At 46.8% G+C, this 69,827-nt stretch overlaps 5 protein-coding genes, 1 non-coding gene and 1 pseudogene across 10 annotated transcripts; 4 read left to right on the top strand and 3 right to left on the bottom strand.

Moving 5' to 3' along the window:
* Positions 1–18,882: 18,882 nt before the first annotated feature.
* On the bottom strand, positions 18,883–22,341 carry LOC125556374 (mitogen-activated protein kinase 4-like). Its single transcript, XM_087522982.1, has 3 exons — positions 21,712–22,341; positions 20,806–21,246; positions 18,883–19,623 (listed from the first exon to the last, which is right to left on the bottom strand). Exons 1-3 carry the CDS (start codon positions 21,958–21,960, stop codon positions 18,964–18,966), a joined length of 1,350 nt encoding a protein of 449 aa, XP_087379108.1. The 5' UTR covers positions 21,961–22,341; the 3' UTR covers positions 18,883–18,963.
* A 732-nt stretch (positions 22,342–23,073) lies between these two features.
* Positions 23,074–31,726, bottom strand: LOC125529026 (putative NOT transcription complex subunit VIP2). 4 transcript variants are annotated; one of them, XR_007292533.2, is made up of 16 exons: positions 31,497–31,725; positions 30,426–30,528; positions 30,199–30,304; positions 29,938–30,101; positions 29,384–29,744; positions 28,430–28,636; positions 28,254–28,355; positions 26,446–26,531; positions 26,292–26,369; positions 25,703–26,134; positions 25,516–25,568; positions 25,390–25,431; positions 24,683–24,827; positions 24,521–24,606; positions 24,331–24,420; positions 23,074–23,334 (listed from the first exon to the last, which is right to left on the bottom strand). XR_007292533.2 is itself a non-coding variant. In XM_048693435.2 (15 exons), the coding sequence occupies exons 2-14, from the start codon at positions 30,441–30,443 to the stop codon at positions 24,532–24,534; spliced, it is 1,869 nt and encodes a 622-aa protein (XP_048549392.1). In that variant the 5' UTR covers positions 30,444–30,528; positions 31,497–31,726; the 3' UTR covers positions 23,074–23,334; positions 24,521–24,531. The 4 variants fall into 4 exon arrangements, 2 of the variants coding, with proteins under 2 accessions (XP_048549392.1, XP_048549393.1); XR_007292534.2 differs by having other exon boundaries at positions 23,074–23,325; XM_048693435.2 differs by lacking the exon at positions 24,331–24,420 and having other exon boundaries at positions 31,497–31,726.
* Positions 30,199–30,276, top strand: LOC125529027 (small nucleolar RNA snoR35). Its single transcript, XR_007292535.1, has one exon. It is a non-coding gene; the product is annotated as a small nucleolar RNA snoR35 (small nucleolar RNA).
* Positions 31,727–36,925: 5,199 nt separating the features above from the next.
* Positions 36,926–40,256, top strand: LOC147972188 (beta-glucosidase 32-like). Its single transcript, XM_087521346.1, has 13 exons — positions 36,926–37,147; positions 37,265–37,328; positions 37,477–37,535; positions 37,639–37,714; positions 37,857–37,928; positions 38,068–38,155; positions 38,275–38,530; positions 38,615–38,730; positions 38,827–39,044; positions 39,157–39,179; positions 39,264–39,357; positions 39,532–39,634; positions 39,786–40,256. The coding sequence occupies exons 1-13, from the start codon at positions 37,022–37,024 to the stop codon at positions 40,003–40,005; spliced, it is 1,515 nt and encodes a 504-aa protein (XP_087377472.1). The 5' UTR covers positions 36,926–37,021; the 3' UTR covers positions 40,006–40,256.
* Positions 40,257–40,761: 505 nt separating this feature from the next.
* LOC147972187 (beta-glucosidase 32-like) lies at positions 40,762–44,070 on the top strand (annotated as a pseudogene). The gene is made up of 13 exons (XR_015602457.1): positions 40,762–41,008; positions 41,101–41,164; positions 41,481–41,539; positions 41,651–41,726; positions 41,806–41,877; positions 42,008–42,095; positions 42,197–42,452; positions 42,533–42,648; positions 42,734–42,929; positions 43,042–43,064; positions 43,149–43,242; positions 43,353–43,455; positions 43,653–44,070. The product of XR_015602457.1 is annotated as a beta-glucosidase 32-like (transcript).
* Positions 44,071–48,648: 4,578 nt separating this feature from the next.
* On the bottom strand, positions 48,649–49,839 carry LOC147972186 (uncharacterized). The gene has a single exon (XM_087524254.1). It carries the CDS (start codon positions 49,837–49,839, stop codon positions 48,649–48,651), a length of 1,191 nt encoding a protein of 396 aa, XP_087380380.1.
* A 13,644-nt stretch (positions 49,840–63,483) lies between these two features.
* Positions 63,484–66,552, top strand: LOC147972185 (beta-glucosidase 32-like). Its single transcript, XM_087521343.1, has 13 exons — positions 63,484–63,748; positions 63,837–63,900; positions 64,013–64,071; positions 64,197–64,272; positions 64,365–64,436; positions 64,554–64,641; positions 64,762–65,017; positions 65,124–65,239; positions 65,326–65,540; positions 65,658–65,680; positions 65,787–65,880; positions 65,947–66,055; positions 66,141–66,552. Exons 1-13 carry the CDS (start codon positions 63,605–63,607, stop codon positions 66,355–66,357), a joined length of 1,533 nt encoding a protein of 510 aa, XP_087377469.1. The 5' UTR covers positions 63,484–63,604; the 3' UTR covers positions 66,358–66,552.
* Positions 66,553–69,827: the final 3,275 nt, after the last annotated feature.

The following is a 69,827-nucleotide window of genomic DNA, read 5'->3' as shown; positions in this document are numbered from 1 at the left end:
AGTTCGGGAGTATTGCCATAACTTGTATAACGGATGCTTTTCGAAGGTTGAGGTAAATGATTTCCAAAGTTTTTCTTGGTTATGTGTTGAAGGATGGATACAGCTGGATGTAGGATTTGCTAGCTTTGGGTGAGATATTATGCTTCCCCTGTATCCCCAACACCTGATTGCATAACCGGAAAGGTTCGGGAGTTTCATAGGTGGGAATTCATGTAGCTCTAGTTCTTCTTCCGCGGATATTTGGTTTGGGATTGGGTAATCCTCACCAAGTATTTGCTCTTGTCCGTACCTTGTTGTTTTATTCTTCTACCTCAATTCTAAGTGGCTTCTCAATTTATGGAAATGTGACCATTTCAATTGGAATGCATTCATTCATTTTGTTCGGATGTGAAGACTTTATGTTGCAATTTCAACCCGTTTGATTCAGCTTGAATAATTTTTTTCTGTCAATATGCTAATGGATGTCACCCTCTTCAGGATGGCTCCTTCTAAGGACAACAATCAGAATCAGGATCTGCCACCACCACCTCCACCTCCGGAGGCATGGCAAGCTGTGATGGCCGCTACCAATGCAAACACGCAGCTGATCATGCAAATTCTGCAAGAGCGCAACCAAGGCCATGGCAACAAAAAATTCGCCAACTCCTCCTGGCGCGCTCTGTTGGGTTGTGCCCCCCTCGGGGCACCCCCCCCAGGCTCAGCCAGTGCCCGTTGTGTTCCTTCTGGCCCACAAAAATTCTCCATAAAAAGTTTCGTGGCATTTTAACTCCGTTTGATATTGATTTTCTGCGATGTAAAAAAACATGGAAAAAACAGCAACTGGCACTATATCAATAGGTTAGTACCAAAAAATGATTATAAAACATCCAAGATTGATAATATAACAGCATGGAACAATCAAAAATTATAGATACGTTGGAGACCTATCAGCATCCCCAAGCTTAACTCCTGCTCGTCCTCGAGTAGGTAAGTAATAAAAACCAAATTTTTGATGTGGAATGCTGCCTAACATGTCATATCATATTTATTTTCTTTATAGCATGGACATTTGGACTTGTATATTGTTCAAAGCAATAGTCTAGTTTTGACATAATAATTTAGATATTCAAGCATATCAACAAGCAACCATGTCTTTTAAAATATCAACGCTGAAATGAGTTATCCCTAGACCATCATGCTCAAACATTTGATCCATTCATGAAACACACTCGAATATTAGCTACACCCAATACATAAGTACGATCATATTGCCTCCTAGTTGGTGCTTTTATAAGAGAAGATGGAGACTCAAATTCAAAAATAAAAATTGCATAAAGTAAAATAAAGGCCCTTCGCAGAGGGAAGTAGGGATTTGTAGAGGTGCCAGAGCTCAAAGCGAAAAACTTAGAGATAAAAACATTTTGGGAGGTGTATCCAGCCCACCAACGAAAACGACTTAGAGTTCCCAATACTTTCCATGCTTAGATATATCATAGGCGGTTCCTAAACAGAAAATAAAGTTTATTCCTTTTTCCACCATACTTTCACTTTCCATGGTTAACCATATCCACGGGTGCCCTCCATACCAACACTTTCCAAAGAATTTATTATTTGACAACATAAAGTAAATTCATTTTTTTGCATTCGAGGACTGGGCATCCCTAATTTCTTTGCCTTACTCTCGTGCAATGACAAGTGAATAAACATTCATCGTGAGAATAACACATCTAGCATGGAAAATATTAGCCACCCCTCACCGCGCCGCAAGCGAAACAAACACACAAAACAAAAGTTTATTTTGAAAATTGGAGATGGCACATGCAAATTTTCTTAGAATGGCAAAAGAATACCGTATATAGGTAGATATAGTGGACTCATGTGGCAAAACTGGTTTAAAGGATTTTGGATGCACAAGTAGTGATCATACTTGGTGCAAAATGAAGGGTAGCAAAAGATTGAGAAGCGACCAACCAAGAAACGGATGATCTCATAAGCAAGCATTAAGCATAATTAACACCGAATAATGAACCACAAGTAGGATATAATTTGATTGCATGACTATTGACTTTCGTACTTGCATAGGGAATCACAAACCTTAACACCAATATTCTTACTAAAGCATAATTACTCATCAACATAACTCACATATCACATCATCATATCTCAAAACTATTACTAAGAATCAAGTTTATTTTGTCCAATGATCTTCATGAAAGTTTTTATTATATCCTTTTTGGATATCTATCACTTTGGGACTAATTTCCAGGTGTTGCTTTTCATAAGCTCAAACAGATATAAGTGAAGATCATGAGCATAATTTTTCTTCTTTCTCTCAAAATAATTTAAGTGAAGCAAGAGAGAATTTCTTGAAAATTTTACTAACTCTCAAATAAATCTAAGTGAAGCAAGAGATCATTTCTTCAAAAATACTAAGCACACCGTGCTCAAAAGATATAAGTGAAGCACTAGAGCAAGTCCATTGCTTATAAAAATTTAAGTGAATCATAGAGAGAAAATTTAACAAGTCATGACATAATTTTGGCTCTCCCAAATATGTGTGTCCAACAAGGATTGATGACTTAAAACACAAAATAAAACAAGCAAAGACTCATATCATACAAGACGCTCCAAGTAAAACACATATCATGTGACGAATAAAAATATAGTTTCGAGTAAAATACCGATGATCGTTTGAAGAAAGCGGGGATGCCACTCGGGGGCATCCCCAAGCTTAGTTGGTTGCCCATTGTCGGTGTACTAGAGTAGGGGTACCCTAGTATCCCGAACTTGTGCACGGGCAATCGCAGCATCCCGCGGCAAGGCTTGCCGGGTGACCGCCAAGGCCCTCCGTGGTTCCTTTGGAGCCATTCAAGAACAAAGTGTCCAAGCCAAGAAGACAAGACCCCGGCAAGAGGAGCTTGCCGGGAAGGCTAACAAAAGCATCCCAAGACCCCGGCAAGAGGAGCTTGCCGGGAAGGCCAACCAAGGCACCTCAAGGAACTTGCCGCGGCGCACCACGCGTCCCGGCAAGGCCCGGTGAGCGAAAAGCTCCCAGGCGCGACAAGACAACAACCGCGGCAAGGCGCTTGCCGCGGCAAGACACCACTGTGCCCGCGCTCCAGCACATCCACCAACGTGTCGCTCTGGGGTCCTTCCAGGCGTACGTGGCGGGAGTCTGTGCAGCCAGCGGCGTGCGGTGGCAAGCGGCGCTGACAAGATCGCCATCGTGGCGAACGGTGGCGTCCCCGGCAGTCCCTTTTTTGCACTGTTTAGGCGACACAGACGGGCATTTAAGGCCCTTGTCCCCTGCCGTCAGGGTTAGGTATGATACACTGTAGCAGGTAGCTGTACCTACCGCAGCACCTTTCCATTTTTACCCCTTTGCCTCTGTTGCCACCTGTCGGTGACCCCTTGAGCATATAAAAGGAGGCCCGTGTGCAACGTAGAGGGGGGGTTCGAAAAACATTCACGCTCGGTCTCGTTAGCTGCGGAAGTGTACTGTAGCACCCCGCGCTCCCGAGCAAGAAATCAATACAAACCACAAAGCAGGAGTAGGGTTTTACGCATCCGTGCGGCCCGAACCTGGGTAAATCGCTCGCGTGTATCGCCTCGATTTGCTCTTTGCACGACCTCCGCCCCCGCCGAACCGAAAGGGACCCGGTCCGCCGGTCCCATAGGTGCCCGTGGATCAGTACCCCGGCATCTTTGGCGCGCCAGGTAGGGGGCGTCGAAGTTGTGTGAACCAGATCCGGCGTTCTCACGAGCTAGATCTTCATCATCTTCATCGACATGCCGCCGAAGAAGAAGGTTTCGGAGGCGGCTGCTCCGTCCGCGCCGAACCCACCATCGCCGGAGCAAACGGTTGGTGGGGCAGACGCTGGCGGAAGAACGGGCGTCGACGAGGGAGCTCACGGTGCTGCCAGGTCCAAGGACAAGGCTGCGCTGCCCATCGGCGGCGTAGCCGGCTCCCACAACGACCGGGCGCACTCCAAGACCTCGGCGTCCGTACATGCACCGCGCCCGTCTTAGGAGGCGCGGGACCGGCAGCGTCACGGTACTCACGGTACCATGCGCTTGCTGGATCAAGATCGAGCTGGTGGATCTCGAAGTGCTCAAGACCACCATGCACGCCAACATGCTGGCACGAGCGAGACACGGTCGCCTGGACGGGATACTGCTCCTTCTAACGTGGTTAGAAGTCCGAGCATATCCCGCTCCTCGCACTGTTCACTACCGCCACCCGCCACTGCAGCAGAAGCTTTGGCGCGAGCTCAACTGCTCCTAGATTACCCTCCAACGGCGGACAAGATCGATGACTGGAGGGCCACCATCCAGAGTCTCATCGGCTTCGCCAACGGCGACACTCGACAGGCGGATGTGATTTGCTTACATTTCTTGACGCATACTCAGGATATCATCAGATCTTCATGGCAGAAGAGGATGAGGAGAAGACCGCTTTTATTACTTCGTGTGGCACGTACTGCTTCATAGGGATGCCTTTCGGATTAAAAAATGCTGGTTCAACATTTGCAAGGGTAGTTCATGTCGCTCTTGAGCCACAAATACACAGAAATGTGGAAGCCTACATGGATGACATAGTGGTCAAGAGCAAGAACAGAGCAACTTTGATTCAAGATTTAGACGAGACCTTTGCAAATCTGCGCAAGATCAGCCTCAAGCTCAACCCCGAGAAGTGTGTGTTTGGAGTCCCCTCCGGCAAGCTTCTTGGGTTCTTCGTGTCTCAGCGGGGAATTGAAGCCAATCCCGACAAGATCAAGGCCATTGAGCAGATTGAAGCACCAAAGCACGTCAAGGATGTACGAAGACTTGCCGGTTGCGTGGCTGCTCTGAGCAGGTTTATCTCTAGGTCTGCTGAACGCGCCCTGCCATTTTTCAAATTATTGAAAAAGGCAGGTCCAATGAGATGGACTCCGGAAGCGGAGGCTGCGTTGCAAGACTTGAAGAGATACCTGTCCTCCCCTCCAATACTTGTCGCACCTAAGCCACAGGAGAAGTTGCTGCTATACATAGCGGCAACCAATCAAGTGGTTAGTGCTGCGTTAGTAGCAGAGAGGGAGGCAGATGACGAGCCCGCAACCACGGCAAGCACATCCAGCGACAAGCAGGAGGCTCCCCCGACAAGCTCTGGTCCCGACAAAGATGGATCTGCGCAGATGCACAAGGAGACACAGAAGAAAATGGTGCAGCGCCCAGTTTACTTTGTCAGTTCCCTTCTGCAGGAGGCTAGGTCAAGGTACTCTGGTGTGCAGAAGTTGCTTTTCGGCCTTCTCATGGCCTCGAGAAAGCTGCGCCATTATTTCCAAGCACATGAGATCACAGTTGTCACTCGCTTTCCGCTGAAGAGGATACTGCAGAATCCAGAAGCGACAGGCAGGATTGTTGAGTGGGCACTGGAACTGTCAAGCTTTGGCCTCAAATTTGAAGGTACTTCAACTATCCAGAGTAGAGCATTGGCAGAATTTATAGCAGAATGGACGCCAACACCAGATGAAGAAATTCCAGAAACAAGCATCCCTGTCAAGGAAGCAAGCAAAGAGTGGCCGATGTACTTTGATGGTGCCTTTTCGCTGCAAGGCGCCGGCGCTGGCGTGCTGCTTGTCGCACCCACCGGAGAGCACCTCAAGTACGTAGTCCAGATGCACTTTCCCAAGGAGCAAGCAACAAACAATACTGCAGAGTATGAAGGCTTGCTTGCCGGTCTCCGGATCGCGGCAGACCTTGGGATCAAGAAGCTCATTGTCAGGGGTGACTCACAGCTTGTCGTCCGCCAAGTAAACAAGAATTATCAGAGTCCGTTGATGGAAGCTTACGTCGACGAAGTGAGAAAGCTAGAAGAGCACTTTGACGGCCTACAAATGGAACATGTTCCAAGAGCTCAGAACGCCATTGCAGATGGCCTGTCAAAGTGCGCCGCACTTAGGTTACCTATGGAACCAGGGATCTTTGTGCTCAAGCTGACTCAACCGTCCGTAACGCCATCAACTGGACAGAGCAAGAAGAGGAAGTTGATTTCTGGTGACTATTTGCCGGCAGAGCTTCCCGAAGCCGCCGCCAAGAAGGTCCCCAAGATCAACACCAAGAGCGCTGAGGAGCAGTCTGCTCCGGCAAACCCCAGGGTTTGTTCCGTTGAAGCAGAAGCTCCCGACAAGTTTTGCTCCGGCAAGCTTGCCGGGGAACGTCACGCTCCGGCAGAGCCGCAGGTTCTCGCCGTAGAAGCGGATGTTCCCGCAACAGTCCCCAAGATCAACGCCAAGAGCGCTGAGGAGCAGTCTACTCCGGCAAACCCCAGGGTTTGTTCCGTTGAAGTAGAAGCTCCCAGCAAGTTTTGCTCCGGCAAGCTTGCCGGGGAACGTCAAGCTCCGGCAGACCCACAAGTTCTTGCCGTAGAAGCGGACGTTCCCGCAGCCGCAGATTTGCCTTTAGTCCTTGTTGTCGAGCCACAAGCTCCAGCATGGGCGCAGCAGATTGTCCGTTTCCTTCAGACAGGAGAACTTCCCAAGGAGCAAGAAGAAGCGGAAAGAGTAGCCCGGCAGTCAAGTATGTACCAGTTTGTCGACAAGACACTGTACAAAAGAAGACTCAACGGAGTGAAATTGAAGTGTATTCACCGGGAAGACGGACAGAAGCTGTTGGCAGAGATACATGGAGGCATATGTGGTCACCACATTGGCGCAAGAGCACTTGTCGGCAAAGCATTCCGGCAAGGTTTCTTCTGGCCAACAGCCCTCCAGGATGCAACTGCACAAGTAACCAAGTGTGAAGCGTGCCAGTTCCATTCCAAGCAGATACACCAACCAGCTCAAGCTCTCCAGATGATCCCTTTATCCTGGCCATTTTCGGTCTGGGGGCTCGACATCCTCGGCCCCTTTCCCCGAGCTATCGGGGGCTTTGAGTACTTGTACGTTGCAATCGACAAGTTCACAAAGTGGCCGGAAGTGGAACCAGTGAGGAAGGTGACAGCACAGTCAGCAGTCAAGTTCTTCAGGTCGATTGTTTGCCGCTTCGGGATCCCTAACAGGATAATCACCGACAACGGTACACAATTTACGAGCCGCACCTTCATGCAGTACGTCCAAGATCTTGGCGCCAAGGTCTGCTTCGCTTCTGTTGCTCACCCGAGAAGCAACGGTCAAGCGGAGAGGGCAAATGCTGAAGTGCTGCGCGGGCTCAAGACCAGAACTTTCGACAGGCTGCACAAGTGCGGAAGAAACTGGATCGAGGAGCTGCCGGTGGTTCTTTGGTCGATCAGGACGACGCCAAATCGAGCCACTGGCCAGACACCTTTCGCTCTAGTCTATGGAGCAGAGGCAGTTATCCCCACGGAACTCGTATACGGGTCACCTCGAGTGCTCGCTTATGATGAGCTTGAGCAAGAGCAGCTGCGACAAGATGGCGCGCTGCTCCTTGAGGAAGATCATCTTCAGGCTGCTGTGCGAGCTGCTCGCTACCAGCAAGCTTTGCGCCGCTACCATAGCCGCAAAGTTAACGCCAGAAGTCTCGAGGAAGGCGACCTTGTTCTTCGGCGAGTTCAGTCCGCCAAGAATTCCAACAAGTTGACGCCGAAGTGGGAAGGCCCTTACCGGGTGAAACGAGTCACTAGGCCTGGCGCTGTCCGCCTTGAGACCGAACATGGCATTCCGGTGAGCAACTCCTGGAACATTGAGCATCTTCGTAAGTTTTACCCGTAAGGCGCGGTTGTCGGAACCTGTTCCGGCAACCACCTTTTGTACAAGTCTTGCCGCTGTTGCATGTGATCCTTTGTACAAAGCCGGGCGCAGACCCCGTGCATAAGTAAAGCTCATGTGCTCCACACATTTTGTCGATTTCATGCTTTCTATTTTTTGGCATATATGATCTGACACTTTGTGCAGCACCTACCCGACGGTAAGCAATAACGAGCCGTAAAGGCCCATATCTGTATTGTCTCTTCTTTCTTTTGAAAGGAAGGTTCCCCTCGCCCACAAGTTTGCCGGGGGGGAAGGAGAAGACGATGGTATGGACCAGGCGTCGTTCAAGAGAAGTTCTGCCTGCCTTGCCGGGAAGCAAACAACAGAAAAGCTAAGTTGCCAAAGTTTGAGCAATCAAATTTTTTTAAAAAAATTAAGTTATCTCCCTTGAACGACCGCACTTTGTATGGAAAACCCGTGCCCGGAGGAACCAACTCGTAGCTAGTTGCGCCCTTACTTTATTTCGAGTCGGCTCAACAACTTAAGTGAGCTGCTAGCGCCCTTAATTTTCTTCGAGTCCGCTCAGCAACTTAAGTGAGCCGCTAGCGCCCTTACTTTGTTTCGAGTCCGCTCGGCAACTTAAGTGAGCTGCGACTAGTTGCGACAAGGTTTCTTGTCGGTAGCGGCACCGCCAGCAGGCTGCTGACGTTCCGCACTCAGCGCTCGCAGCTCAGGTGCCTGCACCGGCAAGTTCCCTAAAAGCGTAGGGAAAAAACATACAAAGGGAGGGATCAAGTAAAGGGAATAACATTGCAATCATTTCATAGAGCAAAGCTATATTACAAAGATAGCTTGTCGCAGCTCTAATAGATTGTTTTCATGACATGGCAAACAGCGACAAGGAAAGAAGAAATGGGCGGCCTAATCTACGCGATCGCCTTCGACTCTCTTGATCCCGCTCACCTTGTCCACAATGGGTGCGACAAGGGCCTTGAGCTCCTCCAGATTAGCTTCCAGCGGCAAGGTCCTGAGGACGTTGTTGAGGCGGAGGCCCGGATTGCGGAAGGCCACCTTCATCAACACTTTCTAAAGAGCTCCCGCACAGATCTTGCGCGACTCGTCATCCAGTTGCTTGGGGATCCTCTCCCGGAGTCGCTGGAGGGCTGTCGCCACGCCCTTGAAGAACAGGACGAGTTTGGCGCTGGGTTGGAGGTTGTCGTCGGAGGGATACCCGAGATCTTCCATCCCCAGCTGCGCCAGCTCCTTGTCGATGTCTGTGGCGGCATTCACAAGACTCTCCGTCTAGTGCGTCACAGTCTCCCTGAAAGCGTTCTGGGCGGTGGCAGCACTCTCCAGCAGCGCCTTGTCGGCCTTGATTTCCTCCTTCAAGGCCTCCTCCCGCTTCTTGGCGCTGTCCAGAGTCTTGGTCAAAGTGGTTAGCTTCAACTCAAGATCCACGTTGGAGACCTTGGCGGCGCTGAGCTCCTTGCCCTTCTCGGAGAGATCGGCCTCCAGCCGCGCCACCTTCATCTTCAACTCCTCCTTGGCGGCCTCGGCGGCGGCGGCGGCGTCCTCTGCTTGTTTGAGGGCTCCACTGAGTTTTTCCTCGCGCGCGGCAAGCTCCTCCTCGTGGGCGTCGAGATTGACCTTCCGCTGCGCCAGCTCGCCCTCCTCCGCGGCTAGCTTCACAGCGGCAAGTCGCTGCCGCTCTTCGACTTCGGCCTTCTCGAGGAGGAAGGCCTTCTGCACTTCAGCGAGCTGCTCCCGCTCCTCCGCCAGGGACCGGAGGGCTTCCCGGTGGAAACCCCCGAGCTCCTCCGCGCGCTTTTCGATATCAGCTCCCGCCTTCGCGACAAGCACCTCGCGGGACTCCAGCTTGGCTTGCCGCGCGCGGTAGAGCGACATCAGCTTCCGCAGCAGCCGCTCTTCTTCGGGCTCGTTGCTGCTGCTGCTTGGCGCGTCATCCACCGTCAACCCCGCGGAGGCAAGCACTTCTCCGTCGAAGATCTCCCCCTCGACCGGCGCCCTGGAGCTTGACGCCCAAGGGAGGTTGATGAAGACGCCTTCGCCGGCCTTCAAGTAGACGCCCGTCTGGGGCTCCTCGGAGCTTGGCGCTGCGGCTTCAGCGGACGGGTCGGTGGTCGGTGTAGCGCCTGGCGCTCCTGCGGCCCCAGGGCCGTCAGTACGATCGCCAGATCCCTCGCCAGTCGCCGCGGCGCCAGCCTTGGCGGCCTCGGCGCCGGCGGGAGCACCAGCGCCGGCTACGTCTTCGGCGGCGACCTCGGTCTCCATATGCTCTGCAGCAGATGGGTCTGACATCCGGCAAGGGGAGAAGAGTCAAGCAAAATCCAGCAAAAACCCAAGAAGATCGAGAGAAGAAGAACCCAAGGGAAGTTTTGAAGCAAGAGGAGTACCTGCACCAGGTTCTGCAGTCGTGGTCTCCGCCGCCAGGGGGCCGCTGGTGCTGTCCCTTGCCGGAGAACCCTCCCTTGCCGGAGACTTCTCCCTTACCGGGAAGCCCTCCCTTGCTGGAGAGTTCTCCCTTGTCGGGGAATTCTCCCTTGGCTCCTGGTGGGGCTGCTCGGCTCCTACCCAAATCAACAAGCAGATATCAGCAAAGACAAGTACCCATGCGCGCCTCGCAGCGGAAAGCAAATCATACACTTACGCTGGGGGCTTCCCTGGAGAAAAGTCGACGGGTCCGGCAAGGTTGTCTCGGGCGCGCCACCTGCTGTTGCAGTGGGCTCGTCCTCGATGACGATCACCGGGACCTTAGCTCTCTTTTCCGCTCTCTGGGCCAGAGTCCTAAAGAGGAACAAGTTCAGAGAAAAGCAAGTGAGGAACAAGACAAACAGCAAGAATTGAAGAAATGCAAGTACAACAAGAGAAGTTTACTCTTCTTCTTCTTCCTCGTCGGAGCTGAACGCGGAGAAGTCGAAGTCCGGCGCGCGCCCAGCGCGAGGAGGCGGAGGAGAAGCTTCCCTTGGCCGCTTGGCGGGAGCAGGGGAGGTGGGCTGAGACGACCCCGCCCCGGCTGTCAGCGCGGCGTGAGCAGCGGCAGGAACTGAAGCGGTGGTCCGGCTAGACTCTGCTCCAGTTGCCGTCGCAGCATGAGGCGCTCCCGCGGCAACGGTGTTTGCCGCGGTGGAGCGTGTCACGCGGCGCGGCAACTGTTGACCCGCTTGCCGCTCCGCCACGTCACCGGCCTTGCGGAGACACCTTCTTGGTGGGGATGGAGGCTCTGCTTGTGGTGGGCTGTCTGAAGACGAGGTGGAAGAGGAGTTGATTTCCAACGAGCCGCTCGTGTCCTTGGCGGGCTCGCTCGCCTCGGCGCCACGCCCGGCAAGCTCCTTCTTGCCGGCGGGCTCCCCTCGCTCGGCACGGCTTGCCGCCTCTGCTGCATCCGCCTCCTCCACAGTGAACCCAAATTCGCCTGCGGCTGCGGCTGCCGCTGCTTCTTCCAGCCTAGTGGCAATGAGCGCCATCTCTGCGTCGGTGGTGTCGCGGGTGAGGCCATCCTTCTCGTCGGAGCGGATTGGCACTTCCACCAAGTCATCAAAGAACTGCTGCACGACGTCATCTGCAGGCTCCTGCCAAGTTGGCACAATTCCATGCGAGTCGCACTCCGGCATCATTGCGCGAATGCGGTCGAGCGAGGAATTGTTGCACAGCGGAACGACGCCCCCCGGCAACCTGAAAACCTCGGGATGTTGGGGGTCATACTTGAAGAGCTCCTGAAGCATCGCGTTGAGCTCCAGGACTGTGAAGTTGTAATTGAGGCCCGGCCGCAGCCTCATGATGTCTGCCGCATTCTTGAACTCCCAAGTGGGCCTCCCCCGTTCCTGCAGGGGGGCGATGCGGCGGCGAAGGAAGTCTGCGCCAACAGCGCCAACAGTAAGCCCGGCAAGCCTGAGGCGTAGGATCCTGGTGACGGCAATCTTCAGCCTGTCATCTTCCGGGGCCACGTCGCTCCAATCGCTGCCGCGTGCTACTGGGGTTCGGCGCCGGGTGGTGAATGGCTGCGGGTTCTCCTCGTCAATCCAGCACCAATCTGCCCTCCACTCCTCCCACTTGCCGCGGAATTCTCCCTCCAGATACGTTTCCTTCTTGCCGGCCCTTGAGATCCAGGCGATTCCGCCGGATAGAGATTCTCCTCTCTCTACTCGGGGTATGAAGAAGTGGCGGAAGAGGGCTACGTTGGGAAGGACTCCGACAAAGTTTTCGCAGAGATGTGCGAAAACTGCCATGGTCAGAACGGCATTGGGGGTGAAGTCAAGGAGGTGGAATCCATAGGTATTCATGATGTCGCAGAAGAACTCAGAGAAAGGTGGGCAGAGCCCGCAGTAGAAGAACAGAGCAAAGAAAGGGTATCCGTTTGGGGCTTTCTTCCAAGCGGCGGCGGGGAGTACCTTCGTGCGCGGATGTGCTCGTGTCTCCGCCGACCAGAAAAGGTAGTAGTTCTCCCTCAGCTCCTTCGCGCCAAGCTTGGGAGGGAAGACGACCCGCTCCTTCCGCAGCGCCGCGAGCCGCTGCGCCTCGGTCGACTTCACGGCCTTCCCCTTGTCGGCTTTTGGAGACATGGCGGAAGCAGTGGAGGAGGTCGACGGCGTTGGTGGTGCTGGTGGCGATGTGGGGGCGGAGCGCTGCTCTCTCTCTCTCTCAGCTTTGGGAAGGCGAGGGAGCGGTGGAGATTTCTGAGATTGGAACGGCAACGGGCGAGTGGGCGAACTGCCCCTGTTTCCCCTGCTTATAAAGAGGGAGGGGGCGGACGTTCCGCATTTCCGAATAAATAAACCACCCACGATCTCTCCCACGACGCCGCATTCAACGCGTGCCGTTCGGGAAGGGCGCGGTGAATACGGAGTAAGATACGGCATAACCTAGGCCGCGTGTGCCCGTGCCCTGTTTTGGGCCTGGCCCAACAGCGCTCGGCACCGTGTATGGCCCAGGCCCGGGGGCTCCTGTCGGTGTACTACAGTAGGGGTACCCTAGTATCCCGAACTTGTGCACGGGCAGTCGCAGCATCCCGCGGCAAGGCTTGCCGGGTGACCGCCAAGGCCCTCCATGGTTCCTTTGGAGCCATTCAAGAACAAAGTGTCCAAGCCAAGAAGACAAGACCCCGGCAAGAGGAGCTTGCCGGGAAGGCTAACAAAAGCATCCCAAGACCCCGGCAAGAGGAGCTTGCCGGGAAGGCCAACCAAGGCACCTCAAGGAACTTGCCGCGGCGCACCACGCGTCCCGGCAAGGCCCGGTGAGCGACAAGCTCCCAGGCGCGACAAGAAAACAACCGCGGCAAGGCGCTTGCCGCGGCAAGACACCACTGTGCCCGCGCTCCAGCACATCCACCAACGTGTCGCTCTGGGGTCCTTCCAGGCGTACGTGGCGGGAGTCTGTGCAGCCAGCGGCGTGCGGTGGCAAGCGGCGCTGACAAGATCGCCATCGTGGCGAACGGTGGCGTCCCTGGTAGTCCCTTTTTTGCACTGTTTAGGCGACACAGACGGGCATTTAAGGCCCTTGTCCCCTGCCGTCAGGGTTAGGTATGATACACTGTAGCAGGTAGTTGTACCTACCGCAGCACCTTTCCATTTTTACCCCTTTGCCTCCATTGCCACCTGTCGGTGACCCCTTGAGCATATAAAAGGAGGCCCGTGTGCAACGTAGAGGGGGGGTTCGAAAAACATTCACGCTCGGTCTCGTTAGCTGCGGAAGTGTGCTGTAGCACCCCGCGCTCCCGAGCAAGAAATCAATACAAACCACAAAGCAGGAGTAGGATTTTACGCATCCGTGCGGCCCGAACCTGGGTAAATCGCTCGCGTGTATCGCCTCGATTTGCTCTTTGCACGACCTCCGCCCCCGCCGAACCGAAAGCGACCCGGTCCGCCGGTCCCATAGGTGCCCGTGGATCAGTACCCCGGTACCCATTTTTGGATAATAGCTTGGGATGTCGGGGCATCCCCAAGCTTAGGCTCTTCCATCCTTCCTTCATCCATCGTAAGATAACTCAAAACTTGAAAACTTCAATCACACAAAACTCAACAAAACCTTCGTGAAATCCGTTAGTATAAGAAAGCAAACCACTACTATAAGTATTGTATTAAACCAATTCATATTTTGTTTTTGTATTATATCTACTGTATTCCAACTTTTCTATGGCAAAAACTCATCAAAGAAAACCATAGAGCCATCAAAATAAGCACACAATACAAAGAAAACAGAATATGTCAAAGCAGAACAGTCTGTAGCAATCTGACTATTTAAAATACTTCTATAACTCCAAAAAATCTGAAAAATTAGGAATACCTGAGAAATTCTTATATTGATCTAATGCAAGCAGAATGGGTATTTTATCGCTCTCTGGTAAAAAATGAAAATTAATTTCATGAGCGTAAAAGTTTTTGTTTTTTCAGCAAGATCAAACAACTATCACCCAAAAAGATCCTAAAGGCTTTACTTGGCACAAACACTAATTAAAACATAAAAAACACAATCATGACATTAGCATAATTGTGTTAACACTCAAAAACGGGAAGCAAAAAGCAAAAATTAATTTTATTCATTGGGTTGCCTCCCAACAAGCGATATTGTTTTATGCCCCTAGCTAGGCATAAGATTTCAACGATGCTCACACGAAAGATAATAATTGAAACACAAACAGAGCATCAAGAAACATATGACAACCATATTTAAGTCTAACATACTTTCTATGCATAGGAATTTTATAGGAAAACAAATTGTCAAGAGAAGAAATATCTAGCATACGCAAAGGAGAGGAATAAAACATTGACAATCTCAATATAACGAGAGGAAATTTAATAACATAAAAATTTCTACAACCATATTTTCCTCTCTCATAATAATTATATGTAGGATCATGATAAAATTCAATAATATAGCTATCATATAAAATTTTATCTTCACGATCCATGCATAGAAGTTTTATGATCTTCCAAGATAGTGGGATTAACATCAACTAAAGTCATGACCTCTCCAAACCCACTTTCATGAAAAATTTCATAAGATTGAACACTCACCAAATATATGGGATTATTTTTACCTAAAGTTGACACTCTTCCAAACCCACTTTCAAAATTATTGCAAATAACATAGTCATCATGAGGCTTAAATAAATTTTCAAGATCATAAGAATCACCCCAATCATGATCATTGCAACAAATAGTGGTCATAGAAAAATAGCATCCCCAAGCTTGGGGTTTTGCATATTATTAGCACAATTGACATTAATAGAATTTATAGTAAAATCATTGCAATCATACTTTTCATTCAATAAGCTATCATGAATCACTTCATAAATTTCTTTATCACAATTTTTAGATTCACGAATCTCAAGCAAAACTTCAAAAAAAATCTAGTGCACTTAACTCACAAGCAATTGGTTCATCATAATTGAATCTCTTAAAAAGATTAGCAAGTGGATGTGGATCCATATCAATAGATCTTTAGCAAGCGAAGATGCAAGCAAATAGAAGACACATGGCAACACAAGCAAACATAGCAAACAAGAGATCTGACGAGAAAAAGGCAAATGAAAAAGAGGGCGAATAAAACGGCAAATTTTTGTGAAGTGGGGGAGAGGAAACAAGAGGCAAATGGAAAATAATGTAAATTGTGAGGAGACGAGATTTGTGATTAGAAACCTGGTATATGTTGAAGATCCTCCCCGGCAACACGCAGGAAATTCCTTTTGATGTCGCTTGAAGCTACATCGGTATTTCCCCAAAGAGGAAGGGATGATGCAGCACAGTGACGGTAGGTATCTCCCTTAGATATGAAACCAAGGTTATCGAACCAGTAGGAAAACCAAGCAACAGAATGTAAACAGCCCCTGCACACAAATAACAACCACTCACAACCCGACGTGTTAAAGGGGTTGGCAATCCCTTTCGGGTAACGGCGCCAGAAATTGGTGCGTGGACGGGAGAAAGTTGTAATAGATTGAATAAATAGATCGCAAATAAAATAAAGTGCAGCAAGGTATTTTTTGTATTTTTGGTTTAATAGATCTGAAAATAAATGCAAGAGAAAAGTAGATCGGAAAGGCAAATATATGAGAAAGAAAAACCCGGGGGCCGTAGGTTTCACTAGTGGCTTCTCTCAAGAAAAATAGCAAACGGTGGGTGAACAAATTACTGTTGGGCAATTGATAAAACTTCAAATAATTATGACGATATCCAGGCAATGATCGTTATATAGGCATCACGTCCAAGATTAGTAGACCGACTCCTGCATGCATCTACTACTATTACTCCACACATCGACTGCTATCCAGCATGCATCTAGTGTATTAAGTTCATGGAAAAACGGAGTAATGCAATAAGAACGATGACATGATGTAGACAAGATCTATCTATGTAGAGATAGACCCCATCGTTTTATCCTTAGTAGCAACGATACATACGTGTCGTTTCCCTTTCTGTCACTAGTATCAAGCCCCGTAAGATCGAACCCACTACAAAGCACCTCTTCCCATTGTAAGATAAATAGATCAAGTTGACCAAACAAAACCCAAATATCGGAGAAGAAATACGAGGCTATAAGAGATCATGCATAAAAGAGATCAAAGAAACTCAAATATTTTCATGGATATAAAAAGATAGATCTGATCATAAACTCAAAGTTAATCGATCCCAACAAACACACCGCAAAAAGAGTTACATCATATGGATCTCCAAGAGACCATTGCATTGAGAATCAAGAAAGAGAGATGAAGCCATCTAGCTACTAACTACGGACCCGAAGGTTTACAAAGAACTACTCACGCATCACCGGAGAGGCACCAATGGAGGTGGTGAACCCCATCCGAGATGGTGTCTAGATTGGATCTAGTGGTTCTGGACTCTGCGGTGGCTGGATGAATATTTCATCGACTCCCCTAGGGTTCTGGGATTTTTGGAGTATATATAGAGCAAAGAGGCGGTCCGGGGGGCACCCGAGGTGGGCACAACCCACCAGGGCGTGCCTGGGCCTCTTGGCGCGCCCTGGTGGGTTGTGCCCCCCTCGGGGCACCCCCAGGCGCAGCCAGGGCCCATTGTGTTCCTTCTAGCCCATAAAAATTCTTCGTAAAGTTTCGTGGCATTTGGACTCCGTCTGATATTGGTTTTCTGATATGTAAAAAATATTAAAAGAACAGTAACTGGCACTTGGCACTATGTCAATAAATTAATACAAAAAATGATATAACATGACTATAAAATGATTATAAAACATTCAAGATTGATAATATAACAGCATGGAACAATGAAAAATTATAGATACATTGGAGACGTATCAACGTTTAGTGGGAGGAGACGTTCTTTTCGACTACGAGGCATCTGCGGTGACTTCGTCAATCTCAATATGATATGTCGGCTCAGTCTTTCGAAGATGCTCATAGGGGTGAACGTATACGCTTATATATGAGGGTCTGCGTCTGTACTATGATAAAAAAAAAGACATTACATCCTCGACCTCGCTCGATGATGTGGGCGCACATCGTGCGGGGCTCAGCGTCCCTGGCCCTGCGCATGTTTAGGCACATGCTCGCTGGCGAGACCGGCGCGCCGGAGCAGAACAGTGTGGTCCTTCCGTGCGTGCGCCAGAGCTCAAAGAACTTGCTCATGGTGAATACTAATCAGAGACGTAATTTCTTTTCTGCGTGGGTTGTGTGCTTCTATTTCCACTTTCTTCTCATCGGACGTTTAGGCAAACCAAATTTGATCACTCTTTGGTTTTTATTCTCGCTATTGTTCACCGGCTTGATTTGCATACACATGAATAGGCGTATTCGCCAGGTCTTTAAATGGGGAACGTCTCCTGATCCTAATAGGGATGCAGGTGGACGATGATTCTTCATCTGTGTCATGTTAAAAAAAACAATGGGGAACTTCTTAAATTGGTACAAGCACATGATGATGGTATACCTATTGATAAACTTAGCACACAGGGATCTAAACTCAATTCTTAAATGTTGCAAAAAAAACACGGGGATCTAAACTGAAGGTATGCATAGTTCTCATCTTACGTTGATATGCTGAAAATCTTAAATGTTGCAAGCAACTAAGTTTAAACTCTAAAGTCTTGCTTGGATTCAGTCAAGCATATTGGGTATCTTTCATTATTTGCTCTATGGTTATTGGAAGCGCTACAACAACTGATAGATGGTTTTTGTGAATAAAATATGCATCAAAATAGTGACAAAAAGAACCTTAGCTACAACAAATGCTGATCACGACCGATGTTCTCAACCTATTGAAATGAATTATTTGCTAGTATTATGGAGGAGGCAACATTTTGTGTGTCGATCGCCATACTAGCAGTTATTATGGCGATCTGCCACATATGACGCATCTGCTAGAGTTGCTTTAACATGGGCCCGTTGGAAGGTAGACGTTTCTGGGATAGTGGTGTGCTTTTCGTTGGTAATATGTCCTCAATCAATGCTTGCAAGTGTCCATTGTGTATCATCTACATCTTATATTTTGGTCAGCTAATGTTTCACACATATGTGAAATGGTACCGTGGTCTAACTAAATGGACTACATGATCTGCTTTTGCTTGCTTATTGCCTGTTTCTTTATTCCGACAAGTTGTGACGGCATATTTATTACTCCAATGGGAGCATGAGAGATCGGAATTCTCTACAGAAGTTGTTTTCTCGGGGAATATGACTAATAACTTGGACCAGTGTTACATCAACATGAAGATTCTAAATTGCAAATTATAGAGAGCTTCATAGAATATACATTTTTAACCGAACAGAAAGCACCATACACACTGTAATTTCTATTTCTTGAAGAAACAAGACAGATTTGAAGGTAATCACTCTGAAGCAAACAGACGAAAACCAAGGCCACTTGAAAGTTGAGACCTCCATATATAGAGAAACCTCTAAGATTTCACCTTGAAATCATGTACAAAAATGAGGACTAAAATTTACACAAGCGTCTTCATAATTGAATCCTTATTAATCAAACAACACTTTTACAAGTGTCTTCATAATTGAATCCTTATTAATCAAGCAACACTTCTACAAGCGTATTCATAATTGAATCCTTATTAATCAAACAACACTTTTACAACACAACAATCCATATATACTACAACTAGTGATCCACAACCAAAAAGAATCCATAGGCGGCCTTATATGTGCACCTATTTACATAGTAGTTTACCAAGTTCATTGTGATAACTTGATAGGTGCAATAATCGCAGTAAGCTTTATATAGAAAAGAACATGTGAAGATCCTGGTGTGGGCATGTGTTCATTCCAGCTTGACACATATTCACCATCCTGGCAGCCTCAGGGGTACTGGAGCATCTCCCGCCACAACATTTCTCGGATCATCTCCACGCTAAGTTTTTCATCTATATCGATATCGATGGGCACCTGAGCAGGATGGTTTGCATTGTGATCATATAGCGTAGACATATAGGGGTGCTCCAGAGCCTCGGTGACACTGATCCTTTTGGAAGGATCGAAGACTAACATCTTCTGCAATAGATCGATGGCAAGAGGGTGTGCTTGTGGGTACATTCTAGTGAGGGGAATGCCGATGGTGTATGGAAGGGATTTGATGTACTGGCGAGTTTTCTTGTTCTCAATGAACTTAAGGTCAGCACCGCTCATGGTGCCAAGAACATTGACTATAAGCTTAAGCTGATTTAGGCAATCGGTTCCTGGAAAGATCAACTTGCGGCCAAGTAGCTCAGCAAAGATGCAGCCAACAGACCAGACATCTATGGAGTTGCCATAGTTGTTGCAGCTGAGCAGCAGCTCAGGAGCTCTATACCAGCGCGTGCCAACATATTCAGTCATAAGCTGGCCTTTTGTGTTATTTGTGCGAGCAAGACCAAAGTCACAGATCTTCAAGTCACAGTTTCCATTAACCAGAAGGTTTCCTGGTTTCAGGTCTCTATGCAGTATTCTCGCTGAATGAAGATACTTCAGCCCTCGAAGCAGCTACAGTCAATATAAGGTGGCATCTTAGACTATTAATTGATTGACAAATATTAGAGAAATCGTAAAATGGTCGGCAATAAACTAAAGATATCATAATAATTACAAAGTAATGTAATTTGTAAGACAAGTCGAGCAGGTAGGTATCGATTAAAATGCTCATGTCTAGGTGTATAAATTTAGCTTTCCTTAAATTATTTACAGAGGCTTACACCATATATGTTCATGCAAATACCCATGAGCAAATAAGATTTGTATTAAGTCGTTTTGTTTTTAAGACACATCATTCCTAAGCGCACAACCACTATCCGCGAGCAGCTATAGAAGCTACTATAGTACGGACGCGGAGGAATTGATCCCGGGCACCAGTGATCCCGGATGAACAGTAAAATCCGAAAAAATAGTAAAAAATTCAAAAAAATCTGAAATTTGTTGTCAAGAAACTTTGATGTTTTTTCTACATGCGTGCCAATTTTCGTGATGAAATGACATTTGTGGAGGTGTCAGCAAAAAAAAACAAAATCATGCTCCAAAAAAACTGTTTTTGGAAGCATTTTGGAGCATCGATTTTATTTTTTTTGCCGAGACCTGCGTGAATGTCATTTTGTCATGAAAATTTGCACGCATGTGAAAAATATATCAATGTTTGTTGCCAAAAAAATTCAGATTTTTTTAAACTTTTTAAATATTTTTTTCGTTTGTACTGTAGCAAAGGGTGCCTGTGAGCTCGAGCTCACAATAGCACTTACAGATATTGAAATTGACAATTGCTTCTTCTAGAAATTATTTGATCATTCTCTCATAACCTAACAAGTTGGAACTTGACAACTTTACATGCACCATGAACTAACTACAAATTAGTATATATAGAAGTATAAAAACATTATATTGTTATACAAGAATCTTTTCTGTAACAATCAAACATCATAGCTTGACTAAAAAAGATCACGCCAACGACAGCACCGCCACCTAGGCATCTGGAATGGGATATATGTCCAATTAAATAATTAGGCATAGCTTATTAGCGGTTAGATGAAGGCATAGCCATAGGCATTACATCCAAATAACTCATGGTATGGACTATGTGAATAAACTAACTTATGACAGAATGGGGAACATATGAAATATTACTGGACAAGTGTCAAGCAAAAAGAAGGAATGAAAACAAAGGTGACTGCCACATACCTGAAAAAGGAAATATTGGCAGTGGTCATTGGAAAGCGTTTGAGACGAGTTGATGATATATTGTAGATCGGTGTCCATGAGTTCAGACACCAAGTAGACATCCTTGAAGCTCCTCCTCCGTATTGGCATCATTACATCCTTCAAAGCAATGACATTCTCATGAGTCAAGTGCCGGAGGAGCTTCATCTCGCGCAGCGTCCTCAGTGCATCCTCACGGCTATCAAAGACGTTGTTTATCTTTTTTATCGCGACCTTCTCGTTCGTATCCTTGTTCATGGATGAGAAAACTACCCCATAAGATCCACTTCCGATGGGCTTGATCGGCACGTACTTGGTGTCGATCTCAAACATCGTCTGGTCCATCGTGTAGTAATGCTTCCCATGGTTTTGCTTGCCATTCAGAGGAGCTACCATCTTCGCCATTTTTTGTTCCTTTTTCGACTGTGAAAGGAGGAAACATAGAGTTAACATTCCATAATTGGGGATAATGGAAGAATAAGAAAACAGAGCAAAAAATGTTTACGAGTTTATCATTAAGCCTTCTCCAATGCTGCGAGGTTCTTGTGTGAGCTTGACTTTTTCCATGGCCCTAGTCTTTGTTTCCATCCCAGGATTTTATCCTCAAGCCTAACATAAGTGTGTGATACTGAATTTGTTGGACAAACTAATCTAATGCTGGGTTTTTTTTTTCTTTTTGAATTAGGGGAGCTACCCTCCCCAACCCCAATGCACCAGAATCCAAAGTTTGGACTCGAATTTTCTTTAGCAGAGACACCAGGAGAGACTCCTACTACAAAATTTTATTACGAGGGGAAATAGGGAAAATGGAGGAGGTGGAGAGGCTCTTGCCATGCTTCACAAAAGTAGAAGAAAAAAGGGAGGAGGTGGAGAGAAACTCCCGCTCACCTGACGAAGCAGCATATCTGAATCGGCCGTACTTGAGCCGGAGGAACGGGAATTGGGAGGAAGGTTACGGCTTGAGGAGGACCTCCCCGAGACACCCTGCCGCCCCCAGCCCACGTGGTTCCTCGGCATGCACCAGGAAGAGAGTCGCCGATGCTGCTTTCGGGTAAGCCGCCCACCGGCTTTCCGGCAACGCCTCTCGCGCCGCACCACTGTCATGCACCGCGGCTCGTGGGTCGATCGGGCATGCATGCGTACAGGCCACGAGGGCGCACTGCTCCTGGCGGTAGACGGAAACGTGGGTCATTTGCCCGATCTGGGAAGCGGTTGGGTTGCTTTCCCATCATGCACCACCGCGTTCCGTACGTACAAGTGGCGCGAGGATTATGGTTTCGCCGAGGGTTATGGCACGAGTGGAGCAGTAGACGAGAGAAGAAAGCACGTGATCCGATTCGGCAGCGTTGGTTGTTTCTTTTCCTTTCTAGACTCTGCGGTGTTGGTTGTTTAGATTTAGATCGATTGGTCCATCTTCCGCGCCATAGGAATTGGTTGTGCCGCTCGTCTACATCAGATAATGCCTCCCCTACCCTAAAAAAAAAGAGATAACGTGTCCCCTCTTCTTTTTATCCTCAGCAGGAACACGCAACCTCCGTCTCTCTTGTTTCCTCTCACCTGACCCTGACCCCACGAGCATCACCACATCGGAACTTGATACTCTAACATACACAAGAAATGTTTGTTAGAGAAGCTACAATACCCATATGGTTAAGGTTAAAATAACTTAAATTAATTTGCAAATTACATATCTACCGTGTACATCTATAGTAATTACATACAAATAAACCGATGGTGAAATAAAATTAATCTTATATTATTTATATCTACATTGAATACCAATAGTAAACAACATGTTAATAGGCTCTAACATTTCTTCTTTATTTTACACTAGACTAGCACTGTAGCACCGTGACATTCCTTCTCTGAGTTAGAGTGAGTTCCGGATAGAAGGTGAGCTACGTTGCAGGTGACATGGTTGATGGTTCCCCGGTCCTGCAATCTTTTCTTTTTCAAACTCGGAGGCAAAAATATTTGCATCATCGATTAATTAAGACAATTGCCGAGTTAAATTTCGGGTGCTGCAATCTTTTTTCGAGATCAGAAACTACAAGCACCTGTGGTACAGCAAATCCGCTAGAGCAAGCCCCATCGACCCTGCTGACCAAACGTAGCAATGGACCCTCGCTGGAACCTACCTTTTTCCAAAAATTCCTTTCAGTAGAATTACGGCTGAGCAAGGTGGCAGTGCTGATCAAAAGTAAGCAGAATTTCACAGCGAACGAGCAACAAAATTCTACCACTGCCAGAGAAGATAAACCAATTTGTTTTGTTTTGTTCCGTTGTGGTCTATTTAAGTTGCAGACTGACTGGCTACTCCGAAACTGTTTGTCAAGGAGCATTACAGACAAACTCCCCATGATGTACGAAGAAGCTAGGTAATGTTTAACGACAGTGCCATCCTTTTTCTAACTATATACTGTAATTACAAAGGCATTTTCTCCTCCTTCTGCAGCCTCCTCCTCTCCGCGTCTCTGACATGACATGGTGCTCTCTGATTCACTACATAGACTGTCAACCAAGTCAATAAATCGAATCGCATCCCAAACTCAACAGTAAACAACAATAATTTTGCCTCAATATAACAAGCCAGCTCATTTAATCATTACATTACTCAGAACATAAGTGGAAATAAATGGTTTTGCCAAATTAACATGCCATGTTTGAAAGAAACAACATGCTGATGAAATGAGCCACAGGTATAAGGGATTGTCAAGTACATAAATGCAACAGGGACCCTCCAGGTTTCTCACTTTTCAGCTATGAGTTTAATAGAAACTACAACGTAATAACATACTATCTTTTCCAAACGGAAACCAGAAGTGCTCGGCTGGCTGGCAGCACGAGTCGAGCACTCGTCCACCTGTGTTCGAGGCCCCGGCTCGGCAGGTGCTCACTTCTTTTTGAAACAAATTAATAAATGCGCTGGTGCTATTGTCCATGGGTCAAGTTTTTTGTGTTTGAGAAAAAATAAATCTTCCCTAAAATGGCCAGACAGAACGTGTCTTCCTACCTAATAAAGTAGGTTGCCAATAAGTAAATGAATAAATCAAACTGATGTTCAACCTTCATGAATGTACACATTTCATTGCAAAAGACAGCACCCACTTTTTCTTAGCAGAAGCGGAAATATTTGGATCTGCCAAATTAGACGTCAACTTAAGATGCATCCAATTGATTTAATGAGCTATGGGTATCAGGGATTGTCAAGTACATGCCAACAGGGAACCCTGGAGGTTTCACTTTTCAGTAGCAAGTTTAATAGAAAAACGTTAACATATTATTTTCCTAATGAGAACCGAGCACAGCAGTTGCTCGGTTGGCTAGCAGCATGTGTGTGTGTCACATGCTCACCCACACGCGTTCAAGGACCCCCTCCGCAGCTGCTTGCTTCCTTTATTAAGTTAAATAAAAACATTTTCTTTCCTAAAATGGCCACATGGAACATTACTTCCTACCCAATAGTTGCCGACATCAATATAAGTATTCCACTGCAGAAGACAGTACCTATCTTGACAAGTTAGGGCAATATCGCTTCACTATGTTTATAAAGAAGGCTCTCCATTCATGTACAAGAAAGCTAGAGTCAGGAGGTACCTGAAAAACAAAATTATATTGCATTGCATACAACAGTGAGATGATTTCTCGATACACAGAAACAAAAACCAAAATATATTTGTAGCCAGGAAGTCCTTACCCAGAAAATTTTCACCTAACAATTTGGGACGCGGAAGGGAGACTAGGCCTTTTCTCTACTAGCTCATAATGGAGAACAAAGTTATCCTGCAGCAACACACATGCTCAACTATCATATGCAAAAGTGCTCAAGAGAGGCTGGATATTCAGCCAATGTAAGTACCTTACGGACTGTTTCCCAATTGCCTTGATGAAAGAAGGCAAAAGACCCCTGTTCATATGTAGGAGTTTTGACAATAGGCTCCATGTTGGGAATTCTTGTGAACCATTGCTGCGCTTCTTTATGGTAAAACCATCCACGATTATGTCTGACAAAAACAATACACATGCATTACATATCTAAGAATTAGTATATACCAAAAAATAAACTGGCTGAAGCTCTGCTCAGTTGTGATGTACTGCTAAAAATGGATAGGTTACAAGGAAGTTTGAAGGATGCGCAGCAATGCTAAAAATAACTTGTGCAACTTAGCAAAAAAAAGTCATCAAAAATAAATAATAGAAAATATTGATAATTTGATATAGAAAACAAAGAAAATGGAAATGGAAACATTCACGCAGCTTCAGGTAGCTAAACAGTATTCATCCAGGAAGATGTATAAACCCAAAAGGTTACTAAATTTTTGTGATAGATCCAAGACAGTCAATGGGCCTGATCCAGTATCTGACAGGTTATAAGTTAATATTTTTTTAGTGTTGTACATTTGATCAGGACATAGCAGTATGTCCCCTTATCAAATGTTACTGCAGTAAGATCACATTTTTTGGTAAAAGATTCAGAACATGAACAAGGCGCATGCATGACGATCCAATTATTACATCTAACAACAAGAAATTTAAATGAGATAACCAGTGAAACAATGTACTCACAGTTCATTGGCAGCACATATTTGAGCTTCATCCTTCGGCATGCTGAAAACCAAAGACAAAAGAACATAACCTTAAATTTTACCAAAACTAATGGCCAAACCTAATACATTCAAGTAGCGAAAGTACCTGTAGAATATGTAAAACAGTATGAGTGTCTGAAATTTCTGAAAATGCATAGGCTGCAAAGACAGAACTTGTTACAATATATTTATTATAAAATGAACTGGCTGCATCAAAGAAAGATTCTCGGCCTTTCTTGAAAATGGGTTTAGAACATCTCATTAGACAGAAATAGCCAGTTATTGGCAGCTACCTGTAGTGCTGGGGGTTGCTCAGCCACATAACAAGCTGGAGTAGGATATTCTGGATCTCCTTTTGCTGGCTCATTTGAAAATGGAGAGCCAAATGTCTTGTACAGATTGTCTGGTGAGTTCAAATTCAAACCCAACGTTGTCAAATCTATTCCCAAAGCAAGAGATGACAAATCAGGATCATTCGTCCTTATAACTCCCAGCAATCCCAACAAGCCGTATGGATCAGGTGGTGTTCGGCCTCCCAGAATGGGCTTTAGACCATGATCCCCATATGGTTGTGTGGCTGAAGACATCTGCTGCAACCCGAAAGGACTCTGAGCCTTCGGCTGCTGGTATTGCTGGAGCAGTTGCTCGTATGATCCCAAATTAGAAGTTTGACTCGAAGAGTTTAGTGGTCTTAGTCCAATATTTTGAGGTCCGGCGCTCTGAATCTGACAAAACATAATGAAGATTATTCTATGTATTAATGGGTAAATATGAGCAGTAAACCTGAATATGACGTGCCAAAATAGAAACCTATCAGAACCATGACAATGCAACAGATGTTTTGTTTGATGATTATTTCAAAGGATTTCTGATATAACTTACTGAATTAGCACCCTGCAGATGTTGCTGACGATTTGGTTGGTAGCTATTTCCTAAATTAAACCCAACGGACCTTGCCATCTGTGTAAGTGTTCATAACATGTCAAAAGAAATGCTCGGAGAAACAAAGATTCAAAATTCAGAGACATGAACCCACGGGATATTGTTGTCCTTGCATTACAGGTACATTCTCGTGAAGTTGTTCCGTGTGATTTAACTCCATAGCATAATCTGAACTGCTACCTGATAATTCAAAATGTCAATATTCAGTATAACTTGGCAAAAGGGGGGAAAAGGGAATGTATTAAGGTAGTGCAATGATCAGCCAAAAGATCTACTTCAGGAAAGAATTTTAAAGCCTCAAGAAACACTGCCAAGGTCTTATTTTGTTCCGTGCACGTTTATTTTGCTCCATGCACGTTTATTTTGTTCCGTGCACGTTTATGGAGCATTAAAGCATGAGCATGTCGCACGTGGAAAGAATAGGTCCAAAAATCTAAAGATTAAAACCATGCAAAACATGTGGCGCCATTAAAGGGGATTGGCACCAGAGTTGACCAACAAATGACAAATTACATTTTGGGGAAGATGGTTCGTCGGCCTAAACTGTAATAATAGTACTAAGATATTAAAAAGAAAATACATTATAGTTACATTTGGGCCTAAAGGCATAAGTGCAACTATTTGTATTCATCCGTATGGGTGTCTTGATGCTGCGAAGCGGGCACAAGAAAACAAACAGTCTGAGATGCTTAATAAACTTGAGGACTGAAAGTATGCGCGTGGATGGCCAAATTTGTAACTTCAGCAGTAATCTCTGTTAAATGCTGGAGCTAATTTTCAGGACGTTCTTTTGATCCATACTGGTCCACGCGGTTGGTCATGAGGCTCATAGTTAACTTACTGACATGGTAAGTTTAAATGAATTATAACCATAGTAAGCACCAGAACTAAATTGGCTTAACCACCTCCCAATGGCTTAGCTGCTATGCCTCAAATCATACCTAATGGGAGTATGTATTCTTTATGACATATGTAGGACAATGTTAATACGAGTATATAGGACCTATGGAAAACACGAAGGGTTAAGATGCCCTTCCATCTATAACCATAAGTCATGATATGAGAAGTTTACAATAAATTCTCTATAGTTTTCATTAGGGGAGACAAATTGATTATCTTTCACTAAAGTAACTAACTTAAGAGCTCTATATCCATCTCATTTATTAACATTGTCCTGCATATGTCACAAATAATACATACTCCCATTTCTCGCCAAAAATTAGGTTTACTTGTTACTTATAGGCATCCGAATTGCGGCGCATGTAAGCATGCTGCAGTGAGACCCTTTTATCTAAATGTCGTTTGGCGCATTTTTTCTAGGTTGCCACCATATATATTCTAATGACAGTTCATGGTAATTCCAGTTCGAGCATCACATAATAATAGAAGGTGCATATATGCATACTCGATTTGTCATATGTATATCTTATAAAGCAATACCAAATTAGTATTTGTAAGATATTTTTCTACATTCCCACAAGGCCACATTAGCTGCATGGTCTTGCCCCGCTGGCCCTCTCATGAAATTTCTGCATCCTTGTCTTCTCACCTCTATGATTGTATTCCCAAAAATGGTGTGCTATAATTTCGCTACAACGAGCACGGCACCATTTGCTGACTTGAGGAGAAGATCACGGCATTCATACTACACGACTAAAAAAGAATGGGCTTTATAACAGATAGAAGATTTTGGCAGGGCAATTTTGTTGGTAACTAAGCTGTTCAAATACTGTGGTTCAATAAGTACAGAGTAGCGGGGCTGTATAATAACAGGCATGCAGCCGATATTAGAACTTCCAGATCACAAAGTAACACAATTAAATAATCATGCACCACTGAACCGAAAGTATAATGAGAACAATCTCAACAGACAGGTTCTAGAATTAATTCAACTGTAACAACCTTTAAATCCTGGCAAAGCCGGGAAATCTTCGTTCTGAATACTGAACTCCTGGTTTTGTTGAACAATGGAGTTAACACCAACTCCTTGCTTCCGTAGTGATCCTGCAATTTAGAGAGATTGGCAGCGAATCCTCCAAAAATAGGGAGAAATATTTATGGTTTTCCAGCAATTTTACCATATTGTCCTTGCGGACCACCAGCTGAATTAGGTCGACCAGTCAATTGGGGGAAATCATTGATGTCGAATGGAGTGCTGTCACTGGCGTCATGTAGCATCCCCATAGAACCTAGAGAATTATTTCCTGGTTGCATTTGGTTCTGGGATAATGAACCTCCAGACGTTGGGTATGAATTACCAATCATATTGATCAGTTGTGATGATCCTGGTGTTAGAGATAAATAAAAACAAACAACAAGCTGAGTGAGAACATGGAGTTCAACAAAAGAAAATAACACACTGTATGCTTCTTTATCATTCACCCTCACGAGACTATCACGATTGATAAAATATAAACAAGCTTTTATCATAGCCCAGCTAATTTCATAAATTTAAATTGGTATCACAAAATATAACAACATTAAGAAATAGGTACAGTAACCATCCCTAAGAAAAGCAAGAACAGATATATTCCAACAACCAACATACACGCCTGCAAAAGAAAGAATATCGATGACAGGAATTCCAACAACGTTGGACTAATGGACTTAACTATTTAAGGTCTTAAATTCTAACAGTTGGCTCCTAATGTACAGAGGTAACAAAATGCCTGTTTCCAGATAGTGTCGCACTTCCAAAAATGAATTCTGCAATACACTATAGCATCACATGGTTAATAATTTATGAAGCATGAACACCAATGCTACCTACTGTGCTTTCCAAAAAAAGGTCCAACGAAACCTATGTCGTATTGGATGTCGACCACTTATTTCATATGCCCAACCCTTTTTTGGTACGATAAAGTCAAGGGGTGAGGACACAGCTCAAAGCAAAGGATATGATAAGTAAACTCTGAATAGAGCATTAACATAGCAATGGTTAAACATGCTTAAAATATTTTTTTCGAGCTAAAACATAAAGCTGAACATAAATCTATGAAGAAAAAAAATCAACCGATGGTTAAATAAACTACCTTGAGGATTAAGGCCGTTCATTATCCTGTTGGATCCTTGCACATTTAGTCTTCCACTTCCAGCATTGCTACTAAAATCGATGCGTGATGAGATACTCGGCACCGACAATCCACCAGAGCTTATGCTTCTTCCAATGTTACTTCCACCCACGATGTTTCCTGCGGAGCTTGTAATACGTGGACCCAAGTTTCCTAAAGCTGGAGACACTGACATGCCAGGAACAGAATTTCGATTACCACTGGTGCCCAAATTTGAGTATAAACCTTGAATGGTACCACCCATATTCATGCCACTACTAAATGCTTGACCTCCACCAACATTCATTCCTCTACCACTGACACCTGAATGTGCATGAGGAATCTGCAAAAGAAACCGTAATACCAAAACAGTAAAAACCATCATCCTCCACATGAAACCACAGCAAGAATATGTTATACTTTAAGCCAACAGAATTGTTCCTTAGATTGCAAGCGCATTAACATGCATGTTCATGCTGTTTAAAGTATAAAAACAATAATATATTGCAAACCTCCATAAAGGTGGGCATTCGAACCTGAGACATGGCAACTGGAAGGTTGTTTGAAGCAAATCTGCCAGAAATGCTCCCTCCAGGTTGTTGAACCCCGGAGGATGGAAGGCCGCTCATCACAGCATTCCTTTGTGCAAGTGATCCAGGCATACTTGGAAGACTGAAATTTCCATGAATGTTGCGCAGACCTGAAAAATGCAGAAAATGATGAGATAAAAAGGTGTGTACTCAATGGATATTGCACTATGTCAATGAGCTAACCTAGCTAGTGTACCATATGCTCACCAGAGTGATGGAGACCTTGAACTGATCCAGATTGACCAGAAAAGGATGTTGCAAATGGTCGTCCGGTTGAGTCTGGAAGATTTGATGCGGAACTGTTAAGATTTGACTGCCAAGGAAGAAAACATCAAGTTATCAAGACAAATAATAACAAAACATGGTAAACAGACGGAATTGAAAAGTATATATATTTAATGCATGCTAGTACAGTTACAAGGATAAGCAAGTACATTCAGCAAGCTAGACATTGATGACAACAGAAGAGCGAGTCAGCACTCAGGATCAAATGAAGATTGTCCACCAAAAATGCCTGAACCAGTGATTCCTTCCAATCTGAAACAGGAATGGACACATCCGTTAGTAGCTTGTAAATTAAAGGACAAATTGCACATAATATTTTAACTTGGTAACCAAGTTGACATCTGAGCCATCCTTCCAACATAGGCCAACGAGTAAGTCAGAACAGCATAAAAATGTGCAGATTTCAGCAGTGAGGAAATGCAGCTATCCTAGGGGCCAGACATGGCATGTACAATCTCTAAACTTGTGCCGATAATGCTTGAGTGTGAAACTAAAAGCAGACGGAATTTTCAACCAACTGACTGTTGAGCAGCAAACCGAAGCAAACACTAAAATAAATACCAAGTAATTCAGTATTCAGAATTACTTTGGCATCAAACGATTGTTTAAGAAAAAACAGGATGATGAAGAGAAACAAAACCCCCATATGGTTAGTAGAGCCACAAGCCACATGACTGAGTGCTTGACGAGTGTATCGCAGAAGCTGATCACTGCAAACACAACGCCGATGCACCATGCTCCACAGCGTACAGCCTGTCTTTCATGGCGCTTTTAACCATGCGGCATATTTTCCTGCGTGCTGTTTCGGGGTTTTATATTTCAGAAGAGAGAAAAAAAAATCTGCGGATGGCAGAGTAGTTTTGGATGCTGAATTCAGCCCTGGTAGTTCAACTGTTGGCTCCACCATCCAGTTTGCTGCTGGACGGCCTGCTTGCTAGAAACAAAACCTTAGCAGCAAACTCATAGGCACTCCCATGTCCACATTCATCATCACCTGTTCTGCCGCTGGATATATACATCCAAGCGACAGTAACAGAGCATGGATGCAGTAAAATGAAAAGGAAAAATAGAAACAAGCCAATTTTGCCCTAGCCATGTACAGGATCGCTCCTGGAGCAGTCCACGGAGGATCGGAATCCGGCAAATATGACGGACACGGACACATATGCAGGCATGATCTGCGCGTTTCCGGTCTATTCCGCGGGGCGAGTAGTTCTTACCTACAAAATTCCGAGCAGTCTCTAGTCCATTTCACCACTCGGGCAGTGCCAGATCGAAGAATTGTAGGTGAGGAGGGATGGGCGAAAAGGAGAGGAGCGCGCGGCGGGGGCGACGGGGAAGCACTGGGGAGCGGCGAGGGTGGCGGGGCAGGGGGTGGAGGGGGGAGCGGCTGGCGGTGGGGCGGGAGGAGGCCGGAGGCGCGGCGGACGGCGGCGCTCGAGTCGCTCGCTGTCGAGGGTGGGGGTGTGGAGGGAAGAGAGGCAGATCTAGGAAATGGGTGAATATTTTTTTTTGAGCAACAAATGGGTGAATAGTTGAAACTGGCAAACCGATAACGGTCGAGCGTACTGGGCCTCGATATCGCATGACCCTATCGTGAACCAGGCCGTCTAGCCCATCATCACTGTGGGCGGATATTTCCATAGGAGGCCCTTTTTTTGCTTCATTAGAAAATATTCAGGATTTAAACAAAAATCGAAATTCAAAAATATTCTTGAATTCAAATAATTCAAAAAATTATTATGAGTTCCAAAAAAATGTCCTTGGGTTTAAAAAATGACAGTGAAATCAAAAAATATTCGTGAGTTTTGAAAAATGTTCATGATTCTGAAAAATGTTCACGATTTAAAAAAAAAATCATGATTTCGTAAAATGTTCATGCCTTGTCAAAATATTCGTGAATTTAAAAAATGTTCATGATTTCAAAAAAATGTTCACAAATTTCTAAAAAAATGTTCACGGTTTCGTAAAATGTCGCAAAATTGTAAAACAAATGTTCAGGATTTCAAAAAATATTCGTGAATTTCGAAAAAATGTTCACAAATTTCTAAAACTGTTCGCAAATTTCAAAAAATGTTCCTGACTTGTAAAAATGTTCATGATTTTAAAAATTATGCATGAATTCAAAAATGTTCACAGATAAAAAATGTTCACACATTCAAATAACTTTGCAAATTTGAAATTGTTCATGATTTCAATCAAATGTTCATGAATTTGAAAAATGGTCACAAAATGAAAAGAAAAAAAAGAAACATGGAAAGGAAACAACAAAAAAATGAAGATGAAAATGAAAAAAGAAAATAAAAAAACGTCTGCGAGGTGGTGCCCGTTTGATCGAGAGTCGCCTCCTCCCATCTCTCAGCAGTTGGTCTTTATTATTGTTGTTGTTCTCAAAAATGGAGTCAGTCTTTTTTTAAAAGGAGAATGCAGTCGGTCAATTAGTTGGAGAGACCAGCCTTGCTGCCGCTAGTCGTACTCCTACAAGCCGGCCACCCTTCGCGATCTTGAAAGCTAAGGACCATGTTTCGAGGCATGGGATCTTAGGGCAAGTCTTTTATTTGAACAGTGAAGGGCCCCGAAGGACCCAGAACTTCATTATTCAAAGCGGTGCGCAGCACATCTTACAAACAGGACTCCAAAGAAACTGAAAATAACAGGCAAGTCCCTGATACTTATGAAAAGAACCCTAAAACTGGAAGGAAAAAGCGATCGGGTCCAAACTGCTCTCCAGTGGATCCAATCATCGCCGGCGCCGGGGACGAACCACTTGGTCCGGCAAGACCTCTGCGGCTGCACCACAGACTCCACTTCAAGCAGCACTGCCTCCCTTGTTGGCATCAAGCCCTGGAGGAATAAAACTGGCCGCCATTCAGCCTGAAGATTCAGCAGATCGTTAGAGAAGGCCGGCCAGCCATGGAGGGCGCCGTAGCTTCTCTGAATCCACTGCTGATTGTGCTCAGGATCCCCATCGTCTGCCTCCGGATTCACACCGGAAGCCCTTCTCTCGATCAGGGAACGACACCACCCTCGTCGGAAGCTAGGATCCGACGAGGCAAGGCACTAGGGGGGCAAACTACCCTGGGATCCTCTCCCTAAATCCCGTCCGCCACCGCGACAGCCGGTAGGAAACGAGAGAATAACCAAAGAGGTTTGATCCAGTGCCCCAACAAGCTTATTATGGGGGGATTCGCCCGATCCGGCTCCTTCCTTAGGCCTCCACCATGGAGGCAAAGCAGAAGGCTCCAGCGGCGATCACTAGAAGCTGCTTGCAAGTTCCGGTGACCAACTCCCCGACGGCATGACGCCATTCCACGGCACAAGGCCAAACACCACTAAAACGGCAAACCTACACCTGCTACTACTATAGACAGGAGCAGCCCAAGCTCCCCTCTCATCCCCACTCCAAGCAGCGGCGCCGCCGGAGGAGAAAGAGAGGAGCCAAGGAAACCAAGGGGACTCTCAATGGGGAGGAGGAGGAAGAGAGAGAAAGAGGAGAAAAGAAATGAGAGTCCAACATTGGTCATCAAAAACGAACATCATCACCATTTTGTTTGTGGATATATCCGGAAACTTGTTCGCCGATCGAGATGGGGGCGAACATCATCTAATCGTAGACACCAGATGTCTGATTCTGTTGAAAAGTTTGAAACGCAAACACAGACGAAAATTAACAAATGTTGATATATTTATAATAAAAAAAGACAAACATTTAACAAGTTCATACTATTTTTGAAGGAAATATGCCCTAGAGGCAATAATAAAGATGTTATTTATATTTCCTTATATCATGATAAATGATTATTATTCATATTAGAATTGTATTAATCGAAAACTTGATACATGTGTGAATACATAGACAAAACAAAGTGTCCTTAGTATGCCTCTACTTGACTAGCTCGTTAATCAAAGATGGTTAAGTCTCCTGACCATAGAAATGTGTTGTCATATGATGAACGGGATCACATCATTAGGAGAATGATGTGATGGACAAGACCCATCTGTTAGCTTAGCATGTTGATCGTTCAGTTTTATTGCTATTGCTTTCTTCATGACTTATACATATTTCTTTGACTATGAGATTATGCAACTCCCGAAATACCGGAGGAACACCTTGTGTGCTATCAAACGTCACAACGTAACTTGGTGATTATAAAGATGCTCTACATGTGTCTCCGAAGGTGTTTGTTGGGTTGGCATAGATCGAGATTAGGATTTGTCACTCCGAGTATCGGAGAGGTATCTCTGGGCCCTCTCGGTAATGCACATCACGATAAGCCTTGCAAGCAATGTGATTAATGAGTTAGTTGCGGGATGGTGTATTACGGAACGAGTAAAGAGACTTGTCGGTAACGAGATTGAACTAGGTATGATGATAACGACGATCGAATCTCGGGCAAGTAACATACTGATGACAAAGAGAATAACGTATGCTGTTATTGCGGTTTGACTGATACAGATCTTCATAGAATATGTAGGAACCAATATAAGCATCCAGGTTTCGCTATTGGTTATTGACCGGAGATGTGTCTCGGTCATGTCTACATAGTTCTCGAACCCGTAGGGTCCGCACGCTTAACATTCGATGACGATTTATATTTATGAGTTAGTGATTTGGTGACTGGAGTTTGTTCGGAGTCCCAGATAAGATCACAGACACGACGAGGAGTCTCGAAATGGTCGAGAGGTAAAGATTGATATATTGGAAGGTAGTATTCGGACATCGGAAAAGTTTCGGAGTGTATCGGGTACATACCGGAGTACCGGAGGGGTTACCGAAACCCCCCGGTGGAAGATATGGACCATAGGAGGGAGGCTAACCAGCCTACAAGGGGCTGGTGCGCCCCCCACAAGGGAGGGGCGCACCCCCCTTTCCTTCTCCTACTCCCTCTCATTCCTTTTCCCTCCGGTGAAGAAAGGAAGAAGGGGGGAGGCGAATCCTACTAGGACTAGGAGTCCTAGTAGGACTCCCCCCATATGGCGCGCCTCTCTTGGCCGGCCACCCCCTCCTCCCCTCCTTTATATACAGGGGCGGGGGCACCCCAAAGACACATCAATTGTTTTCTTAGCCGTGTGCGGTGCCCCCCTTCACAATTTACTTCTCCGGTCATAGCGTCGTAGTGCTTAAGCGAAGCCCTGTGTGGATCACATGACCATTACCGTCACCACGCTGTCGTGCTGACGGAACTCTCCCTCGACCCTCTGCTGGATAAAGAGTTCGAGGGATGTCATCGAGCTGAACGTGTGCTGAACACGGAGGTGCCGTACGTTCGGTACTAGATCGATTGGATCGTGAAGACGTTCAACTACATCAACCGCGTTAACCTAACGCTTCTGCTTTCGGTCTACGAAGGTACGTGGTCACACTCTCCCCCTCTCGTTGCTATGCATCTACTAGATAGATCTTGCGTGGTCGTAGGAATTTTTTTTAAATTGCATGCTACGTTCTCCAACATTTTTAACCTAACTAAACTAAACTAGGTACCAGATGGTGACCTCGTAGGCATGGCCTCCTTGACCACAGGTCTTCCAGCCACACTCTTTGTCGTCGTCGTAGTCGTCGAAGTCGTCTTCCTTACAGTGGCAAAAGGCCTGCCAGCATCACGACATTGTTATCCAGTCGTCGCAACATGCTCGCAGCGCAACTGATCGGCTGCCTCCGCCTTGTGTCGCCTGCCCTGTGCGTTGGAGTTGCCATTAGGTGCAGAAACTAGTCATGAGTGATGACACTCACTCACATATAGTTTGCCAGCTCAACTTGGAGAATAGAAAGACCAACGGTAGTTGATTTCCGACTAAAAACATCTACACATGGAGAGCTAATTGCAGAAAATCACCACATTAAAGGCTAGATTTGTAGAAACCATCAGTCTAAGAATTTATAAAAAAATGACACAGGGCTACCAGCAATGACCCTCCATCCCATAATATAAGTCGTTTTTGCAAGCTAAAACAACTTGCAAACACATATTGTATTGTGGGACGAAGTGAGTAGAAATAACACTAATTAGTAATTACTCGTCTAGACATTTTGATGACTTTTCTGAACCCATTACTAGGATCCAAAGGGTTTTCACAGAAAAAGTTTCTATGAATTGACCTACAAAATACATGTGAAATTCCTATAAACCGGCTTTATCATACAGTACTTAACATAATCCCCTCTCTCTCCCCGCAAAAAATAAATAAATAAATAATCCCCTCTCTCTCTTTCCTCGAGAAATTCTAATTCTTCCAGGGGTTACAACCAGCATACAGCAAGATCCATTTTGTTTCACATGGTAATTGACATTTGACATTGATAATAACTTAAACAAATCCCCCGTACTACCAAGTACTACTAACCAACCATTAGCATCCATCTCCCTCGTTTCATGCGAGCATTTGAAAATGAATAGGAATTGATAGTGTCGTGCTCATTACTACGCAGTAGTATATTTTAAAATGACGATGATCCATGTGAATATATATGCGATCATACTTTCGTCAACTCTGAATATCTCGCTGCTTAATTGTTTTTGTATTTTATATACTATGCACAATCTGGATCAGGCGCCCACGTCCCTGAAGAAGTTCAACGACCCAAGCGGCATCCACAACTTAGATAAATCCCTGCAAGCAACTCGTGCGGCGGTGCAGCTCTTTTAAATTGGGCGCACAAGTCTTCTTCCTCCCTTTGCATCTCCCTCTCGCCCCTTTTAAATGGCGCGCCGACCTGCGGCTTGCATTGCAGCTCCACGCCGTGATCATGGCGCCGCCGCTCTTCGTTCTCCTCCTCCTCTGCCTTGCTGCCTTGCCGAGAGACACCGCTGCGCTAACCCGCCGTGACTTCCCTGACGGGTTCATCTTCGGCGCGGGCACCTCGGCCTTCCAGGTACTTCTACTTCCACCTTTCACTCTGTCTCTATGTTGCAAGTTGAGCAAAGTTTCATGGTTCAAAACATAAATAACGATGTGGACAAGGAAGTGTGTAACATTTTTGACGCTTTAGGTGGAAGGGGCTGCTGCAGAAGATGGGAGGAAACCCAGCATCTGGGACACCTTCACCCATCAAGGTCAATTTTCAAAATATGATTTGTGCTATTACTCATCATACCAGTATCGCTCATTCATTTGCAATTCACTCAACACCTGCAAAATATATCTTGCGATGGGGCCTCCAGGATCTAATTTCTGGAATTATTGTGCTGATGAGCATGGCAGGTTACTCCTATGATAAATCTACCGCAGATATTTCAGCAGATCAGTATCACCATTATAAGGTCATTGTCAAGATCTAGCACCACTTACTTGAAAATAAAACGCAAATGGGACGCGGGCGAATGCTGACTAATCAAACAATTTAAATTTCTTTTTTGACATTAGGATGATGTAAAACTTATGTATGAGATGGGTTTAGACGCGTACAGATTCTCCATCGCATGGCCCCGGCTTATACCAGGTAACCTTGTAGTAGTTGAGTAGTACATCTCTGAATTTTTTTATACTGAATGCCACTTGTGTAGATGGAAAAGGGGATAACCATATAGTACTTGAGTAGTGCACCTCTGTATTTTGTTGATACTGAAGCCACCTTTATGTAGATGGAAGAGGAGAGATCAATCCGAAGGGCTTGGAGTACTACAACAACTTAATAGATGAATTGATACGGCATGGTAAAGATTGATTTCTCTATCTAAAACTGACGTAACCATGTTGCAGTAGCAGCAACCTTTCTTTTCCTTGTTGCAAGCTTGAGAAATTCAGTCTGATGTCTGATCTCGATCAACCAACATTTCCTGGCATGTGTTGCAGGCATACAACCTCATGTCACAATCTACCATTTCGATCTCCCTCAATCCCTTCAGGACGAATACAACGGACTGCTCAGCCCCAGATTCATGTGAGTGCAACAACCTTTGGGGCACCATCTCGGACACCCGCAAATCAAGTCGGCTGAATTAAGACGAAGATCCAGAGTTTTCAGACGCTCTGCATAAAACTGAATGTGTTATGTTGCAGAGACGATTACACCGCGTATGCTGAAGCCTGCTTCAAGAGCTTCGGGGACAGGGTGAAACACTGGGTCACCGTCAACGAGCCCAACATAGAGACCATTGGAGGCTTCGACGGTGGCGTGTTGCCACCGCAGCGCTGCTCCCATCCCTTCGGTGTGAACTGCACTGGAGGGAATTCCACGACAGAGCCGTACATAGCCGCCCACCACCTCCTGCTTGCACATGCCTCAGCAGTGTCCCTCTATAGAGCCAAGTACCAGGTACTAGCTCTCATATCAGTAGATGCAGTAGTTGACTGATACTAGTAATTAGCATGACCATGCAATGCAATGCTCACTCTATAGGCAACTCAAAGAGGACAGATAGGAATTACTCTCTTGGGCTGGTGGCATGAGCCGGCTACCAATTCATCGCAGGACGCAGCTGCTGCAACGAGGATGAATGACTTCCACATTGGATGGTTTGTACTTAGGTTATGTTGAAATGCATCATAATTGAATTTTAAATGCTAATTTTGTGGGTACAAGCAGCAAGAACTCATGCCATCTCTGGACAGGTTTATGCATCCTTTGGTGTATGGGGACTACCCTGCTGTGATGAGGAGCAGGGCAGGAGCACGGCTGCCGGATTTAACAGTGGAGCAGTCTAATAAATTGCGCGGAGCATTCGACTTCATCGGCCTCAATCACTACCTCGTTGTTCGGGCGCGAGCCGACGGCAGCACTTTCAATCTGGAGCAGAGAGACTACTATGCTGACGCATACGCCATCGCAAGTAAGTAGATTAATAACTATTAGATGTTCCCATCTATCTTTGTTTGAGAAATGCGTCATCACTGATGCAATTCAACCTCACTAACATGCACCATTTTCTTGCCTGTGTTCAGATCCATTCGATGATATCCAAGAGGTATTTATACATAAATGAGTGAAGTTTTCTTCCTTTCCTTCTGAACCATAAGGTGTGTAATTTGTATATTGATAAAACATGCAGGGCCGCCTTGAGTATGCTCCTTGGGCTCTAGGGAAGCTACTGGACCACCTGAAAATCAAGTATGGGAATCCACCAGTCATGATCCATGAAAACGGTAAGCTGAAAAGAAAAAGAAAAAAACTGCTCGCTGCATATGCTATCCTTCTTTCAGAAGATAAGCAGACACCATGAATACCTGTTAGGGTGGTTTGAACTGAAATGCAAAACATACTGACCTCTGTAAAATCAAAATCAACAGCATGGAAAAATCTTTTGTTTGATGTTGCAGGATACGCAGACGCCTCCGAACTCCCGCGGAAGGTCGAGTACGAGGACGACAGCAGATCAGAGTTCCTGCAAGATTATCTGGAAGTTCTCTATCTGTCCATAAGGTGAGCTCACTTCATCTTCCTACAGATATTATCGTGTTTTTAGATTTCCTGAACGAAATGTCAAACTCATGGGTTCTTTGAAATATACATGGAGTTCAACTGTGATCTGGAGTAGCTTCTGACAGAGAGAGGGGCTGTGTACTGGCTGCAGGAACGGATCGGACGTGCGGGGATACTTTGTGTGGTCTTTCCTCGACGTGTTTGAGTTCCTCTTCGGCTACCGTTCGCGTTACGGTCTGTGCGGCGTCGACATGAACAGCGAGGGGAGGACAAGATACGTGAGGAACTCTGCCCACTGGTACTCTGGCTTTCTCAAAGGCGGCGAGCTGCGGCCGGCGTCATCGCCGGGGAAAGCCTACGCCGCCGCATGACCTGTGGGCTTCCTGGACACTGCCGGAGGAGGATTCGGTGTTGTTCCATTTTTAGCATGGCCTGCGCAGGTTTTCGTTGTTGTTCAGGCTATGGCGCTAGTGCCGCTTTGTTGTTCTTATTCTCTGCTCTATCTGTATATTTCTACGTGAAACGTTTAGCTGTCAACATGTATTCGAACGCGCAGCCTTGTAAACTGCAAAGGGGCGAGTGCTCATTATGAATGAACAGAGATTTGATCTAAAAAAAAGAACAGTGATTTGCAGTTGTCAACATGCGTCATCATTAATGCAATTCAGCCTCGCTAACATGCAATGTTTTGCTTTTTCTCGCAAAAAATAAAATAAAATGCAATGTTTTGCTGCCTGGATTCATCGGATCCATTCAAAGGTGCCCATGCAATTGCAAGAGGTAACAGTTTCAGCAGGCACTAGTAGAGTGGTACAGTTCCTTCATTTATGATGAATCATAAGGGGTGTAAATTAATTAAAGAAAAAAAGGTGTGTAAATTTCAAAAAAATTAAGAAGCCGTGTAAATTTCATTGGTGTAACATCTGCAGCAGTGCCACCTTGAGTCTGCTCCCTGGCATTTGTTTTTTGAGAATCATCTGTTTTCTTTTGAGGCAATTTTGAGAATCATCTGCTCCCTGGCATGGCACCTCAGGTTGGGCCGTCAGGTCGTGCAGGAACAGGGCTCGCGAAAGCGCCGCATGCACCAACCGCGTGGTCTGCGTGAAAGCGGGGAGAGAAAGGAGTGGCCCGAGTAGTAGACAGTATCACTCCAGCTCACTCGGCAGCTCGCCCAACAAGGCCGCGTCAACAACACGGCGGTGCAGAGGCGCCAAAGCCATGGCGGTGCTCACGCCGATGGTCTTTCCCTTCTCCGTTGTTGTCGCCGTCGTCCTCTTCGCCGCCGCAGCCTTGGCGCCGAGACACGCCTCGGCGCTCACCCGCCATGACTTCCCCGAGGGGTTCGTCTTGGGCGCAGGCACCTCGGCCTACCAGGTACTGTCTTGCGGTGAACTGTATATTCATCCGTATCACACGTACGCTTGGTTCTGCGCCGTGTGAGGAGCTGAAACCCTTGACGACGTCAGGTGGAAGGCGCGGCCGCAGAGGATGGAAGGAAGCCCAGCATCTGGGACACCTTCACCCATCAAGGTCAATTCAGATTACCATATGTATTTACTTACTCAGTTACTCGTCATCACGTGATGCACACAGCCATCTGTGATGACGAGTAACTGAGTAAGTAAGAGGCCGGGGTATTCCCCCCTTTTTTGGGGGAAAAAAAACTACTTCCTCTGTCTCATAATGTAAGATGTTTTTTTGACACTATTATATTATGGGGCGGAGGGAGTACTCATCATCACCAGCCCCAATCATTCATTAACAATTCAATAGCTGCAAAACATATCTTGCGATGACGGCCTCTAGGATCTGATTTCTGGAACTATTGTGTGGATGAGCATGGCAAGTTACTCTTACAACAAATCTACCGCGGATGTTTCAGCAGATCAGTACCATCATTACAAGGTTAGTGCCCACATCTAGTACCAACTACGTACCAATTAGTACTTCAGAATAGAAACACAAATGGGACAGATGCTAACCAATCAAACTATTTCAATCCATTTTTGACATTAGGATGATGTAAAACTTATGCATGAGATGGGTTTAGACGCGTACAGGTTCTCCATTGCATGGCCCCGGCTTATACCAGGTAACCATATAGTAGTTCTGTAGTCAGTGTCTCTTAGCACATCTCTGACTCTTTTATACTGAATGCCACCTGTGTATAGATGGAAGAGGAGAGATCAATCTGAAGGGCCTGGAGTACTACAGTAACTTAATAGATGAATTGATACGTCACGGTAAAGATTGGTTTCTCTACCTGAACATGGCATAAAACATGCTGTAGTAGTGGCATAAGAGATCACACATGCATGGACATGTCCTCCTTTCTGATCTAGACCAGCCAACATGTTGGTTCATGTGTTGCAGGCATACAACCTCATGTCACAATCTACCATTTAGACCTCCCTCAGTCCCTTCAGGACGAATACAATGGACTGCTCAGCCCCAGATTCATGTGAGTGCCGCAACCTTTGTGCCACCATCTCCGACACCTGCAAAAAAGATTCATGTGAGTTTTCAGATGCTCTGCATAAAACTGAATGTGCCTTGTTGCAGAGACGATTACACAGCGTATGCCGAAGCCTGCTTCAAGAGCTTCGGTGACAGGGTGAAGCACTGGGTCACCGTCAACGAGCCCAACATAGAGACCATCGGAGGCTTCGACAACGGCCGGCTTCCACCGCAGCGCTGCTCCCATCCCTTCGGCGAGAACTGCACCAGAGGGGATTCTACGACGGAGCCGTATGTAGCCGCCCACCACCTCCTGCTCGCACATGCCTCGGCAGTGCGCCTGTATAGAGACAAGTACCAGGTAAGTCCCATATCAAAACCATCATTTATCAATATATTCCTAACCTGACCATGCAATGCAATGCAATGCTCACTGTGTAGGCAACTCAAAGAGGACAGATAGGAATCACTCTCTTGGGCTGGTGGCATGAGCCTGCTACCAACTCATCGCAGGATGCAGCGGCTGCAACGAGGATGAATGACTTCCACATTGGATGGTGAGTACTTGGCTTTTGTTTCGATTGAATTTAGCTGATAACTCTGTGGATGCAAGCAGCAACAACTCAGGCCTTCTCTGGACAGGTTTATGCATCCTTTGGTGTATGGGGACTACCCTACTCTGATGAGGAGCAGGGCAGGAGCACGGCTGCCGTATTTAACAGTGGAGCATTCGACTTCATCGGCATCAATCACTACCTCGTTGTTCGCACGCGAGCCCACGACAGCACTTTCAATCTGGAGCAGAGAGACTACTATGCTGACGCATCTGCCATTGCAAGTAAGTAAATTGATTGTTAGCCGTTCCGATCTAACTATGTTCCACAAATGAACTTGAGCCTAGCATCATCATTAATGCAACTAACATGCAACATTTTCTTGCCTGGATTCAGATCCATTCGAAGATATGCAAGCGGTATGTATATATACATCTGTGAAGTTTTCTTCCTTTTTTTTCTGAATCATAAGGTGTGTAAATTTTTATTGATATAACATGCAGGGACGTCTTGAGTATGCTCCTTGGGCTCTAGGGAAGCTACTGGACCACCTGAAACTCAAGTACGGAAATCCTCCAATCTTGATCCATGAAAACGGTAAGCTAAAAAAAACCTACTCACTGATGCTGACACTGTAAATATTAAGCAAAACATATTGACCTCTGGAAAACAAAATCAACGACACGGATTTTTTTTTAATGATTCAGGATACGCAGACGCGCCCAGAATCTCAGGAAAGATCGTATACGAGGACGACAACAGATCAGAGTTCCTGCAAGATTATCTGGAAGTTCTCTATCTGTCCATAAGGTTTGGTTCATCTTCCTACATATATTATCGTGTTTATTTATCCTGTTTCAGAAAAATAATGTACTAGCACAAATTCATTCGGAACTTTTGGGGTCCAAGACAAGGAATTCAATTACAATCAAGTGATTCCTAGCTAATCTGGAGTTCTGGACGCCAGTAGCTTCTGATATGGAGAGAGGGCTGTGTACCGGTTGCAGGAACGGGTCGGACGCGAGGGGATACTTCGTGTGGTCTTTCCTCGACGTGTTTGAGTTGCTGTTTGGCTACCGTTCACGCTTCGGTCTGTGCGGCGTCGACATGAACATCAAGGAGAGGCCAAGATACGTGAGGAGCTCTGCCCGCTGGTACTCCGGCTTCCTCAACGGCGGCGAGCTGCGGCCGTCCGGGAGAGCCTACAGAGCTGCATGACCTGGCTTTTTGGGTACTCCCAAACCCAGGGGAGGATTTCGGTGTGATTTCATTTCAATGCTAACATTCTTCCTAGTTCAAGCTATTGTTTCATTTCTATCCTCTATCTGTGTATTTCTCTACCTGATTAAACTGCGGACCTAAATCATACGTTTGGCAACTTGGAAAAAACATACCGCCGGAATAAAATCATCACCTTCCACAACAGTTACCTTGTAATCTAATCTGATTTCCCCTTGTATTTTTTTTGACGCGTCAACGGCGGGCTTACGCCTGCCGGAACCTTTATTACCAAAATGATCGGACAAAATTACATAGAGAACCAGAGATACAGGCGGGTGGGGAGGGAAGCGGGGGAAGGTTACAGTGGGAGCTTAAACTATAATCTCGCAGCTAGGTGAAACAACATGGAGCCCCAGTCGCGAAGCAGAATCTGGTTGGCAGGGTTGGAGCAGCGATGGGACCAGAGGCGAAGGTCTTCTGCGGCTGAGCGAGCCACCAGGTGCAGACTTTGATGGTCATTCCCGAAGACCTTGGCGTTCCGTCTTTTCCAGATATTCCAAAGCACGGCCATCAGGATAGTTCACCGACACTTGTTGTTTATATCCCCCTCCCAGGCGTGAAGCAGATCTTGAGGAGTACCTTGACATAGACTGTTTAGTTCTTCCCAAATGGGTGCTAGCAGGTGGCATTGGAACATCAGGTGAGTGATAGATTCACAGTGGTTACAGAAGGGGCATGTGTCGATAGTAGCAATGCCCCGGCGGAAGCGGCGTTCATTGGTGAAAAGGCGGTCCTTGTGAGCAAGCCAAATGAAGATGCGGCACTTGTTCGGGGTATAATTCCTCCCATCGCCGGTGCCAGCTGGTCCCTAGGACGTTGCTTCCACACTGCTTTGTATGCAAGCTTATTGGCGAAAGGTTTCCATTTGTTTCTCATAGTTCTTCTGTCAGCAACCTGCAAATTCAAGTTAACAGTAGCCAAGGTAGCATGCAAGGTAATCAGATCGTAAGTTGCCGCATGCGACAATCGAGGAGCAAGGTCTAAGGTTAGGTCGTTCGAAGCCAAAACCCTAGCCACCGAGGTGTGCGGTCTGGTGGAGTGGGAGAAGAGGGCAGGGAATTGCTGGGCGAGGGTGGTGGTGGAGTGGGGAATCCAAAGGTCAAACCAGAAAGACGTCGTTGTACCGTTCCCAAGGTGAACCTTAGTAATGGAGCGGAAGAAATCGAGCCCTTTTAAAATATCATGCCAAATTAGGGAGTGCGAAGAATGGGATATCCCAAGATCATTGGAGGGAGACCAGCCATATTTGGAGCGGAGGTAAGGAGAGTCCTGGGTTGACTCGGAGGTATGAATTTTTGATAAGTGGCGGAGGAGGAGACATTGGTTCATATGGTCTAAGTTCGTGAAGCTCAGTCCTCCATGAGAGAAGGGGGCGCAGACCAGGTCCCAAGCAACTTTGCATTGGCCACCCGTAACAGAATCTTGCCCGGCCCAGAAGAAAGCACGACACCGTTTGTCAATCTCTTGCAGGGTGCCCACTGGAAGTCGAAGAACGCTCATAGCATAGATCGGGAGAGCGCGAAGGACCGCCCGGAGAAGAACATCCCTGCCAGCAAGAGACAACAAGAGGCCTCTCCACCCAGCCAAACGCCGGTCAACCTTGTTGATGATGAAGAAGAAGTTTGCAAAGTTTAGTTTATGGGTCGAGAGTGGCAATCCCAAGTAAGATTGGGGGAAAGGCTACCGGACAGCCAAAAATTGCCGCGAGTTCCATGGAAAGGTCGTGGTCTACGTGAATGGGGGCGAAGGTGCTTTTTTGAAAATTAATGATGAGCCCCGTGGCCTCATAGAACTGGGTCAGGATATGTTTGAGGGTGTGAAGCTGATCCACGTCTGGAGGGAGGACGATAAGAGTGTTGTCGGCATATTCAAGGACCGTGCAAGGGAGAGAAGCGTTGAGAGGGTGAGAGAGTTTCCCGTTGGCAGCAGCCTGGATGATAAGTCTCTTAAGGACATCTGTGACAATGATAAAGAGATAAGGGGAAAGGGAGTCCCACTGTCTAAAACCTCAGCGGCATTGAAACCAGGGTCCAGGTTTCCCATTTAAAAGCACATAAGAGTTGGCCGTACGGTTCAAGTTTTCAATCCAGGAGCACCAGAGAGGTGGGAACCCTTTGGCGCGCATAATCAGGGATAAGACTGTCCATGAAACTGAATCAAAAGCTTTGTGGAAGTCTAATTTGAGGACAATAGCCGGACATTTCCGTTTGAAACAAGTTTGAACGATATCCGCAGCATGGAGGAAATTGGAGGCAATCCCGCGGCCCTTGATAAACCCAGTCTGGTCATAATGAATGAGGTGATCGATCAGGGGCTGGCCCGAATAGACAGACATTTAGACGCAAGTTTGATGGAGCAATTTTGCAGAGAGACCGGTCGGTAGTTCTTCGGGCCAACCGCATCGGCCTTTTTGGGAAGCAACATAATGTGAGCTTGATTAATACGCTTAAGATCTGCCCTGCCCGAATGGAAATCGTTGAGCAAATTGAACAGATCCGACTTAACGAGGTCCCAGTTAGCCTTATAAAAAGCCGGGCCAAGCCCGTTTGGACCCGGGCTAGCGTTATCATTCATGGCCCAGAGGGCGTCCTTGAGCTCGTCCATGGTGAACAGCCGTGAGATATCTAAGGCCTGGGTTGTGGTAAGAGAGTTTGGCAGCAAGAGATTGGAGAGGTCAATAGATGTGGATACGGCAGGTTGAACCCCCACGATATTTTTGAAGAAATTGAGGAGGACAACCTCTTTGTCGGAATGAGCAGTAAAGGTTGAGCCATTGCTAGAGAGGGTCCTAATCTGGTTTTTGCGGTGGCGTACCGAAGCGCAAATATATAAGTAGGCTGAGTTTTCGTCCCCAAGGACACAATCTTTGATCTTTTCCCGCTGCCTCCAGTAGGCAGCGATGACCGCATTGTGACAGTGGAGGGATAGTTTGACTACCGTCCTAAGTTGAGCTTCGACCGAGGAAAGCGTCCTAGCTTCTTCTAGCTCATCCATGATATTAATAGTAGTATGGCGGTTTAGTGCTAGAATCTTGGGCGATCTGCGACCGGAAACCCATTTTTTGGCCATATTTCTCGTGCGCTTGATCTTAAGGGAGATGAGACCAGCAGATCCAAGGTGCAGGTGCCTGGTACCCACGCTGTTCCAGTTAACAATAACCTTGTCTTTGAATTGGGGAATGGCTAGCAAGGAGCGATCTAGGCGAAACACGGAGGATTTAGGGATAGAGGTTGCCACCGTTAAAAGAATGGGGACGTGGTCGGAGGTGGTTCTGGTCACCGAGGAGAGTGAGGTGTCCGGAAATTTTGACGCCCAAGCCACGTTAGCAAGTGCCCGATCGAGACGCACAAGGACGGGCGCGTCTTGCTGATTTGACCAAGTGAATCTCCTGCCTAGGAGCGGAAGATCCTAAAGCTGGAGAGAGTTGATTGTGGAGGCAAAAAGGTTTGCCTCATGTATGTTCAAATTTGGAGACGATTTATCCGCCGGCCTTAGGGTGAGATTGAATTCGCCAATGATGGCCCAAGGACAAGAGATATCTGGTAACAAGTCCATCAAGGACTGCAAGAAGGAGGGTTTGGCAGAAGCATCGCATGGACCGTAAACATTTGTGATAGCAAAACTGAGGTCATCCGCCCTTGCTTCGAACCAGCAAGTTAAGGAGTAGGGGTCGCGAAGGGTTCGTGAGCATAGTAGGAGATCATCGTCCCAAGCAATAGCTATACCTCCGGAAGCACCGATGGAGGGAATAGAGTGGAAATTTCTAAGGTGTGGCGACAGAAAGGAAATGCCTTTGAAATGAGGAATTTCCTGCAGCTTGGTTTCTTGGAGACAAAGAACCGAGCAGGGGGAGGAGGAGATGGCAGATTTGACGTCGGTGCATTTTTTGTGACGTCCAAGACCGCGGACGTTCCACGAGATAATCGAAAGGTTCTTAATCATTGGAAACATAAGGGACAACAGAGGCAACATAGCCTAGGTTACACACACATGACGATGGGGCAGTCGAAAACATAACAGAGGCGGGGATACAAGTGCAGAAAAAGGACAGATACATAGGGGAGGGGAGGTCGACGCGCCCTGAAAACTAAACTACAGCTAAAAATGGTGGTGGAGCCGCAGGTGCAATACAAGGCCAGCAGGATCGAGCGCCACCATGGTGCAAGGTTGAGGAGGCCGTCACACATCGTCACCTGCGGGCACCAGGTTGAGGTCGATCTCGGAGACACCACACGCAGAAGCCAGCTGAACAACATCTTTGCGAGGCAACGGTGGAGCGCCCTCAGCAGCGAGTTCCATGAGCTCCGCGGCCGGCAGCAGAAGCTTGGACTCAGATGGCACGAGCTTGCCCTCGAGCTTGAGCTTCTTACGGATGGTAGCCTTTTCCAGCATGGTCATGCGGTTGGGAGGCTCCGCCTTGGAGATGCGCGCGTTGCAGCGCGTGTAGACGATCGTTGGGGAAGCAGCGCGCGGGGGGAGGGCGACGAGGGTGTTGGAGGGGGAGGTAGGTAGCTGAAGAAGGTTCCCCTATGTGCCCGCCTCCACGATGGCCAAAGGAGGAGAAGCCGGAATGGGGGGAGGCCATCATCATAGCGGGCGACCGCCTGCATCACCTCCTCCTCACCGTCCACCCCAGGCGTGAAGGCGCGGCCGCGGAAGTCGCTGCAGATAACCTCGACGTCGGTGAAGGGGGCATGGGCGGGTCCCACAGTCGCCGCCCTGTCAAGGTAGCCAAATAGAGCACGCGGCCAGGTTGGCGACGACAAGCCTTGGCGAGCCCGCCGGGCTCATAGGGATGCGATAGAACCCGCATTCGCCATTGGTGCCTAGGACACGGATGTCGTAGAAGCCCTTGAACAGCTTCACCTCCACCGATTTGGGCCGCGCGGTGAGAGGCACCGCGCATACCAAGGGCTTGTGGTTGGCCATCATGGTGAGCCCGTCGGGAAGCTGCACGACGCGATCGTCATGGACATCGTCAGTAGGAGGAGGCGGAGGAGCGGCGAGGTTGGGGTCCAAACCACCAGGGAAGTCACTGTCCCCGCCACCATCGCTGCCGCCGCCCCCGTTGTTGTCGTCGTCATCGGAGTCAGGGGCGTTGAAGGCGGGGTCGGGCGGCAGCTCCTGGGAGTTGATCACCAGCACCGTGGCTATAGCCCCCAACCCCGAGAAGCCATGGGCAGGGATGGAGTGTGGGACGTCGGTGAGGCTACAACTTTTGACGGAGACAAGAACAACTGAGTAGTCTACTCCGGTGAGGCAAACGGGGTCAATCTGGATGGGGCAAGCAAAGGGGACGATGGAGTTGATAATGGTGGGGGTGAACCAATACTCAATCGGAAAATCTTCAATGTTGAGAGCAGAGACAATGCCTAGGCGGAACAAGAAGCGATTTTCTGTGTCTTCATGCCTAACTAGGTCAACAGTGTTTATAGGGCACGAGAGAGGGCTAGAGAGGATGGAGATCTCCCTCTCATAAGCAGACCCAAAGATCACCAGGCCTGCCCCATAGGACGATGCCCGTATCATGACAGGAGGGTTGCCGGCCCTAGACTGCAGGGCGCGATGGATGCAAGCTTGCGGCGAGGGGTGGGGTGGGTTCACGATGGCATATGCTAGGTTTTGGAAGTGTTCAATGGGAGTGTAGGGCATGAACACATTGGAGAAGTCACGGTGATGTCTAGGAGGAGAGGAGGGGAAAACTAGCGTGGTTGAATCCGAATCGGAGGACTCCTCCCCATATGCGAACTCAACCTCGTCCGGGTCTTCCTCCACCTCGTCGGAGGCGTCCTCCACCTCTGTAGCCTCCGTTTGCTCGGGGAAGGAAAACACTCTAGGGGAGGGCAGGTGGTTGGGGGAGTGGTGTTGTACATCCTCATCGGAGGAGGGCGCCAAGGGAATGAAGTCGTCCATGGGCGAGGGGGGAGGGGTGTGAGGCAAGCTTGAACCCAGAGGCATTGGAGAGGAGGAAGGGGAGGGGGCGAGGTGGAGTAGCAGGGATTGGATTGGCAAGAGGGCTGGGGGTGGTGGGTTTAAAGGGGTGGTGCAGCCATGCCGCGTGTGGCCCACACGCCAGCATCTCCTACACCTAACTGGGTCACGACAGTCATGCACTTGGTGGTCGAGAGCTAAGCATCGGAAGCAGCGCAGCATGGTGTTGAGCCGCTTGGGGGGGGGGGAGAAGATCTACGTTGATGCGGGCAGGGGGCTTGCATGCTAAAATGGGAAGCTAGGAGGGCATGGGCATAAGACTCCAAAGGCCTTGCATGGGGCAGCGCGGCGTGCGATAGCGGCAGCCGAGGAGAGGCTGGCGATCTGGCAGCCTCGGGGGCGTTGAAAGTAGGGCATGTGACCCACGTCCAGCCAACCGAAGGACAAGCCCTAACCATAGGCGTGGGGGAGGAGAAGTTAACCAAGGGAGCGGGCCCGGAGGGCGAGGCAGGATGCCAGCGGCGGAAACATCCAACAGAGGCCTTCATCGTCTCCCCAGCCCGCGAGGCCGCGCGAGGGGAGGAGGCTGAGCGGAGCGGAGCTAGCGGATCAGAGGAGCATGCATGCCATCTGCATGCAGCGTAGGCGCCGAGATGCCATCGAGCTGAACCAGCTGCCGCGGGCCAATCGGGAGGGGTAGAAGCCCGAGCGCGCTAACATCCAGCGCAAGGAGCCGAGGGCCAGACGCAGCAGCAGCCGACCCAGGGGTAGCAGGGATCAGCCCAGGTAATGACCGGTCATCATCCAAACCAGAATCACGGGGAGAGCTACAGCTACAGGAGATAGAGGGGGCAGAGGGGGTGCAGCTAGGCCGGAGCCCGGGCACGAGAGGCTGGCTGGACGTGAGGAGAGACGGAGCAGGGGGAGCCAGGTACGGCACGACACGCGTGGCAGAGCCGCTGACCATGCACCGAGCCCCATGCGTGGTGGTGGACATGACGCGTACGTCCAGAAGATTATAGGAGGCAGCCAAGGGAAGGGCAGGGGCAGCAAAAAGACGTGGTAGGGGGTGGTTTACCGGGGTGGGATCATTATGGAAACAAACGACAATCCCTTTGAAGTTAATGCCCTCGAGCGAGAGGATAAACTGAGCAATGGTACCGTTGGCTACAGTAAACAAGAATAAAACAGTTGCTAACCTGATGAATTAGAGGAAAAGCGGATGGCGAACCGATCCACCCATTAAGCAGAGCAACAATGGCGGCCGCTGATGTCTACTATACAACCTTCTTCTTGTAGACGTTGTTGGGCCTCCAAGTGCAGAGGTTTGTAGGACAGTAGCAAATTTCCCTCAAGTGGATGACCTAAGGTTTATCAATCCTTAGGACGCGTAGGATGAAGATGGTCTCTCTCAAGCAACCCTGCAACCAAATAACAAAGAGTCTCTTGTGTCCCCAACACACCCAATACAATGGTAAATTGTATAGGTGCACTAGTTTGGCGAAGAGATGGTGATAAAAGTGGTATATGGATAGTAGATAAAGGTATTTTTAATCTGAAATTATAAAAACAGCAAGGTAACTAATGATAAAAGTGAGCGTAAACGATATTGCTATGATAGGAAATAAGGCCTAGGGTTCATACTTTCGCTAGTGTAAGTTCCCTCAACAATAATAACATAATTGGATCACATAACTATCCCTCAACATGCAACAAAGAGTCACTCCAAAGTCACTAATAGCGGAGAACGAACGAAGAGATTATGGTAGGGTATGAAACCACCTCAAAGTTATTCTTTCCAATCAATCCGTTGGGCTATTCCTATAAGTGTCACAAACAACCCTAGAGTTCGTACTAGAATAACACCTTAAGACACAAATCAATCAAAACCCTAATGTCACCTAGATACTCCAATGTCACCTCAACTATCCGTGGGTATGATTATACGATATGCATCACACAATCTCAGATTCATCTATTCAACCAACACAAAGGACCTCAAAGAGTGCCCCAAAGTTTCTACCGGAGAATCACGATGAAAACGTGTGCCAACCCCTATGCATAGGTTCATGGGCGGAACCCGCAAGTTGGTCACCAAAACATACATCAAGTGAATCACGTGATATCCCATTGTCACCACAGATATCCACGGCAAGACATACATCAAGTGTTCTCAAATCTTTAAAGACTTAATCCGATAATATAACTTCAAAGGGGAAACTCAATCCATTACAAGAGAGTAGAGGGGGGGGGGGAAGAAACATCATAGGATCCAAATATAATAGCAAAGTTCGTGATACATCAAGATCGTATCACCTCAAGAACACGAGAGAGAGAGAGAAATCAAACACATAGCTACTGGTACATACCCTCAGCCCCGAGGGAGAACTACTCCAGAGCACCGGGATGATGAAGATGGCCATCGGAGAGGGATTGCCCCCTCCGGCAGGGTGCCGGAACGGGTCTAGATTGGCTTTCGGTGGCTACGGAGGCTTCTGGCGGCGGAACTCCCGATCTATTGTGCTCCCGGATGTTTTTAGGGTATATGGAGATATATAGGTGGAAGAAGTACGTCAGGGGGGCCACGAGGGGCTCACGAGGGTGGAGGGCGCGCCCAGGGGGGTGGGCGCGCCCCCCTGCCTCGTGACCTCCTCGCAGATCCCCCGACGTGCACTCCAAGTCTTCTGGGCTTCTTTCCTTCCAAAAATGAGTTATGTGAAGTTTCATGTCAATTGGACTCCGTTTGATTTTCCTTTTCTTCGAAACCCTAAAACAGGGTAAAAAACAGAAACTGGCACTGGGCTCTGTGTTAATAGGTTAGTCCCAAAAATGATATAAAAGTGTATAATAAAGCCCATAAACATTCAAAACAATAAATAATATAGCATGGAGCAATCAAAAATTATAGATACGTTGGAGACGTATCAAGCATCCCCAAGCTTAATTCCTACTCGTCCTCGAGTAGGTAAATGATAAAAACAGAATTTTTGATGCGGAGTGCTACTTGGCATAATTCCAATGTAATTCTTTTTAATTGTGGTATGAATATTCAGATCCGAAAGATTCAAGACAAAAGTTCATATTGACATAAAAATGATAATACTTCAAGCATACTAACTAAGCAATTATGTCTTCTCAAAATAACATGGACAAAGAAAGTTCATCCCTAGAAAATCATATAGTTTAGTCATGCTCCATTTTCGTCACACAAGAATGCTCTCATCATGCACAACCCCGATGACAAGCCAAGCAATTGTTTCATACTTTAGTAATCTCAAACCTATAAACTTTCACGCAATACATGAGCGCGAGCCATGGATATATCACTATGGGTGGAATAGAATATAATGATGGGGGTTATGTGGAGAAGAAAAAAAAGGAGAAAGTCTCACATCAACGAGGCTAATCAATGGGCTATGGAGATGCCCACCGATTGATGTTAATGCAATGAGTAGGGATTGCCATGCAACGGATGCACTAGAGCTATAAATCTATGAAAGCTCAACAAAAAAAACTAAGTGGGCGTGCATCCAACTTTCTTGCTCATGAAGACCTAGGGCACTTGAGGAGGCCCATCGTTGGAATATACAAGCCAAGTTCTATAATGAAAAATTCCCACTAGTATATGAAAGTGACAAAACAAGAGACTTGCTATCATAAAGATCATGGTGCTACTTTGAAGCACAAGTGTGGAAAAGGATAGTAGCATTGTCCCTTTTTATTTATTTTCTCTTTTTTTGGGCCTTCTTTTTTTTCTTTGGCCTTTCTTTTTTTGGGACAATGCTCTATTGAATGATGATCATCACACTTCTATTTATTTACAACTCAATGATTACAACTCGATACTAGAACAAAGTATGACTCTATATGGATGCCTCCGGCGGTGTACCGGGATATGCAATGAATCAAGAGTTACAAGTATGAAAAAATTATGAACGGTGGCTTTGCCACAAATACTATGTCAACTACATGATCATGCTAAGCAATATGACAATGATGAATGTGTCATGATAAACTGGATGGTGGAAAGTTGCATGGCAATATATCTCGGAATGGCTATGGAAATGCCATAATATGTAGGTATGGTGGCTGTTTTGAGGAAGATATAAGGAGGTTTATGTGTGAAAGAGCGCATCATATCACGGGGTTTGGATGCACCGGCGAAGTTTGCACCAACTCTCGATGTGAGAAAGGGCAATGCACGGTACCGTAGAGGCTAGCAATGATGGAAGGGTGAGAGTGCGTATAATCCATGGACTCAACATTAGTCATAAAGAACTCATATACTTATTGCAAAAATCTACAAGCCATCAAAAACCAAAGTATTACGCACATGCTCCTAGGGGGATAGATTGGTAGGAAAAGACCATCACTCGTCCCCGACCGCCACTCATAAGGAGGACAATCAAATAACACCTCATATTTCAAATTTGTTGCATAACGTTTACCATACGTGCATGCTACGGGACTTGCAAACTTTAACTCAAGCACTTCTCAAATTCACAATTACTTTACTAGCATGACTTTGATATTACTACCTCCATATCTCAAAACAATTATCAAGCATCCAACTTTTCTTAGTATTCAACACACTCAAAAGAAAGTTTCACAAATCTTGAATACCAAGCATGTTACTATTAGCATGTTACTATTAAGCAAATTACCATGCTATTAAGACTCTCAAAATAATCTAAGTGAAGCATGAGAGTTCATCTATTTCTTCAAAATAAAACTACCACCATGCTCTAAAAGGTATAAGTGAAGCACTAGAGCAAATGATAAACTACTCTGAAAGATATAAGTGAAGATCAATGAGTAGTCGAATAATTATGCAACTATGTGAAGACTCTCTAACATCTAATAATTTCAGATCTTGGTATTTTATTCAAACAGCAAGCAAAACTAAATAAAATAAAATGACGCTCCAAGCAAAACACATATCATGTGGCGAATAAAAATATAGCTCCAAGTAAAGTTACCGATGAACGAAGACGAAAGAGGGGATGCCTTCCGGGGCATCCCCAAGATTAGGCTCTTGGCTATCCTTGAATATTACCTTGGGGTGCCTTGGGCATCCCAAAGCTTAGGCTCTTGCCACTCCTTATTCCATAGTCCATCGAATCCTTACCCAAAACTTGAAAACTTCACAACACAAAACTTAACAGAAAACTCGTAAGATCCGTTAGTACAAGAAAATAAATCACCACTTCAAGGTACTGTAATGAACTCATTCTTTATTTATATTGGTGTTAAACCTATTGTATTACAACTTCTCTATGGTTTATAAACTAATTTACTAGCCATAGATTCATCAAAATAAGCAAACAACACACGAAAAACAGAATCTGTCAAAAACAGAACAGTCTGTAGTAATCTGAATCAAACGTATACTTCTGGAACTCATAAAATTCTCAAATAAATTGCTGGACCTGAGGAATTTATCTATTAACCATCTGCACAAAGAATTAACTAAATAGCACTATCCAAATAAAAATGGAAGCAATTCTTGTGAGCGCTAAAGTTTCTGTTTTTTTAAAGCATGATCAACAAGACCTTCCCCAAGTCTTCCCAAAGGTTCTACTTGGCACAAACACTAATTAAAAGCATAAAACTACATCTAAACAGAGGCTAGATGAATTATTCATTACTAAACAGGAACAAAAAGCAAGGAACTAAAATATAAAATTGGGTTGCCTCCCAACAAGCGCTATCGTTTAACGCCCCTAGCTAGGCATGATGATTTCAATGATGCTCACATAAAGGATAAGAATTGAAACATAAAGAGAGCATCATGAAGAATATGACTAGCACATTTAAGCCTAACATACTTCCTATGCATAGGGATTTTGTGAGCAAACAACTTATGGGCACAATAATCAACTAGCATAGGAAGGCAAAACAAGCATAACTTCAAAACTTTAAGCACATAGAGAGGAAACTTGGTATTATTGAAATTCCTACAAGCATATATTCCTCCCTCATAATAATTTTCAGTAGCATCATGAATGAATTCAACAATATAACCAGCACCTAAAGCATTATTTTCATGATCTACAAGCATAGAAACTTTATTACTCTCCACATAAGCAAAATTCTTCTCATTCGGAATACTGGGAGCATCATAAGAGACTTGAATACTATAAATTGTTTCCACATTGAAAGAGTAATGTTCAGAGAAGGGGTAATCATAATCATGATAAGTTTTATAAATATAATCACTACTTTTTATAGCATAAGTATCATCACAATAATCATCATAGATAGGAGGCATGCTTTCATCATAATAAATTTGCATATCAAAACTTGGGGGATAAAAAATATCATCTTCATCAAACATAGCTTCCCCAAGCTTATGGCTTTGCATATCATTAGCATCATGGATATTCAAGGAATTCATACTAACAACATTGCAATCATGCTCATCATTCAAATATTTAGTTCCAAACATTCTAATGCATTCTTCTTCTAGCACTTGAGCACAATTTTCCTTTCCATCATACTCACGAAAGATATTAAAAAGATGAAGTGTATGAGGCAAACTCAATTCCATCTTTTTTTGTAGTTCTCTTTTATAAACTAAACTAGTGATAAAACAAGAAACTAAAAGACTCGATTGCAAGATCTAAAGATATACCTTCAAGCACTCACCTCCCCGGCAACGGCGCCAGAAAAGAGCTTGATGTCTACTACACAACCTTCTTCTTGTAGACGTTTTTGGGCCTCCAAGTATAGAGGTTTGTAGGACAGTAGCAATTTTCCCTCAAGTGGATGACCTAAGGTTTATCAATCCGTAGGACGCGTAGGATGAAGATGGTCTCTCTCAAGCAACTCTGCAACCAAATAACAAAGAGTCTCTTGTGTCCCCAACACACCCAATACAATGGTAAATTGTATACGTGCACTAGTTCAGCGAAGAGATGGTGATAAAAATGGTATATGGATAGTAGATAAAGGTATTTGTAATCTGAAATAATAAAAACAGCAAGGTAACTAATGATAAAAGTGAGCGTAAACGGTATTGCAATGATAGGAAATAAGGCCTAGGGTTCATACTTTCGCTAGTGTAAGTTCCCTCAACAATAATAACATAATTGGATCACATAACTATCCCTCAACATGCAACAAAGAGTCACTCCAAAGTCACTAATAGCGGAGAACGAACGAAGAGATTATGGTAGGGTACGAAACCACCTCAAAGTTATTCTTTCCAATCAATCCGTTGGGCTATTCCTATAAGTGTCACAAACAGCCCTAGAGTTCGTACTAGAATAACACCTTAAGACACAAATCAATCAAAACCCTAATGTCACCTAGATACTCCAATGTCACCTCAACTATCCGTGGGTATGATTATACGATATGCATCACACAATCTCAGATTCATCTATTCAACCAACACAAAGGACCTCAAAGAGTGCCCCAAAGTTTCTACCGGAGAATCACGATGAAAACGTGTGCCAACCCCTATGCATAGGTTCATGGGCGGAACCCGCAAGTTGGTCACCAAAACATACATCAAGTGAATCACGTGATATCCCATTGTCACCACAGATATCCACGGCAAGACATACATCAAGTGTTCTCAAATCTTTAAAGACTCAATCCGATAATATAACTTCAAAGGGGAAACTCAATCCATTACAAGAGAGTAGAGGGTGGAAGAAACATCATAGGATCCAAATATAATAGCAAAGTTCGCGATACATCAAGATCGTATCACCTCAAGAACACGAGAGAGAGAGAGAGATCAAACATATAGCTACTGGTACATACCCTCAGCCCCGAGGGAGAACTACTCCCTCCTCGTCATGGAGAGCATCGGGATGATGAAGATGGCCACCGGAGAGGGATTGCCCCCTCCGGCAGGGTGCCGGAACGGGTCTAGATTGGCTTTCGGTGGCTACGGAGGCTTCTGGCGGCGGAACGCCTGATCTATTGTGCTCCCGGATGTTTTTAGGGTATATAGAGATATATATAGGCAAAAGAAGTACGTCAGGGGGGCCACGAGGGGCTCACGAGGGTGGAGGGCGCGCCCAGGGGGGGTGGGCGCCCCCCTGCCTCATGACCTCCTCGCAGATCCCCCGACGTGCACTCCAAGTCTTCTGGGCTTCTTTCCTTCCAAAAATGAGTTCCGTGAAGTTTCAGGTCAATTGGACTCCGTTTGATTTTCCTTTTCTTCGTAACCCTAAAACAGGGTAAAAACAGAAACTGGCACTGGGCTCTGTGTTAATAGGTTAGTCCCAAAAATTATATAGAAGTGTATAATAAAGCCCATAAACATTCAAAACAGTAAATAATATAGCATGGAGCAATCAAAAATTATAGATACGTTGGAGACGTATCAGCCGCCGGAGGTGGCGGCGCCAGCAGTAGAACCTCGAGCCACACCAAGGTGGGTGACGCGAGAGGGGAAGCCGCGGATAGAGGAGCACATACCGGCGAGGAGAAGAAACGCATCGAGAACTCGAGGAGCACCTCGCCAGGTGAGCGAAGGCGTGGACCGCCGTCATCGGGCGACTGGCCCCGAAGCAGAGCTGGGGTGGAGGCAGCCAGGAAGCCGGCGCGAAGGCAGACGCCAGCCTGCAGGACTTCTACGTCCGCCGCAGAGATGTCCCTGGCAAGCCCGTCGGGGCCGCCGGAGGATGAAGCAGCCGCCGACGAAGACACGAAGAGCACCCGGAGAGAGGCTGCGAGAGGCCCAGGCGCCGCGACAGAGGGTGTGACAAGGCTGGCCAAGCCCGGGAAAGGGGTGGAGCCGGCCATGGCCGTGGTCGCCGCCGCCGGAGTGGCCAGCGGCGAGAGGTGGTGGATGCCGCCTATCCTATCCTCAAAGGCCAGTGGCGAGAGGTGGTGGATGCCGCCTATCCCCTTGTATTTTTGCTGCTTGGAGATACCGTTGCCCCTTGTGATTTCAATGTGCCCGCCTGCTGTGGAACATTCCGCCGCCACGTAGCCGCACACTCGCACCGGCACCACGTCCCTGCGCCGCCGCTCGAGGAGACCAAGAGCTTCTGCTCGAGCTCCTTGGCGACGGCAGTGGTCGATGGCGCTGGAGTGAGCGCGAGCAGGCGCCGGCGCCTTGGGTGAAACGTGAACTAACGGGGACGGAACCGCAGCCGGCGAGGAGCCAGAGGGTGCGCGCCCGCCTCCGCGTCCTACCATCGGCGCCCCGCACCGGTCGCTGCGGTAGCGCAATAATCGGTCAGGGGGTGGTGGTGGTGAACCGGATGGGATAGGACAGACAGCTCCTACAGGCGTCCCATGTTGCAGCTTGTCGCGGCGAGGTCACACCAGCTGGCGGCGGCAGACACGCAGAGCGTCTAGGAGAAGAAGCGAAGGAGCAGGAAGACGGTGGTATTGAATAAGAAAATGTGAGTATTTCTTTCGGAAATGAAACTATAAAATATATACAGTCCCTTTTTAGTAAACGAGTCTGCTTTTTAGGAAACCTTCTGATTTTTTTTTAATACAGACACAGAGCACGTACATCCAGAAGGCATGCACTCACATCCTACCCTTGTAAGCATTTATGAGAGACTGAACCGACACATCATCTTAAGATTGACGAAGTTGCCACAGACACGTTTGTAATCGACGAAAATGTTTCCTCCCACTGATTGCTGGAAGGCATAAATCTAGAAAAATGCAACCACCCCTGCCAAGTCTAGGACTTGAACCCCGGTAGGTTGATTTCACCACAAGGAATCTAACCATCTAAGCTATGCTCAGTACACGGAAACATTTCAATCTATTCATCAATAGTCATGTGGCAGTACAAAAAAACTTCAGAATTAACAAAAATTACATTTAAATCCATAGACCACCTAGCAATGACTAAAAGTACTAAAGTGAGCCGAAGGCACGTCGTTATCATCACACCTCCCGTATTAGAGCGGGCAAACCTTGTTGCAACTAGACATCCGGGAAGTCGTCATGCTAAGATCTCAAAGAGTGCACCAGAACAGAAACTGTCACAGACGAAGAGAAGCATAGATTGAAAATATCCAACACGTAGACACACGAACGCATACACCTCATCAGACCGTTGATCTCACTTGGTATATCTAGAAAATATGTAGGAACATAAACTGAAACAAACGAAGATTGAATCCAAGTAGACCCACCGAAGACAAATACCGATTCAATTCTGTGGGATCGTCAGAGACACACCTTCACATGTCCTCCGACGACGCTAGATGCATCATGGGGGCAAAGGCTAAGAGGAGAGAACCTTATACCACCTTCAGGGAACCATCGACATCTCACCTTCCCGAGAAGAACACAAACCCCAAACGTTCACAAAAAACACCTAAAAACTGAAGCAACAACCCTACCGCCGGCAAGGCAGAGTTCTACCACACCTCCACCTATGGCCGCAAGAGACGAGGTAGGCCTGTGATAGCACCGATAAGAAGCGAGAAACTCTAATCTCTCAAGTCACGAGAGCGGGTGAAGGGGGTACGAGACATGTTTTTTTTCCAAATGGCCTAGCTTTATTGATGAATTAGATTAAAAACATCGAACAACAGGAAACAACAAAGGAGCAAGATAAAGCATAAAGTTACATCGAAATTCACTGTAGTAGTTGAAAATCTATTCATCTCTTGCATCTCAACTTTTTCTCTATACATTAGGGTGTGTTCAGTAGCCTGTATTGCACTGAAATCTTGACCCACACGAACCTTAAAGCACCTCCCAGCCAAATTTGCCAGGAACGGTTGAATCGGCTGTTTCCTCTCTGTCAGAGTCGCGACGTGCACGGGAGGGGACCATAATGCCGAGCTCATGCGAGGAGGGAGATGATGCGAGCTCGTGCGCATTCCCAAATAAGCGACGAGGGAGTTTGTTGGAAATATGCCCTAGAGGCAATAATAAAAGCATTATTATTATATTTCCTTGTTCATGATAATTGTCTTTATTCATGCTATAATTGTGTTATCCGGAAATCGTAATACATGTGTGAATAACAGACACCAACATGTCCCTAGTAAGCCTCTAGTTGACTAGCTCGTTGATCAACAGATAGTCATGGTTTCCTGACTATGGACATTGGATGTCATTGATAACGAGATCACATCATTAGGAGAATGATGTGATGGACAAGACCCAATCCTAAACATAGCACAAGATCGTATAGTTTGTTTGCTAGAGTTTTTCCAATGTCAAGTATCTTTTCCTTAGACCATGAGATCATGTAACTCCCGGATACCGTAGGAGTGCTCTGGGTATACCAAACGTCACAACGTAACTGGGTGACTATAAAGGTAGACTACGGGTCGTCTCGGTGTTGGTTATTTACCGGAGCATGTGGGAGCCAACATGGGTATCCAGATCCCGCTGTTGGTTATTTACCGGAGAGTCGTCTCGGTCATGTCTGCTTGTCTCCCGAACCCGTAGGGTCTACACACTTAAGGTTCGGTGACGCTAGGGTTGTAGAGATATGAATATGCAGTAACCCGAAAGTTGTTCGGAGTCCCGGATGAGATCCCGGACGTCACGAGGAGTTCCGGAATGGTCTGGAGGTGAATAATTATATATAGGAAGTGCTGTTTCGGCCATCTGGAGAGTTTCGGGGTCACCGGTATTGTACCGGGACCACCGGAAGGGTCCCGGGGTCCACTGGGTGGGGCCACCTATCCCGGAGGGCCCCATGGGCTGAAATAGGAGGGAACCCAGCCCATAGTGGGCTGGGGCGCCAGCCCCTATAGGCCCATGCGCCTAGGGTTTCCACCATGGAAGAGTCCATGTGGTGGAAGGCACCCCTAGGTGCCTTGGGGGGGAGGGAAACCTCCCCTTGGCCGCCGCCCCCCTAGTAGATCTCATCTACTAGGGCCGGCGCCCCCCCCATGGCACCCCTATATATAGTGGGGGGAAGAGGAGGGATTTCACACCAGCCCCTGGCGCCTCCATCTCCCCCTGTTACGTCTCTCCCTCGTAGTCTTGGCGAAGCCCTGCTTCTGTGACGCCCTGCATCCACCACCACGCCGTCGTGCTGCTGGATCTTCATCAACCTCTCCTCCCCCCTTGCTGGATCAAGAAGGAGGAGACGTCTCCCGTCCCGTACGTGTGTTGAACGCGGAGGTGCCGTCCGTTCGGCGCTGGTCATCGGTGATTTGGATCACGTCGAGTACGACTACATCATCACCGTTCTTTTGAACGCTTCCGTGCGCCATCTACAAAGGTATGTAGATGCATCCGATGACTCGTTGCTAGATGAACTCCTAGATGATCTTGGTGAAACGAGTAGGAAATTTTTTGTTTTCTGCAACGTTCCCCAACAGAGTTTGGTCCCGTCCCGCCGAATCAGTTGCCCTATTTAGCTCCCTTCAGCTCACCATTGAAACTGCACCAACCATTTTCCATTCCTTCAAGATTTTTGTCCCATGCGAATTCGTTATCAATGAGCTAGTAAGCGACACATCTTCTTCAGTTGATGTTAGACGGCGATGTCGACTCTCCAACGATGGTCCACGGTCTGGACAATGATCCGTGGCAATGCACATATATGTATGTGTTAGTATTTGTTAAAAATTAAAAAAAATCAACCGTCAGACCCTCCTAGGTCATGTTCAAAGTGGGGCTCAGAGAATCTCCAGCCGAAGTAGGCTAAAATTGACCTTTATATGTTGTGGACGGGTCTGCGGATAGAAGCTGGCAGAGCCATTTATCCGCCCGGGCATCCGGACATCCCATTTTTAAAATTTCAAATCCATGCAAACATATGCACGTGAATCATTCGATCAATATAATGCACACTGTATAAAATTCAATAATTCATACATAGACGATGAACATGTTCTTCGATACGTTATCCACAAGGCTAGTGTTGGCCAACTAGATCCTCGTTAGCCTCAGCTTCTCTTTCTCAAGCTCAACTGTCACACACAATTTCACCTTCTCAAGCTTCATTTTTTGCCACTTGTTCCTGTTCTTTATGTCTATCATCTCACTCTCAATCATCATCCTATCCGACATCCACTCCTGACCGAACTCCTTTGTCGCCACCTCCTTCCTGGCCTTCTAGTGGGCGCGCTGTCGGGCATGCCGCTCATTCTGGGCAATGGTCTCCGCTTTATCTCCAATGGCAGGGACCACCGGACCAAGCTCCTTGGCGTACGGACAACAGACCAGGCATTGACGTCTTGGACGATGAAGGAGGTCGATGGCACGGACACGGAGCAAGGTCAAAGGAGGGCGATGACGCGTTCACGGGAAAGGGAGGACGGACGCAGGAGAGAGAACATCGATTTGATCAACTTGGGAGGAAGGAGGGGGGGGGGGGGAGGGTGGATCAGACCTGCCGGGTCTAATGTGATGGATGTTGTCCACCACTTGGCCTCAGACAAACCCGCTTTCACAAAATGGATACGAGGGATCTGTTTGAGTGAGCTTTGCTACATCTACGTAAAGATTTTTACGTAACCTACGTAAAAGATGACCTGGCCTGATTTGGTTGGAGGGGAAACAGGCCCAGGCCCACCCCATGAAAATCAGAGGAGCGATTAGTTTAGCGTTAAGGAAAGAACGTAGCTGGTTTGGTAAGTTTAGCATTTTTGCTGTTTGAGTAGTGTCACACAGTGTGTGAACAAATGAGGGCCGAGCAGAGGGCCCGGCTAAAGACGCTCCCACGACAGCGCCGCGCACCAACCGCGCCACGGACACGGAGAGAGAAAGGAGTGGCCAGGACACTGAATCACTCTCGCCCACTCCACAGGAGCAGCGCAAAGGCGCGGTGCTGCCGGCACTTATGCCGATGATCTTTCCCTTCCCCGTCGCCGTCGCCGCCGCCCTCTTCGCCGCCGCAGCCTTGGCTCCGAGACACGCCTCGGCGCTCACCCGCCATGACTTCCCCGACGGGTTCGTCTTCGGCGCAGGCACCTCGGCCTACCAGGTACTGTCTTGCGGTGCACTGCATATTCATCCATATCACACGCTTGGTTCTGCACCGTGTGAGGAGCTGAAACCCTTGACGACGTCAGGTGGAAGGCGCGGCCGCAGAGGATGGAAGGAAGCCCAGCATCTGGGACACCTTCACCCATCAAGGTCCGTGCAGTGGAGAGACCATGGACTCACGCTTCGGCAATCAGTAGAAGGCCCCTTAATTTACTGTCCAAATCTTGGTGATAAATCCAATATTCTAAGTTTGCGATGACAGGTCACTCGTCTGACGGATCCACGGCAGATGTTTCAGCAGATCAGTACCATCACTACAAGGTAAGAACTAACTAGCTGTGCGTGAATCAAACATGAAATTCTGAAAGAATTCAGATAGAGTGCATGTAGATAAAAGTTCGTCAGGCTCTTTGGTTTCAAACATAAAACAAATCCTTTGATCTCAGGAAGATGTAAAGCTTATGCACAAGGTGGGTTTGGACGCGTACAGATTCTCCATTTCCTGGCCCCGGCTTATTCCTGGTAGGTACTAGTAGCGTGCTAGTGGGCAACTACAGTAGATCACAATTAATACTTTTCTGAAAAATTCTGATACTCGCTACCAAATTGTGTAGATGGAAGAGGACAGATAAACCGAAAGGGCTTGGAATACTACAATAATTTGATAGATGAGCTGATACTACATGGTATACAAGTTGTTACTTTTCTCTCACTTATTGCTGATGTGAGATTGAATTCTACAAATAATTGTGTTCTCTCAAATATTGGCTAATCCAGCTACTTGCGCTGTCATTTTTTCGTAGGAATTCAGCCTCATGTCACCATCTACCATTTTGATCTTCCTCAGGCACTGCAGGACGAATACAGTGGACTACTTAGCCCCAGATTCATGTAACTGCCCAAATTACTACCTAACATATGTGGACAAATCATGACCATGCAAGAAAAATCAGACAATACACTGAAGGAATCAATTCTCTAGCTGTTCTAACTTTCTAACATGCGTTTCAGAGAAGACTACACCGCTTACGCAAACGTGTGCTTCAAGAGCTTCGGGGACAGAGTGAAGCACTGGGTAACCGTCAACGAGCCAAACATAGAGCCGATCGGCGGCTACGACAACGGCTCCCAACCTCCGCGCCGCTGCTCCTATCCGTTCGGCGCGGACTGCGCCGAGGGGAATTCTTCGACCGAGCCGTACATAGCAGCTCACCATCTCCTGCTCGCACACGCTTCGGCAGTGTCCCTGTACAGAGAGAAGTACAAGGTCTCTTTGGTTGTCACACTCTCTTGTTGTCTCTGATGCATGCCACATATGGCAGGTTATGGTTGATTGAACATGGGTTTGAAATGATCAATTGATCATCATGTAGGCAGCTCAGGGAGGCCAGATAGGGATCACTCTGCTGGGCTGGTGGCATGAGCCTGCTTCTGACACACCCCAGGATGCAGCTGCTGCCGTGAGGATGAATGACTTCCACATAGGATGGTTAGTAACAATACTATCATATGCTCCTAATAAGAAGTAGAAGAAGAGTTTACAGTAGTGCTGCCTTCATCCGTTATATGAGGCAGGTTCATGCATCCGTTGGTGTACGGAGACTACCCTCCGGTGATGAGGAGCAGGGTGGGCCGTCGATTGCCGGCTCTACCGGCGCCGGAGTCGGCCAAGGTGCGTGGATCGTTCGACTTCATCGGCTTCAACCACTATCTCATCATGCGTGCGCGATCGATCGACACCAGTTCCGGTCAGGAACCCAGGGACTACTACGTGGATGCAGCCGTCCAAAGTAATGAGCCCTGACTTCGGTTATTAGCATTCAGAATAGCAAGTTTCTGCAGACAGCTGTGCAGATTGGTCTGATTGACTTGCCTGCCATGTTGATGCTCTTCTCCTGATGATGCAGATCCATCGTCAGACATAACCACGGTATAACCAAGCATATGATGCAGGAGATCGTTTCTGCCTGCGCATGTCGTATCATCTCATTCCTCATCCTGCGCCCATGATGATCTCCTTAATGCAACATGTGCAGGGCGAGGTTGAGACCGCCCCGTGGTCTCTGAGGAAGCTGCTGGAGCACCTGAAACTCCACTACGGGAACCCCCCTGTGTGGATCCATGAAAATGGTAACATCTGAATCCTCACAGATGCTGCCATGAGGCAACAGAATGAACTGTTGATTCTTGGTTCAGGATACGCAGACGCCCCCGGCACCTCGAGCAAGGCCGACAGCGACGACGAGGACGAGGACAGAGCGGAGTTCCTGCAGGATTACCTGGAAAGCTTGTACCTTTCCATACGGTGCACATGCAGCTTCTCTTCTCCGTCGTCTTCTTCCTCGCCTTCCTCTGCTTTTTATTTTCTTCTGATGAAAACTGTGTTGCAGGAACGGGTCGAACGCGCGGGGATACTTCGTGTGGTCGTTCCTGGACGTCTTCGAGTTCCTCTTCGGCTACCGGCTGAGGTTTGGCCTGTGCGGCGTCGACATGGGCGACGCGGCGAGGAGGAGGTACGAGAGGAGCTCGGCTCGCTGGTACTCCGGCTTCCTCGCGGGCCGCGAGCTCCGGCCGGCTGCTTGGCCCCAGAAGTCCTACGTCCAATGAGAAAACAAGAGACGCTCACATGTGGCTCTCCGGTCTCCACGTCTTTGTTTTCCTCAAGCTGCTCTGCAGGACGAAAATACCTGTACCGGGTTCCCGTGCGCGCGCGCGCACACACACACAAAAAAAAAAAGAATAAGAATACCTTTTGTAGACTTGTTGAAAAATTATAATAAGGGGCCGACTATCTTCCACAAACCACACGACTGATTTTTTCTTAGTTTCAGTTAGCCGTGCCACGTGCCATTCTTCTCCCTTCCTCGCCGTCATTGTCTTTCTCCCGCCCCGTGTCGTTGTCTTTCTCCCGCCCAATCGACCAGTCCTCCGGGCACCGGCACTGGCCTAACCGTTGTCTCACATCACCTATGGCCAGCATCGCCGTCATGGCGTCTCGCCCTGTCTGAGCCGCCTCCTGCTCCGAGATGCCGCCGCCCGCACAACACCATGCCCATATTCGCCAACCTCCGACTATTAATAGCAAATGTGGAAAGTTAAACCTCCTTCTGACAAACCCGAAAACCAACCAAAAGAAATTTTTTATGGTTGTGCTACTAGCCAACTTCAGTTTTTCGTCACTAACTTGGTCGAAAGGCTTCTGCTGTTGCTCATGTAACGAACATCAAAACTCCAGAGTATGCGAGGTCTTTTGAAGATTCTGACGAAGGTTGTGATGGTCGATACCAGCCTCTTTGCAAGGTTCTGGCTCACACAATCGCTCATGGTTCGATACTAGCGTCAAAGGCGTTGTTGGTGGCAAAAGATGGGGACCAAGGTAGGGAGGACAAGGTGGCCACGAGCAGAGCTTAGATAGGGACTTAGGGCGGAACTAGACCATGGCCCGTCCAATTTTTTGCACTTTTTTTAGCTATTCTTTGGAGCCTAGCCAAGCCCATCATATGCAATTCTCTCCTTTGGGCTGGCCCGCTCCGATTTTCCTTCGAAGATCCGCCAGGTGGCAACTGAGTTTTACTTCTAAACACCGTAGAAAAAGTGGGGTGTGGCAAAGGGGTGTGCTTTGGTGACCAAGGGTGAGGACTCTTTGCATGACTTCATTGAGCTGCTTAAAGGACATATGGCCGTGACTTCAATTACCAAGGTTTGAATTGCTTGGTCAACACAAAGAAGATCAACAAAGTCAACCAACTACTAGCGCTGCCTTGGGGGACAACCCTACCAGAAGTCAGTCACGAGCACATGTTTTCTTCTCCGGTGCTTGTTATTTTGGGAAAAGTCCATAAGAGGTTTCGTTCTTTTTTCGAAATGAAGGATTACCCCCGGTCTTTGCATCTGGCGGTGCACACAACCATTTTATTATATTTTCAACAGAGCTCAACAATAAATACATGGATAAATCCAAAGCTACCTTCCTGGCAACTACTGTCGCACACCTACACACTTGATGATGTGGCATGACCGCGTATCAACACACAACATTTATTCCGGTGGTCTCAACAAGCCGCCGCCGACAAGTTGAGAGCACCAACCGGCCGAGCTAGACCCTTCGTACGCACCACATGCGCACGATCTAGAATCAGCCAGAGATGGTTTGTTGTGGTGTGCTATCTGCCGTGTCTTCACTAATTATTTGAGTCCTTGTGAGGTTTGATTCTGGACGCATCGATTTTTTGCTTGGTTTGTGTCGCAGGTGCCAACAGAAAAAAGAGCAAAGCTACATCCACGGACGACCTACGGGTAATCTACACCCAACACATACCTGGGCAAACCTCGGGTCGGGCCGAGCCAAGCCCGAGGCAAAAAACCCAGGCCTGGGCCCGGCCCCGCCATCAGGCCTGGTTTTTAGGCCCGAGCCCAGCCCAAACACGTAAAAACTCAGTAGGCCTCGGGCCTCGGGCTGGGCCCCTTTAGGAATTTGCAAAAATGACGGGTCTAGGCCCGGCCTGGCCATCAGGCTCAAAATCTAGGCCTGAGCCCGGCCTGGGAGTAGCGTCAGGCCAGGCCGGGCTTCCCATGGCCAGGACTAAATCCAACGGTTAAAATTGGGAGGGGGTTGATTAATCAGGAGGAGTTAGTTTTCTGGACCTTTGAGCCCGTATATGCGACCGTACTTGGCAGCCCGTAAGTCTAGCATTTTTGTGTCGCATGCACACTCACGTGTCACGTCACATGCACCATTTTCTCAGGAATTTTCGAAGTACTAACTAGCATATATATACCAAAAATGCTACACTTATGGGGCTATGGTTACACAACAAAGTTACGGGATGATCGTGTGCCAATAAAATCAACTGCCCACTCTGCATTTAACCGTGGGGCCAGGCGCATGATTAATCCCTATGCCTCCAGCTCAGCCCCGTAAGAGTTTTCCGTAGAAATTTCCCGTAAGTGTAGCATCTCTCTATGTATACCATATATATATATATATATATATATATATATATATATATATATATATATATATATCGTATATATATTCCAAGAAATTCTCGCAGGAAGCGGTAGCCCGCAGCTTGTTTTTGAAATTGCTCTGTGTATAAGTGCGTACCTGAAGAAACATGGCGTAGATGAAGGGCGATAGAAATACGAGCTATTTCCAGGCATATGCGTCGGAGAGGAAGAGGAAGAACACCATAAAGAAATTTAGAAGGGAGGACGGAGTAGTTGTGGAGGATGAAGAAGGAATGAAGGCCCTGGTTACTAACTACTTTTCCTTCTTGTTTACCCCCGTGGCAGGTACTGATGCGCCGGAAATTTTGTCTCATATTGCACCAAAAGTGACCGCCCAAATGAATGACTTTCTTACAAGGGAATATACGAGGGAGGAAGTGAAACGAGCCCTTGATGATATTGGTGACCTAAAGGCTCCGAGCATGGATGGTCTCCCGGCGGTTTTCTACAAGCACTACTGGAACCTGGTGGGTGATGAGGTGGTACATGAGGTGCTACATGTGTTGCGTGGCGGCAGTATGCCTGAGGGATGGAACAACACTCTTGTAGTGCTAATCCCAAAGGTGCAGAACCCAGAGACTTTGAAGGATCTACGCCTTATTAGCCTCTGCAACGTGGTGTATAAGCTCGTGTCCAAGGTCATTGCCAACAGGTTGAAGTGCATTCTTGGGGAGATCATCTCACCGAACCAGAGTGCCTTCGTACCGGGACGACTAATCTCAGATAACACAATTCTTGCCTATGAGATGACACACTTTCTAAAAAGAAAGAGGACGGGGAAGAAATCATATGCAGCTTTGAAACTGGACATGAGTAAAGCGTATGACCGCGTCGAGTGGTGCTTTCTTGAGAAGATCATGCTTCAGCTAGGGTTCACCAGGGAGTTTGTGGAGTTGATCAACAAGTGCACACGGACAGTGAGATACAGGTTCAAAATAAACGGGTCATGCACTGACGAAATTGAACCGGACAGGGGCCTTCGCCAAGGGGACCCAATCTCGCCATATCTTTTCCTATTATGTGTAGAGGGGCTGTCAGCACTCCTACAACACACCGAGAACACAGGG

The sequence above is a fragment of the Triticum urartu genome, chromosome 5A (genome assembly GCF_056163025.1).
Source record: "Triticum urartu cultivar PI428250 chromosome 5A, HENAU_Tu73, whole genome shotgun sequence".
Lineage (NCBI taxonomy): Eukaryota > Viridiplantae > Streptophyta > Magnoliopsida > Poales > Poaceae > Triticum > Triticum urartu.
The sequence above is the reverse complement of the archived record's forward strand: the minus strand, read 5'-3'. Positions and strand labels throughout refer to the sequence as shown.

What these genes read in the sequence shown, in the direction of transcription:
- LOC125556374 (XM_087522982.1), bottom strand. Translation starts at nt 21,960, where the DNA reads ATGCATGCCCGATCGACCCACGAGCCGCGGTGCATGACAGTGGTGCGG. An exon ending in CAGATATGCTGCTTCGTCAG is followed by an intron (nt 21,247 to 21,711) that starts GTGAGCGGGAGT and finishes CTCCTTTCACAG; the next exon opens with TCGAAAAAGGAACAAAAAAT. An exon ending in GCCAATATTTCCTTTTTCAG is followed by an intron (nt 19,624 to 20,805) that starts GTATGTGGCAGT and finishes TATTGACTGTAG; the next exon opens with CTGCTTCGAGGGCTGAAGTA.
- LOC125529026 (XM_048693435.2), bottom strand. An exon ending in GAACGGCCTTAATCCTCAAG is followed by an intron (nt 28,637 to 29,383) that starts GTAGTTTATTTA and finishes CTCTAACACCAG; the next exon opens with GATCATCACAACTGATCAAT. An exon ending in TGCAAGGACAACAATATCCC is followed by an intron (nt 26,370 to 26,445) that starts GTGGGTTCATGT and finishes ACACTTACACAG; the next exon opens with ATGGCAAGGTCCGTTGGGTT.
- LOC147972188 (XM_087521346.1), top strand. Translation starts at nt 37,022, where the DNA reads ATGGCGCCGCCGCTCTTCGTTCTCCTCCTCCTCTGCCTTGCTGCCTTG. An exon ending in TCTATAGAGCCAAGTACCAG is followed by an intron (nt 38,531 to 38,614) that starts GTACTAGCTCTC and finishes CTCACTCTATAG; the next exon opens with GCAACTCAAAGAGGACAGAT. An exon ending in CATTCGATGATATCCAAGAG is followed by an intron (nt 39,180 to 39,263) that starts GTATTTATACAT and finishes TAAAACATGCAG; the next exon opens with GGCCGCCTTGAGTATGCTCC.
- LOC147972186 (XM_087524254.1), bottom strand. Translation starts at nt 49,839, where the DNA reads ATGGACGACTTCATTCCCTTGGCGCCCTCCTCCGATGAGGATGTACAA.
- LOC147972185 (XM_087521343.1), top strand. Translation starts at nt 63,605, where the DNA reads ATGCCGATGATCTTTCCCTTCCCCGTCGCCGTCGCCGCCGCCCTCTTC. An exon ending in GGACACCTTCACCCATCAAG is followed by an intron (nt 63,901 to 64,012) that starts GTCCGTGCAGTG and finishes TTGCGATGACAG; the next exon opens with GTCACTCGTCTGACGGATCC. An exon ending in CTACTTAGCCCCAGATTCAT is followed by an intron (nt 64,642 to 64,761) that starts GTAACTGCCCAA and finishes CATGCGTTTCAG; the next exon opens with AGAAGACTACACCGCTTACG.